Below are 72,089 nucleotides of genomic sequence, written 5' to 3'. Positions count from 1 at the left end.
AGGGGTCTGGGCTGGACCAATCCTGCCCATGAGCAGTACGACCCCCCGACCCCCCACGGGGCTGGGACTCTCCCGCCAGTGCTCACCTGTTTCCAGGCCATTCCTCCATTTCCTCTGGGAGATCCTGCACTTGTATGGCTCCCTGACTCCACCTGGGTCTGTGGTCCCCCGTCCCCCTTCCCAGAGGCCTCTTGCCTGCCTGTCTGCCCACCGACCTCGCTGCACTGTCTCTTCACTCTGCTTTATTCCCCGTAGCAATAAAAAATTATCATTGCAAATACTCATTTTGCTGTCTGTTGCCTCTGGCAGGAAAGTTCACGAGAGTAGAAACTTACTTTGTTCTCTGCTTTTTCCCCGAAACATGGCCCGACATGGGATGGTGCCCCACTCGCTGACTCAGCAGATATTTACTAAGTGCCTCTAGTTTGATCACGACCTGAAATATGTAACCAGGCCTGAGGGCGTAGTGCGGTGGGATAAGCTGAGAGAGGCATGAACATGAGTAATGCCTGGGATAGATTTGTTGTGATTTTTAAGTAGCGCCGTCAGGGAAGACCTCACGGAGGATGTAACATTCTAGCAAACACTCAAAGGAGGGGAGGAAGGGAGGCAGGTGCACATCAAGCAAAGAACATTTCAGGTGGCGAGCAGCCATTGCAAAGGTCCTGAGGCAGGAATGTGTTCAGGAAGCAGTCGAGTTTAGCTGTAAGCAGAGAACAGCACTGGAGGAACTGAAACATGGAATAGGAGCTATGGGGGATTTAAGAGACAATCAGCCTCATCAGGGATCATTCACGTACAAGATGATGCACTCATGTCAAGTGTAGAGTTTGATGAGTTTTGGTCCATGTATATCTATGACCATGTAACTGCATCCTTGGTCAAGATAGAGGACATTTTCATTACCCCAGAAAGCTCCCTAGTCCTGGCACAGTCAACCCTCCACCTCCCACAGAAGTGTGCCGCAAGTTCTAGAACGTCATCTGAATGGAATCATGCCACAGGTACTGTCCTTGGTCTGGCTTTACTTCACGCTGCACAAAATCCTTGAGACCCACCCTGTCGTGTTTACCAGCCGCTGTTGAGTAGAGTTCTGTTGAGTAGAATTCCATCCTCCAACTCAGCCCGGCTTGTTTGTCCACTCGTCTGTGGGTGGACCTTGGGCTGCTTGAGGTTTTCCAGGGTTGGGAATAAAGCTGCTTGGAATGTTGGCATGCAAGTAATTCTCGGATCAATGCATTCGTTTCCCTCGAGTATGTGGAGACCTTGCAGAGGGATTTCAGGGTTTGCACAGTTTTAGGGATATTTAACTTTATGAGAAACTTACAAACTTTTCCAGGGAGGTTGTGCTGTTTTGCGTTCCCCCACGGGCTTGCTCCTTCCCTAATGCTTGGGATCATCAATCTTTCTGATCACAGCTGCTGTACTGGGCTGGGTGTATGGTAGCCCCTCACTGTGATTTTAATTTGCATTTCTCTGATGAGAATGATGTGGAATATTTCATGTCCTTATTAGAGACTTGTATACCTTCTCTTTTGGAGTATGTGTTCATTCCTTTCATGGGGTTTTTGGCTTACTGAGTTATGGTTCTTTCTACGTATATATATTTTATATCTATGGAGAAATCTTTCATCAGGCATATGTGTTGTGACTTTTCTCCTAGCAGGGGCTGGTCTTTTCATTTTCTTACCGGTATCTCTTAGCAGATGTTTCTAATTCTGGCACAGTCGAATTTATCCATTTCTTCCTTATGTGGTTGATGTCTCAGCTAAGAAACTTCTACCTGCCTTAAGGTTGGGAAGGGGCTTGTGATTTTGTTTTTCTAGTAATTCCACAGTTTTAACTTTTATTTGAGGTCCATATGGGGTTCTGAGCAAGAACCTGACATGATTCGACTTGTGGGTCAGAGGCACCACTGTGCCGTGTGGACGCTGGTGGGGTGGAGTGTAGACCCGAGGACACCCACGGGGAGGCCATTGGACGGTCCAGGCTGGGGCCAGGCCAGCAGACTGCCAAGGGGAGCAGTCAGTCACAGGAAATATTCATCGGTGAGGTTTTCAGGCGTGTGTTTCATTCCTCCTTGATGAACAATATTGAAATTCAAGACTTGCTCTGAGCCTGAAGGTTTGCTGTGCATTTTAACTTAGCTTCACTCAAGAACTGGTTTTAAGTGTTAATCTGCACATTGTCATTCTTTGGCCATGGCAGTCTCCGATACAACAGGACAATTCATCTATAGCTCTTGATTAAGAAAAGGGTAACCAACACATTCCATGTCACGCCCTGTGTCACTCCTGCTAGGACTCACACATCCATGTCCTTGCCTTGGCCACTTCAACTCATGCATGACCCTTTCTTTGACTTATGATTTATTGCTGTCAGTCCTTTTGCCAGATTCATAAATGTAACTATTCTGTCTTTTTATATCTACTTTGTACTCAAGGCATTGACAGCAAATTTATTGTCTGTGAGTTGTTACCTTGAAAAATTACATCAATGCAAAGTGATTGCCTTTTAGCCTTCATAGCCAATAAATTTAATTTTTTGGAGGGGGTGAATGAGTCATAGGATCATATATATAACCACTGATCACAGAATAAGGAGTAAGCTGGAAGTTCCGAGCAACAGAAGCCAAGAAGGGAGACTCCTGTCTTTTGCCCAGCATGTATAAGCTGATCTCCTGGTGTTTGCTTTTCATGGGATGTTTACATCCTCTCCTTGCTCTGCCTGTCCCTGACTCCAGGGAAGAGACCCTGCGGCTCTCAGGTAAATTGAATTTGTTTCCCTTTTGTTAGTCTTGGAAGAGTCTTCAAGAGTCTTAAATGCAAAGTTAGAGATAAGAATGGGAATTCTTTTTTTTTTTTTTTTAAAGATTTTATTTATTTGACAGAGAGAATTCACAAGTAGATGGAGAGGCAGGCAGAGAGAGAGAGAGAGGGAAGCAGGCTTCCTGCTGAGCAGAGAGCCCAATGCGGGACTCGATCCCAGAAAAAAAAAAAAAAAAAAAAAAAAAGAATGGGAATTCTTGTTTGCAGAAGTCTTTTTAGTCCTAGCTATGGATAGAATCCTAGAGGACCCTTACAATCCATTTTAGGCTTTTTTTCATTCTAAAACGGAAGAGACAAAAAGGGTAGCTTTGCTTATTTCATGTTATTTCTGTAACCCAAACTTTTGTTTTGGTCAACTTTTCTTTTTTTTTCAGTTTAAAAAATTGTATGACATTTTAAACATCAATTCCTTTTGGTTTCTATTTTAAATGAACTGGTTGGATGTAGAATTTGGTTGTTCCAATTATAGATTAAAACTATTTTATACCATTTTCAGTTAAAAGTAATCATCTGATATGTGTTACATGAAACACAAATGTTCATTAAGGAATAAAAAAGGGACAGTTTGGAGCTTGGGATGACATTGGTTTCCAGGTCAAGTAAATCTTGTCCTTTTTGATTTATATCTCATTCAGTTTAAGTATAAGTTGAATTAAAAAAAGAATCGGTCATTACTTATTTGGCTATTTCCTCTTAATTTAGTTTAAGGAATAAAACAACGGATGCATAAACATTTTAACTGTATTTTATCTTGTCTTTAATTTGGGGTACTTTTAGACTTTTTTTTTAAAGGAAAAAACTCTTCTATGCCATTGATTTTTATCACTCCTAGTCTCCAAAGTTTCTCCCAAGAGGCTTTTTGATGATGGCCAAGCACTGTTGGCTACTCACAAGTGCCCCGTCCACGGCTGCAACCCCTGACCTCTCGTTGTGTTAGCAGCCAAAAACAGGCATTAACTTCATTGAATCTCTGCTACTTAAAAAGAACAGTGAGAGGCAAGCACAAGATGAAATCAAGACCGGCTCTATCACTGTCCTTTTAAAAAATGTACATATTAAGGTTTTTTTAAAGCTCTGATGAATGCAGCATCTTACTCAAACCCTAAACAGGTGACAGCCTCCCTTCAGGTTCTTGTCTCAGTTTTTCTAATTTAGTTGTTCCTACATAAATGAGCCTCAAGACACGTGGCCGAATTTTACAGGGTTTTCATTAATATTCTTCAGAAATATTGTGAATGTGCTCGGATGCCTTTGTAATGCCTTCCAGCTGAGGTCGTGGCACTGCATCTGTAGGCTGAAAGCCAGCTGGCGTTCTGGGGCTCCCGGAGCCTCTGATCTCAGCACGGCGGCTGCCGGCCAAGAGAGCCATCCTGGTGCCAAGTGTCCCCGCAGCATACCTTCCGCCTTCCTCCCACGTTTCACACCTCGCACGCACAACCCATACGCATGCAGGCACACTTGCCATACATCTTATATTCAGCTGACCAAGTCTCATATTAAAAATGTTACTATCAAAGTCTTTAAAGAGGATTTTAAAGGCTGACTCTTTTCTAATGATGAAAGACTTCTTCAAGTCTTGAAGGCCAGAGAGACAAGGAGTACTGACATCTTATTTGGTTATCAGAAGAACATGGACAGTCTTGGCTCCCAGAAAACCAACCCTTCCCTCTTCCTACCTATGCTATCACTCAGATCATCCACAAGTAAAAGGTAATGGGCAGCAGAAGAGAAATAGGAACAAAAGAGAACCACTTTTCCAGTGGAAACATTTTTCAATGGGCCCTGTGGCTCAGTCTCTGCTCTCTTATTTGGGGTGGCTGAGCAGCTGGGCAAGGGCGTAGAGTCAGAACTAGATGCCCTTCTCTTGATTTTCTGTGCTGCCGGCTCACAAATCGGACCATAGCCTCCCCACCTCTCTGTTGAGATACCAATTGATGAGGGAGCAGGAGGCTGGCTGAGGAGAGAGCAGAAGCTGGCGCCTTGCACCCTCTCTTCACCCGCTCCCCTCCATATATGTGTAGCATTCCTCAGGCACCCCTGACCGCCATAAAACGATAAATCGTTAACTTGCAGGGATCGCAATCCTGCAGAACAGGAATCTCCCTTGCTCTACAGATGTCCCAGAGATCTAAACAGGGAGGTTACCTTATCAATAACACAAATTTCCAGAGGCAAATAACTCTCATTTCCTGAAGCCCTAATGTCCCCCTCCCCACCATAAACTGGAGGAGACTGAGGTAGAAGGGAATGTAAATGATAGCAGGATCATAATACCCCACTAAGAATCTCCCAACTATCTTGATGTTAATGCCTGACCTAAAAACGACATTGATCAAGGCCTCCCCCCGGCACCTTGTAGGCCCTCCTTAATATGTGAAAACTCTGTCGAAATCTCCCATCCCTTCACCACCTTCCCCCAACCGTAAGGTATATAACCTGCCTGCCCTCACAACCCGGGGAAGCAGCTCTTCCTGCCCACGGGTCCTGTCCCCGTGCTTTAATAAACCACCATTTTGCACCAAAGATGTCTCAAGAATTCTTTCTTGGTCATCGGCTCCGGACCTCAGCCCCCCGAACCTCACCTAGGTTCTAGAACTTCATCACAATGATAATTCACGAACACAGCACTGGAGGCTTCCCTAGTATTCCCTCCCTGCCCCAGAGCCCCCCTGAACACAATAGGGAACAGGTAATTGAAGGGTGAACAGCGTGACTAACCTCTATTTTACTCTATGTAGCACCTGATGGAGACACGAGACCAGACTTGGATGAACTGGAAAGGGTGTCCCTCCTGCAAATGCTGCTGGAGATGTCAGGGGCAGAGAGGGGTGATGGTCTCAGGAAGGCAGGTAAAATAATTCTTGCACGGATCGGTGGTCTGATTTTATTGCTACTGAATTACTCTCTTCTCCACTAGATGAGGTAAAAACCCGTTTTGGAAGAGAAAGATGACCTATAAAACAGGCTAATAAATTGCCCGACACTCTCCCCTTCTGGGGTCAAGACTGCTCTGCAATCTTGTGTTTTCTCTTTCTCCCCAGCTCCTTGCCAGCATCGTGCTCTCCTTGCCATCCCGCTTATGTATATATATTTTATCCTGTATGGATTTATATGGAGGGGAAGGAGGGTGTTAGCCCAGTCTCCAGTAAGTGCAATTTGAAATCCCACTTTCCCTCTTGCTAAAATCTTGCAAACTACTTAATCACCTGGTACCTCAGTTTCTTATCAGTAGGTGGGATTTGGACACATGCCACCTCCGAGGGCTGTTGCGAAGGCAATGAGACAGGCCAGGTAAACGGCTCCCCGCAGTCACACACAGCCACCAGTAAACTGTCCGCTTTTACGGTTTTCTCTGACTGTCCTCTACGCACAGACACAAATTCCCAGGACATTCTGGAAATGAAGCCTTTTTTTTCTCCCTAGAGAAGGGGGTGGGGGGCGGGGCAGAGGGAGAAGGACGATCTTCAGCAGGCTCCACACTGAGCACAGAGCCTGACCCCAAGATCATGATCTGAGCCCAAATCAAGAGTCTGACACTTAACTGACTGAACCACCCCGGCAGCGGGAGTCCACAAAGGGCGCTGCATTCTCCCGAAGTTAGCAGCTCAGTAGTTTATTAGAAACATTTTTAAATGAATGGAACATTTACTAGAAAGAAGTTCATTCATTTAAAATGTTTCCAATAAACTACTGAGCTGCTAACTTCCTGGGGAGAATGCAGCGCCCTTTGTGGACTCCTGTCAGCAAGAAAGAACAGGGGCCCTGCCCAGTGGCCTTCAAGGAAACAACACTGCGGCGTGAAAACAGGAAGATCAGAAATTAGACGTGACTTAGTAATATTCTAAGAAAAACAAGCATAAACCGGAAATCACAGATCTGATGATGAATGGTTTCCGAATACTGTTTTCCAGGTCTCGGTACCAACATTGCTAACACTAGAGGAAGTATGAAAAAGGTAAGTGACTCTATTTATGACGGTTAGGCGAAGCATTTTATACCTTGACTTTAGAGGATCCTGAATTCTTGAACTGGGTTGTGTCCTGGGTGGAAATCATCCCTTCAAGTATCTGGCCAATCCGTGTTATTTCATTACTTTTCCTAAATTCTGATCCGTATTAGATGTGACCACAAGCATTTGCCCAGAGCCTGTTTTGGGTAAAATTACTGCAATAAGTTTAAGGGAATGAACAATAGATAAGGTCCCTATTCTCCAGTCTGTCATCCCTGTGCGAGCTCTTTCATCATCCCCCCACCGCGTGGCCCGGGGCCGGCAGCTCTGGTGTCACTGGGAAGCTCGTGAGAAATGCAGAATCTCATAGGGAGTCAAAATCCCCGCCCCAGCACGAACCACGGGTGCCTCGCATGCGCATGCCAGCCGCTGGGTGCACGGTCTAAGTGGAAGAGCGGGTGCTCAAACACGCAGGTGGAGCACGGGCGACGGAGGGCGGGACACGGGCTGTACTCGGTGTGGGGGAAAGAGTGGGAGAGGGAACTGGGGAATGATAATAGTAGATGGTTAGAAATGGCAGGCAGTTCCCGGAGGGCCTCAGATGCTGAAAGGCAAGTCTGCACTTGACCATCATCACTAACACCCCCAAACTCTACGTGCTTCCCGAAGGGTTTGTGGGTACACCAGTCCCAGCAGCCAACCGACCGTGCCCACTGTTCTAGCCTCTCCCACCTCGGTGATTCTGTTATGTCAGCACACCGAAACCTCCACGAAATCCCGAGGTAAACTTATTTAACTTTAATCAAGAACTTCCCAAACATTTTGGCCAGAGACATCTTTTTTGGTGTAGTACCCACTACCATCCTTGTAAAAATATACCGGACACGATGCATCCCAGACACGGCAGACACGGCCTGCCGTCCCAACGGGGCGAAACCGCCCAGCAGGGGTCGGTGTGGTGTCTGCAGGTGACGAAGTAAAAGTCATCATTCGCAGGTTTATATTCTTCGAAGTAGAAGGAAGATGGCTAAAGATTCTAAAATCACAAAGGTGATTAGTAGGATCTGCTCGTTTCATTCTGCAGTAGCGACAATACTCAGGGCCCACACTTCAAGAGAAGTTCATTTCAGGGGAAATACAAGATCTGTTTCACAAAGAAGATAATAAATAAATGGACAGAACATGTTACTGACCGAGTATTTCAATAGAGATGGGTCAGTGAGGGCTTGGGGAACTTCACGGCCATCAGTGGGCTGGACCCCTTTCCAGAACCACCACACTCCAGGTTCCTAGTGCAATTACACACCACATGACAGAGCAGACACTTTTCAGAGGTCCTAAGTCTTAACTACGGTTCCTCTTACTTGTAGGAGTCTTAATACATTGATAACCTCTTTTTTGTTTGTTTGTTTGTGGGTTTAGTTTCAAGACTTCTCTGGACGAGATCCTAACATTTTCCTGAGTCATCTTTTGGCCAGATACAGGAAACAAGATGAGAAACGTGGGTCTCCTTCTGAATGCTTCTGGAAATACTGTGTCTGAAGTGAAATGAACATCTACTAGTCAACCCAAAACCAACCATCTTAGAAAGTTAAAAACAAAAATGCCTGATTTGAAAATCGTATAGAAAAAACTTAACCCTGTTCATTATTATTTGGAAAATAAATCCTCTATGTTTTGCAAATATCATGAGTGGTCATTTTACTTATAAATGTATCCTGAAAATTTACTACTTTTCTTTCCATCAATTTATCCTTGAATTCTCTGAAAATTTAAAAAGTAAAGCTAGTAAGTGAACAGAAGCAAAAGTAAAATTTAGCTAAGAGAGTTACACTACAAATTGTTTAAACATTATCTTACCTCCATGTCCTCTCAACCTTAAAAATAACAACTAATGTTATTACTTTGAAAAAGTCAGTGGGGCGCCTGGGTGGCTCAGTCAGTTAAGCCACCAGTTAAGCTGGCTGCCTTCAGCTCAGTTCATGATCCCAGGGTCCGTGGATCAAGCTCTAGGTCCCCCCGGGCTCCCTGCTCACTGGGGAGTCGGCTTCTCCCTCTGCCCCTGCCCCACACCCCCCGCCTTGCAGGAGCACGTGTGTGTGTGTGTGTGTCCGCGTTCTCTCTCTGAAATAAATAAAATCTTTAAAAAAAAAAAGGAAAACCTTCCAATTCCTGGATTTAAGACCTCAAGGACAAATCTGTAGGGAAAGATGTCTCAAGCTGGAAGAACGCACGCGTCACCTGGGGGCCATGTGGACACGAAGTGGCCGTGGGAACACTGGTATCTCGCGTGTAGAAACGAAGCTACGCTCGTTCCCCGACCCGACGCACAACGCTGGCACCACAAAACCGCTTCACATTTACGACACCAGAAGGACCCTCGGAGGAACTCCAGGGCTGTGTTTCAGGGGTAGGGGGCGACGACCCCCGCGGATGGGGCTCCGGGGTGGGACTGGACCGGTCGCACCCCTGCCCCCGCCGTGCAGGGCGAGTCGCCCGCCAGGGAAGGGCTCCCTCCAGCCCGCGGGCTGCGCTGCGAAATGAGGGTTCGAGCGAGCGAGGCTTCTCTGTCTCGGGCGGCTGCGAACATTAAAAATTCACGGAAAGCGCCGGGAGCAGCTCCTGTCAGAGCCCCGCGCCCGGGATAAGCCCTCGGCTGTCTCCTCTCCCCGGGATTTCTGCTCTGCTGCAGCGAGGTCACGGACCTGAAGCCTCTAACATCTAGTCTGGGCTTCGGGATCTCGACCCGTGTTTTAACTCTGGGATTCTGTTGCTGCCACAGTGTCACACGCGCTTCGTGACGCGCACGTGTGCTCCGGGGAACCGGACACAACACGTCTGACGCTGAGTTCGGAGTCAGGCGTCCCGACAGCGTTGACGAGATGCACAGACGCGAGGCCCCGACGGGCGATGTCTCGGGGCTGCCGGAGGGCTCGGGGGACTCGCCAGCGCAGCAGGAGCCCAGACGCCTGACGGCACACACCTTGCTGCTGAGAAAACCAACGTTCATCTGAGCACCGTGCAATGCCTTAGTAAACGTTTCATGATGATAAAAAATACATATTCAGGGCAAAGGTTTATTGACACAGCGCAAAAGTATATCAGGTTCTACATGTACACAGTTTATTTGTTTTTTACTTGAAAAAGATACCTGATTGAAGTATTAATAACCATTAAAAACAAGTAAATTCATACAATTAATTATAAATTCAGCTGAAACAAAAGTTCAGTTTAGATTAAATTGACCTTGAGAATTATAATGAAGTTTTACTTAATTGCGTAACAACTCCGTTCACACAGAATTCTGTTTTTCATAAACCCTGACCTCCTACCCAAGAAAATGCAGCCTTTTGGGTAATATTTGTGTAAACATCAAAGCCTATAATACACATTTTTATTATCCATTCCTGTAGTTATTAATACAAAAAGTTAATAAACTTGCACGACGAAGTGTAAAAGTGGGTACAGCCCCCTTGGGGGACAGCAGCGTCACTGCTGAGCCTCCGCCTCGCTCCAGCAGCGCAAGCGTCGCGGTCCAATCCCTACCGACGCCAACCGAGCTGCCTGTCGGCATATGAAAGTTACATACGGTACCGCAGCTCTGCCGTTTCGCACCGAGTCCGGCGTCAGGTCGCTCCCTAAGATGTGTGCTAAGGCAAAGAGATCAGCAAAGTGAGATAAAACCAGTACCAGAAAGACTGAAAAAGAGTTGCTTCCATGACTGAGAACGTAAGGTACAAAACGTGCCGTACGAGGCTGCGTGACCTCTGACAGCCCCGTGTCATTTCTGATTTATGCAGATTAAAATTTTTGTCCCGGCAGAAGGTCACGAAGAGTACACTGATGGACAACATCCGGGCTGGTTAGTTTTTTAAAATTTGATTTCTCACCAAGGACAAAAATACCACACCACCTGACCGCCACGATGAGGGCTCAGAAATCACTCAGAAATCATCTGGACCGAGCAGAGCATGAGAGCTTCCCTGTCCTAACGCCGCGACACTTGCACGGAACAGCTCAGCATTCAAAAATGGCTCGGATGCACAGAACTGCCTTCCAGGAAAACCCATTTTAGAAAGCAAACCTGAGCTATGGGAATTGAGAATCAGGGCTCAGCAGTCATCATGCAATCACAGATAAAAAGGTTAAGTCTCCTAACCATTATCATGATATACTTTTATAAAAAGGTATAAAACTTCAAAGGAGGAAGAGTGTTTTCTTAAAAACAAAACAAAAAAACAAAATAAAACAAAAAAAAGAAAGCTCAGTCTGTTAGATTAAAGATGAAAGGTTACTGCTGCTCCATTATTGGCTTCTGGTCCTCTTTCTCATCTGTGTGGGTCACACGTCATCCCGAGTCTGGGCAGGAACCACGGACTTCTCCGAAGAGCAGGGAGCGAACTTATCAAGTAAACAACCCACTCACTTCCTTGAAGACACTATTATGGCCACGTAGGAAGCACTGATCTCTGCCTGCTTCTGCACCCCTGTGAGGACGGCGGAGCTCCCGCAGGCCGCTGCTGTCCCCGTGGACCGCTGCTGTCGCACGCAGCCCTTCATGGCACTTACAGATCTCCGGCAAAGACGGCCAGACATCTTGTGTGTAAATTGGTTGGAAAGAAAGAGTTAACTGTTGATTTTGGGTGAGACATTAAAACACTGAGGCATGAAAGAACAATAATTATTTTTTACATGACTTCTGAAACTTTTTGCAGTCATTATTTTAAAAACAAAAACATCAGAAAGGGGAATACCACATGTTGAGGGAGGAGCTCTCTCAACGTCACACATGCAAGAGCTAACTTCAGCTTCCGAGGAACATACTCGTGGTGAGTAGATCCACTGTGAGGGCAGGACTTCGGGAACTTCGGTGGAAGGCGGAGAATTAAAAGGAAAGGCGGAGAATTGTCTACAGCACAAAGCTCAAAATCCAACCCCGACAAGCAGGTACTTGCGGTGTACGGATGCGTGGTATTTGCTGCTACTGGTAGATACCGAAGTGACTCGTGCTGTGGGCAAACGAGAACATTTCACCTGAATTACGGAGGGAAAGGCCACGCTGCACGAGGACCAGAGGAAAGTTCATTTCTGGGAACCATTCTGAAAGCGGACGGTCGGCAGGTGGGGTGTCAAGTCCTCTCACAGGGAAAGTGATTTCTGTAACCCCAGAGGGAAATGAAGGTGGCCAAGTTTGGGGGCTATTTCTGGCTGTACTTGTGACTACTGTGGATTTCGGGTGTCGCCTGAGCACACACCTGTCTAGAGGCCATCCGATCTCCTCAGAGGATGGCAGAACTAGAAAAAACACCTAACTGACAGCTTTAATGCCCCCGGGACGTGGACATAAAAGACTGGATACAGGGCGTTTGCTTCAGAAAAACAAAGCCTATTAAAAAATCAAGAAGGGAAAACCGTAACATTCAGTGACAAGTTCATGGTCACTTAGAGTCTTTTTTTTTGGGGGGGGATGAGGAACGAGGAGACTTTATTTCTCACAACACCTCCCTCCCGTCCCGCACAAGAAGTCTGGTTGTCCAGCGGGTCCCCGCGGGGCGCCTCCATGGTCGCTCATCCGCTGTTTGCTGCTGGAGCTTGACCACAGGGTTCCGCGGTGTCGCCCAGGGGGTCCTGGCTTTCGCAAGTGACACAGCCCTCCGAGAAAGAACAAGAGCGGGCAGCATGACAAAATGTCATCTGGAAGGATTGAATCAGTAAAATGCTGGCCAGGTACCTAAGGTCTAGCCCCCCGTTTATCCCCTGTGCGTCTGAGAGGAGGCCACGTGACAGTTCATTCCTAACTGTGAGAAGGAGGAGGGCAATTGTTTACACAATTGTTGCTTACATTACTTTGGGGCTCATTCGTTTACTCTCCTATTCAAAAAGCATAAAAATAGTATTTTAAGAATGAAGACACTTGAAATGAGGAGCGGGCGCAGCTCCTGCTTTTCAGGAAAGCCACATCTAACCAGACGCGGCTGCGGGAACGCGCTCTGTTCTTTAAAAAGGAGGGAGGGGGAGCCCAGCACCTGTTTACTTCCGCAGCCTTGCCACCACGCTGTTCTGAACACCCAGCTTTCTTCTCCTGCTTTAGTTTTTAACTGCCCACAGTGTCACCTCGCACATCCACAGCTTGACACTTGAGGGAATAAAGGCCTCATTCCTGGTCCAAGTGTCACAACGGTCCACAGAGCCACCACAGGGGCCACGGGCAAACCAGAGCTCCGTTCCAGCCCACTCGCAGGCGCTCTCACCAAGAAGATCTCGGTAACAGCCAAAGCCCCCGGGCCTCATGGAGAGTCCTGCTGGCTATGAACACTCCCTGCAGGGTGGAGCCCGCATCCCGAGTGTGATCTCCGTTCAAACACGCCTGCATACCTGAATCGCGCATCTCTTACTCCTCGCCTCCCGTCAGCCATACTTCAGAGCAGGGGCCCTGCAGCATTCCAACCAGGAAGCACACTTGCACTCCAAAGACCAGCATTCAAAATCAGGGGGGCCGTGCAACCGTAAATAAATTATTTAACATCTGCACACGTTACTTTGCTGCTCGTTGGTGAGGTAGAAGCATCTGTGAGGACTGTACTTTTCAGTGCGATGGTGCAATGCGTATTAAGTGCCTCAGGCACTGCCTGGCACAGAGAGACATCATACAGCACAGCTGTTGTCACGGTGCTTACTTGGATGTCTATTCCTTGAGGGACAGTCTGGCTCTGAATCCAAGCGTGCACCTTGGCCAGCTCCTCCCTCTGGCCGCGTGAGAACCTGGGCTGCCGCCCCCGCAGGCCCGCCAGCTTCTCCAGGTCCTCTCTCAGTACAGCCTCTGTCACCCTGAGGACAAACGAGCAACCTTAGTCCTGAAATAAGGCACAGGGTTCTTCCGTCATCCAAGAAAAGCAATTCTGGGCTTGCGATATACTTTCTATCTCTTGCTAATATATAATGTGCATATTAAAAAATAACCGAATCTGGGACGCCTGGGTGGCTCAGTTGGTTGGACGACTGCCTTCGGCTCAGGGCGTGATCCTGGAGTCCCAGGATCGAGTCCCGCATCGGGCTCCCAGCTCCATGGGGAGTCTGCTTCGCTCTCTGACCTTCTCCTCGCTCGTGCTCTCTCTCACTGTCTCTCTCTCTCTCAAATAAATAAATAAAATCTTTAAAAAAAAAAAATAACCGAATCCACTATTGGTCAATGGGTGAAGCTAGAGCACTTTTTCTTGGTGGAAAGCATCTGCACAGTGCTTGAGAGGAAACAGATTTCCCTGAGCTCCTCTCTTGCAGAATGCAGAAAAATTCAGAGTCTAGAGAGAGTAGTTCTGGTACTCGTGCGCCCTCTTGGAAGCGCTGTCTGACGGCTCTGGTCTCATGATGCACATGTGGGTTCAGTGTGGACCCAAGCATGTGTGGGGCACCGCCACCGTGGCCGCTGTCCTAGGCCCACTCATCATCCGACTTCAAATGAGTGAATGAACCATCCATAAAATCTGGTTTTCTAAGAGCATGTATAAAAACACAATTTGAAAATAATTTTGTATTAACCAACATACTTAAGAAATCATTAAATAAAACTCATAAAAGTGGGCCTCCTAAAGTGTGTTCTTACCTCTCAGGTACCTGGTACGTCATGAGAACGTGCTCAGGAGTTTGCTTTCTCCTTCTCCACATGGCCTCGTCAGCTAAACCAGGAAATGTTTCCTCTTCCTGTGCGTCCTCAGACTGCTGCCCGTTGGAGGTGGTTTCAGGACAATCAGTACTAGCGAAGTGCACACTACTGTCCCTGCTTCCTGTCACAGATCAGCAATAGCTACAGGTTAGCAGATACCTCTTGGGGACCGATTTGCCAAACTTCCTCCTCAAAGACTCTGGCCACCAGCTGACAGTCTGTCCCCACACAGCCCAGCCACGGTCCTGGGTGACCTCACCTCCTGGTTCCTCTGCCTTCCCTAGATCCCCCTGTCACTCCTCCCGTGATGAGTGTGGTCAAGGCCATACCTCACTCCTTTTCATCATTTGCAGCTGCTCCACGTCAGCTCCATCTCCCAATCGCTAACCCCCCACTCAGCTTTACTAGCTCGTCTGCTTGTTCGAGTGAACCACGTACAAATCTGAAACCATGCCTTGGCCCTTCAGCTCAGAGCCCAGTGCCCATCATTCAGTAACATGCTCTGCAAGATTTCTTCCCTCTGACTTCTCACAACTACCCAAATGTCAATGCTCATAAAGCCAACTGTGAATTCTATTCTTATGTCAAACCTACTAGTAGCCAAAGATATGGAGCAAAGTCATATATAATAGGGTACGTTGGCTCATCATCACTAAAAGGAGCATCCAGATGCTGGGTAATTCTGCTATGGTCTCCAGCCAGCACGCCAGCCTGCCCCAGGCCTCCGTTCCCTCACTCTCATCTGTTAAAAACAGAATTCATTATCCTGACACTATTTGTAAGCTTGCTCATATCTACACTCTTTCCTCACTTATTCCTGTTAACAGCAGAGAAGCTATCCATCCATCCATCCATAAAGGCCCATCCCTTTATGGCTGCTACGGAGCTTTGCAGATGACATTCTTTTCTTATCTTGCATCTGATCTTTCTAGTTCTTTTTGCCAACCTCGAAATAATAAAACAAACAAAAAAATTCAAAAGTACTATATGGGCAGACATAAAAGATGTTTTTCCTCATTAAAAAAAAACTCCCTAAAAGATAATTGTTTAAAACAACAACAATAACAATTTTATTGTGGAGTTTATAATACATGTAGAAATAATATTTCTTTGTAAGCAAAAATAGCACAGAACATGAAGGGAAAATGGAAGTACTCTTAAGGTTTTTAGACATAAAGTGATGTAATACATATAAAGTCTGAAGATTAGCTATGCTAGATAAAAAATAAACTTGTAAATCCTACAGTAATGACTAAAAAAGAAAAGATGAGAGGTATAGATGAGAAGCCAGCAATGGAGAGAAAAAATAATCATTAAAAATACATAATTATCAAAAAGAAAGAGAGAGGAGGAAAAAAAAAGAGCAGAGGAGAAAAACATAAAATAAGCAGCAAGATGGAAGATTTGATTTACACGCGACCATATAAATAATCACATTAAATGTAAATGGTCTAAGTATTATAATTAAAAGGCAGGGACCATAATATGAATTAAAAAATCAACACCCAACCATATGCTGGTTATCAGAAAACAATTTTAAATATACAGATAAGAGAAAAAAATGGAAAAAATATGCCAGATAAACACTAATCAAAATAAAGCTGGAGTGGATATACTGATATTTAAGTAGATATAAAGCAAAGTACATTCCATTATAAAGAGATCAATTAATCAAAAGGGCCTAACAATATTGAATGTGTATATACTTCATAAAAGCATCAAAATACATGAAGCAAAAACTGAAACATAAGATATAGGCTAATTCAAAACTATAGTTGGACATTTTAACAGCTCTGTCTCTGTAACTGATAAAACCAAAAATCAGTTAGAATGCAGAAGACTAGGTCAACATTATTAGCTAACTTGATGTGACTTACATTTATAGAAGAGATTTCTTTTGTGAAAAGCACATATGCTTTTCAATGTGCACATGAAACTTTTACCAAAATAGACCAAATACTGGACCATTAAATAAGTCTCAGTGGGGGCGCCTGGGTGGCTCAGTGGGTTAAGCCGCTGCCTTCGGCTCAGGTCATGATCTCGGGGTCCTGGGATCGAGTCCCGCATCGGGCTCTCTGCTCAGCAGGGAGCCTGCTTCCCTCTCTCTCTCTCTCTCTCTCTGCCTGCCTTTCCGTCTACTTGTGATTTCTCTCTGTCAAATAAATAAATAAAATCTTTAAAAAAAAATAAGTCTCAGTGAATTTTTAAAAATATAGACTATGTTTTCTGACTGTAATTAAGTTAGAAACCAATAAAATACCTGGGGCAAGCCCCAAATATTACAAAATTAAAAACATTTTTATAACTCATGGCCAGAAAAAGAAAACATAGAAATTGTAAGATATTTTGGACTGAATGAAAATATATCAAAATTTGAGGAATGTACTCGTGTTTAAAGGGAAATTAAAAGCATCAATTGGGGAGCACCTGGGTGGCTCAGTGGATTAAGCTGCTGCCTTTGACTCAGGTCATGATCTCAGGGTCCAGGTATCGAGCCCCACATCAGGCTCTCTGCTCAGCAGGGAGCCTGCTTCCCTCTTTCTCTCTGCCTAACTCTCTGCCTGCTTGTGATCTCTCTCTCTGTCAAATAAATAAATAAAATCTTAAAAAAAAAAAGCATCAATTGTATATATTTAGGAAGGAAAAAAAGAGTACCAAAGCAATGCTCTAAGATTAAGAAATCAGAAAAAGAACAAAAAAATTCCAAAGTAAACAAAAGAAAATAATAAAGATTAGAGCAGAAATTGATAAGATACAGAATCAGAAAACAGTATGAAAATAAACCCCAGTAAAACCAAAATTGGTTCTTTGAAAAGTTAATAAAATTGGGAACCATAAGACCAGAACAATCAGAAGAAAATTAACATCAGTAATAAGAGAGAAGACATTACTATAGATTCTACAGACTTTAAAAGGATAAGGAAATATCATAAACAACTTTATGTCAATAAATTCAACAACTTAGATGAAATGGACAAAATCCTTGAAAGATACAAATCACAAACATCACTCAAAAAGACAGAGATGAACTGAGTAGCCCATATATATAAAAGAAATTAAATTTGTTGCCAAAAACCTTCTCCTAAGAAAACTTTAGGCCCAGACAGCTATACTGGTGACTTCTACCAAACATAAAAGGAAGACATAATATCATTTCAATATAAACTCTTCCAGAAAAGAGAAGAGAGGGAACAGTTCTCAACTTATTTTTAAGGCCAGCATCACCCTGATACCAAAACCAGACAAAGATATTACAAGAAAAGAAGACAAAGGGCCAATATTTCCTTTAATAGTATGATAATCCTTATCAAAATCTTAGAAAGAGAATCCAACAATATATAAAAAGGATAGGGGTGCCTGGGTGGCCCAGTGGGTTGAGCCTCTGCCTTTGGTTTGGGTCATGATCTCAGGGTCCTGGGATCAGCCCCGCATCAGCTCTCTGCTCAGCAGGGAGCCTGCTTCCCACCCCCACCCCGACCCCCCCGCTCTGCCTGCCTCTCTACCAACTTGTGATCTCCCTCTCTGTCAAATAAATAAATAAATAAATAAAATATTTAAAAATATATATATATATATACACACACATATGTACATACATATAAATATATATCAAATAAATAAATGAAATCTAAAATGTGTGTGTATATATTATATCTATATATATAAAGGATAAAATAGCATGACCAAATACAAGGTTTAATATTTGAAAATTAGTATAATTCACTATCTTAACAGAATAAGGGAGACGAAACATATAAGTACCTCAAAAGATGCAGAAAAATAATCTCAGCAAATTAGCAGTAGAAAAGAACTCCTCAGCTATACTAATAAAAGACATTTAAGAAAAACCTACATTTAATATCATACTTAATGGTGAAATTCTCCCTGCTTTTCCCCTAAGACTGCTAATAAGATAAAGGTATTAGTCTCACCATTTCTTGTTCAATATTAGGGGTCCTAACAGTCCTAAATAAAGACATACAGATCAGAAAAGAAGAAGTAAGCTGTATTTGCAAAAACAAGACTGTCTGTATAGAAAAGTCCTACAGAATCTACAAAAGAGCTACTAAAACTAATGAGTTTAGAAGATAGCAAAATACAAGCTCAAAATAAAAATTCAATTAGATTTCTGTATGTCAAAAACAAATACTTGGAAATTGAAATTTTACAATGCTCTTTACAATAGTATAAAAAATGAAATCCTTAGGATAAATTTAGCAAAGTATGTGTAGAACTTGTGCCCTGAAAACTACAAAATGCTGCTGAGAAAAATTAAAGACCTACATAAATAAGAAATACATTATGCTTGTGGATTAGAAGACTCAGTACTATTAGGGTGATAATTCTCTCCAAATTGGTCTACTGATTCAACATGATGTCAATAAATATCCCAGCAGGACTTTCTGTAGAAACTAAGAAACTGATTCTACAATTTATATGGACAAAGGACCTATACTATGCAAAATTACTTTGAAAATAAGAATAAAGTTGGAAGAATTACCCTATCAGATTTCAAAACTTATTTGAAAGCTCTATTACTCAAAAGAATATAGTATTACCATAAAGCTAGCCATAAAGATAAATAGAACAGAAAAGAGAGTCTACAAATGGACCCAACCTGTATGGCCAATTTATCTTCAACAAAGGTGCCAAAGTAATTAAACAGGGGAAAAGACTAATCTTTTCAACAAATGGGACAGGAACAACTGGAGCACCAAATGCAAAGAAGGTATATCAACCCTTACCGCATACCACATATAAAAATTGACTAAAAATGGATCACAGTCCTAGCTACCAAAGATTGTTAAAAAAGGGTGGCTCAGTTGGTTAAGCGTGGGACTCCTGATTTTGGCTCAGGTCGTGATTTCAGGGTTGTGGAATCAAGCCTCACATTGGCTCCTTGTTTGGCACAGAGTCTGCTTGTCCCTCTCCCTCTGCTCCTCCCCCTGCTCGTGCTTTCTTAAATAAATAAATAAAATCTTAAAAAAAATTTTTTTTTAAAAGACACAACAGGGACCCCTGAATGTCTCAATCAGTTAAGTATCTAACTTTTGACTTTGGCTCCGGGTTGGGAGATCGAGCCCCACACTTGGGATTCTCTCTCTCTCCCTCTCCTGGTGCCCCAGCCCCCTCCCATTTGCGCATATATATGCTCCTCTCTCTCTCTCTCTCAAAAAAAAAAAAAAAAAAAAACAAGCCCCAAATGGAGTCACTTGTGCTTGGCCTATATCAACAAACCAAGACTTAATACTAACCTAATTGCAGTTTCACATTCCCAGGAATGTAACTCTTAACCGATCCACAGGGAATTACCTGGTCAGGACTAATGAGATAAACTGCCTGATAAACCCCTTCCATTTCCCTTAGGACTGTGACCTTGCCTGAAATGATGCATCCTTTACTAGTAGTAACTTCCTTTTCCTGTCCCCTTTCTGCCAAACAAAAAACAAAACAAAACAAAAAAACCCAAATTCAAAAAACAATAAAAATAAACAAACAACAACAACAAAAAAAAACCCTTTCCATTTTGTACAGCTCTTCAGAACTCCTTTCTTTTGCTAGATGGGATGCTGCTCAATTCATGAAACATTGAACAAAGCCAATTTGATCTTCACATTTACTCAGTTAACTGTTTTTGTTTAACAAGATAAAACTATAGGGATGCCTGGGTGGCTCAGTTGGTTAAGCAGCTGCCTTCAGCTCAGGTCATTATCCCAGGGCCCTGGGATCGAGTCCGCATCGGGCTCCTTTCTCAGCAGGGAGCCTGCCTCTTTCTCTCTGCCTCTGCCTGCCTCTCTGCCTACTTGTGATCTCAGCCTGTCAATTAAATAAATAAAATCTTTAAAAAAAAAGATAAAACTATAAAACTTCAAAAAGAAATAGGAAACTATCAGTGACTTAGAGACAAAGAAGAGCATTACATAGTGATAAGGGGCTCAATACAACAAGAGGCTATAACACTTGTAAATACCTATTTTCTCAACCTAGGAACACCTAAATATATAAAACAAATATTAATAGATATAAAGGGAGAAGCTGACAATAGTAAAATAATATAATATTGGGAATATAATAACATATATAATATTTATTAATATATTATTAACATATAACATATTATATATGATATATAATATAATAATATTGGGAAACTTTAACACCCCACTTAAAAGACAAATCAGGCGAAAAGAGACAATGGCTCTGATCGATATTAGACCACACAGGACTTAACAGATACATATGAACATTCCATCCAAAGACAGCAGAATATACATTCTTTTCAAGTGCTTATGGAATATTCCCCATGCAAGATCACATGTTACACCACAAAACATATCTCAGTAAGTTTAGAAAGACTGAAATCATATCAAACATCTTTTCTGACAATGATATGAAACTTGAAATTAATTATCAGGAAAAAACTGGGAAAAAACACAAATACGTGGAGGGTAAATAACATACTACTAAAAAACTAATTTGTTAAATCAAAGAGGAAATAAAAAAACACATGGAGACAAATGAAAACGTAAACACAATGGACCTACGGGAAGCAGCAAAAGCAGTTCTAAGAGGCAATTTTATAGCAATAAGGGCCTACCTCAAGAAACCAGAAAAATCTCAAAACAATATAGCTATAACACCTAAAGGAAACAAAGAGCAAAAAAAGCTCGAAGTTAGTAGGGAGAAGAAAATACAGATCAAAGTGGAACTACATGAAATGGAGACTAAGAAAACAGAGAAAATGGATGCCTGGGTGGTTCAGTTGGTTAAGCGGCTGCCTTCGGCTCAGGTCATGATCCCAGCGTCCTGGGATCAAGTCCCACATCGGGCTCCTTGCTCATCCGGGAGCCTGCTTCTCCCTCTGCCTCTGCCGGCCACTCTGTCTGCCTGTGCTCGCTCTCGCTTCTCTCTCTCTCTCTCTGACAAATTAAAAAACAAAATCTAAAATAAAAAAAATTAAAAAGAAAACAGAGAAAAGATTGATGAAACCATGAGGTGGTTCTTCGAAAAGAAAAAAACAAACTGCTAAAACTTTAGTCAGTCTCACGAAGAAAAAAGAAAGAAGAATTAAATAAATAAAATCAGAAATGAAAGAGAAGTAACCACCGACACCACAAAAATACGAAAGATTAAAAGCCACTACTATAAGAAATCATATGCAATAAGTTAGACAACCTGGAAGAAATGGATAAATTCTTAAAAACATACAAACTTCGAAAATAAAATCTAGAAGAAATAAAAATCTGAACAGACTGATTACTTGTAATGAAAATGAATCAGTAATCAAAACCCTTCCACCAACAACAGTTCAGAACCAGATGGCTTCACAGGTGAATTCTACCAAACATTTATTAAAAAAAATTTTTAAAGTTCTATTTATTTAAGTAATCTCTATACCCAATGTGGGGTTTGAATTCATGACCCTGAGATCAAGAGTCGCATGTTCCACTGCCTGAGCCAGCTAGGTACTCCTAATTCTACCAAACATTTAAAGAAGAGCTGATACCTTGTATTGTCAAACTATTCCAGAGAATCAAAGAGGAAGGAAAGCTTTCAAATTCATTCTATGAGGACAGCACTACCTTGCTACCAAGTCCAGACAAAGACACTACAAAACAAGTAACTACAGGTCCATATCCCTGATGAACACAGATGCAAAAATCCTCAGCAAAATACTAGTAAACTGAATTAACAATATGTTAAAAGGATCATTCACCACGATGAAGTGGGATTTATTACAGAAATGCAAGGATAGTTCAGTATCTGCAAATCAGTCAACATGATATATACCATACTAATAAAGGATAAAAACCACACAATCCTCTTAATAATTGTAAAAAAAGCATTTGACAAAATTCAGCCTCCATTCACGATAAAAACTCCCAACAAAGTGGGTTTAGAGAGAACATACCTCAACATAATAAGGCCACAAACCCACAGCTAACATCATGCTCGATGGTGAAAAAACTGAAAGCTCTCATTCTAAGATCAAAAACAAGACAAAGATGCCCCAACTTTTTATTCAAGATCTCATTTATTTATTTGTCAGAAAGAGAGAGAGAGAGAGAGCAAGCATGCACAAGAAGGGAGAGCAGTAAGTAGAGGGAGAAGCAGCCTCCCTGCTAAGCAGGGAGCCTGACGTGGGACTCAATCCCAGGACCCTGGGATCACGACCCAAGCTGAAGGCAGACACTCAGCCAACTAAGCCACCCAGGTGTCCCACCCCAGCTCTTATTCAACATGGTACTGGAAGTCCTAGTTTTAGCAATCGGACAAGAAAAGGAGATCAAAGGCATCCAAATTAGCAAGGAAGAAATAAAACATCATTATTTGCAGATGGCATGATACTATATATAGAAAACCCCAAAGACTACAAAAAAAAAAAACTATTAGAAAAAATAAATTCAGTAAAGTTGTGAGACACAAAATTAATACAGGGAAATCTGTCTCATTCTATATACTAATAATGAAGCAGCCAAAAGAAAATTAAGAAAATAATCCCATTGGGGTGCCTGGGTGGCTCAGTCAGCTAAGCCTCTGCCTTCTGGTCAAGTTGTGATCCCAGGGGCCTAGGGTCAGTCCTCATGTCAGGCTCCCTGCTCAGTGAGGAGTCTGCTTCTCCCTCTGCCTCTGCTCCTGCTCTCTCTCTCTCTCAAATAAATGAATAAAATTTTAAAAAACCTCCACAAAAACACTAATTTGAAAGATATATCCACCTCCATGTTCACTGTATCATTATTTACAATAGCCAAGATACGGAAGTAACTTAAGTGTCCATCAACAGGTGAAAGGATAAAGAAGAGGCAGCGTATATATATATATACAATGGAATATTACTCAGCCATAAAAAAGAATGAAATCTTGCCATTTGTGACAACATGGATGGAGCCAGAGAGTAGAAAGCTAACCAAGATAAGTCAGACAGAAACAAATATCATATTATTTCACTCATGTGGAATTTAAGAAACAAAAGAACCAAGGAGGAAAAAAAAGAGTGACAAACCAAAGAAACTCTTAACTACAGAGAACAAACTGATGGTCACCAAAGGGGAGATGGGTGGGGGATGGGGAGACATAGGGAATGGGGCTTAAGGAGTATACTTGCTGTGACAGGCACTGGGTATTATATGGAAGTGTTGAATCACTATTATTGTACATGTGAAACTAACCTAATACTGTACGTTACTAGTTATAGTCTATAGTATATACACTATATAGTATAGTATAGTATATGACTACAATTATGCTGGAATTAAAAACCTTAAAAAAAGAGATGTGATGAGCACACATGCACACACACACACTTACACACGCACACGTGTGTACGTGCGTGCGCACACACATGCACTGGAATGTTACTTAGCCTTCAAAAAAGAATGAGATCCTGTCAGCTGCAGCAACATGGATAACCTAGAGGGCATTATACTAAGTGAAGTCAGTCAGACAGAGAAGACACAACTTGTATCACTTGTAAGTGGAATCTAAAAAACAAAAGAACCAACTAACCAAGTAGAAACAGATCATACATATAAAGAACTAGTGGTTGCCAGAGGGCAGGGGCTTGGGGGAGAAGCAACAAAGGTGAGAGGATTAAGAGGCGCGAACTTCCAGTCATAAACAAATACCTCACGGAGATGAAAAGTGCCATACAAGGAGCATGGTCAATAATACTGTAGTAATGTGGTATGGGGACTGATGGTCACCACCCTTACCAACGGGAGCACCGCATAACGGACAGAATTGTTGAATCACTATGTCGTACACTGGAAACTAACAGAGCATTGCGTGCAAACAAGACTTCAAAATAAAAATAAAATAAAGTTAACCATACACTTAATACACAGCCTAGCAATTTCATTCTTAGATAGTCACTGAATAGAAATGGAAAACCTATGTCCACGAAAGGACGCAGACTCAAATGGTCCAGCAGCATGATTCATGACAGCCCCAAACGGGAAGCACCTGAATGACCACCACGCGGGGGACGGACTTCCGCACAATCTAATCCTGCTCCGTCCTAAGAAGGGACAAGCAACCGACACGCACCAGTCAGGATCCGTCCTCGGCAGCACCGTGTTAACTGGGAGACCCTGAATGCAAAAGGCAGCAGCTGGACCCTTCGGCTGACACGACATTAGAGAAAAATCAAAACTGTCGTGCTAGGAAGCATATCAGCGGTTGCCGGGAGCTGGAGCATCAGGGCAGAAGCCGAGTGTACCGGGTCACCCGAGAACGTCTCCAGGTGAGGGAAACGTCCTCCGTGCTAACTGTGGTGCTCTGACACTCATGTATGTTTTTGTAAGAATTCTTGTCTTGTATACCCAAATTTGGTGAGTTCTATTGTGTGTAAAAGTACCCCAAAAAGTTCATAAAAAAAGAAAAAATACTTTATTTCCACACCAGTGCCAAAGCCAGACGGCCCACCGCACAGGGATCTCCTGGCCACAGAGCTGAAAGAATTCACCATTTCGACCCACTACCTGATGCCGCAGACCCGTTCCAGATGGCGGCTCCTCGTGGAGCAGTGCCGTGGACAGCTCACCCATGGCGAAACCGCTGTTCTTCCCACGCCTGCCCGAGACGCGCTGCAGGAAGTAAGGACACAGAAAAGATTTTAACCTCTCAAGCATCCTATTACAAAATAACCGGCAGATCTTCAACTTCACGTTAAATAGAATAAAGTGCAGACAGAAGGGACAGATCAAACAGTGCAGCCTGTCCCCAGGAATGTGGCTTTGACCTTTCGATGTAATATTCCCTTTCTACATAATACTAAAGATACTGCTGGTTTTTGAGTGCCAGGCTCCATACGGTTGTATGCTTTTTTGTTTTGTCATTCCAAAAATATATACTGCACGTTTTGTAAGTTCTAAGCACTGTTCTCAAAACTTGGGACTAGAGTCATGAACAAAGCAGAAGTCCAGCTATCCTGAGCTTATGGTGCATGGGAAGAATTATTATAGGAATATTACTTCGTTTAAGCCTCAGAATAAGGCAGCGAGGATTCATCTCTTCATTTCCCAAGTGAGGAACGAAGAAGGGAGGCTGGCGGACGTGGTTCGGCTAACACACCGAACCAGGGCCAGAGCGCCTGCGTCCCTGTCTTGCTGCACAGGCCGGCTTTGCTCACGGGCATACACTGCCTGCACATTTCTAAGGACACTAATATCAGGCTTTGAAATTTCAGTGTATTTTCTTGTTTTGGATCATCAGATTGTGACTATTTGTCAAAAAGGGGTATTATGCCTTGAAAAGAAGACTGAAGAAAAACTATAAAAATTCACACTTGTCTTGAATCCTGTACCTAAATATAGGAATATCCTATTCCCAAGTTTAACTGGATACATACATCTGAGAATGATTTTTAGGTAAAAGAGATAAAAATTTAAAGGAAAATGACCATTTTAATTTTTGGTTTTGAAAATGATGTGCATTCGTGTGGGACTAGAAGTTGCCTACTTTACTGAGTAGTCATGGGCAGAAAGGGACTCCTCCCGGCTCAGTCCATAGCTGGTGTCCCTCAGCCGTGCCTGCAGGAACACACTCACTCCCATCAGGTCTTGTTAGTATGGTTTACTCCTGCCTTACCGCCCACAACCCCAGTTGTAAGTAAGAAAACACATTTTACAGGCAATGGGTATGTTAAGTTTAATGACTGGGTATCATTTTTCTTAAACATTTTATTTCTTTTTATTTTAGAGAGAGACAGAGCATGTGTGTGTGTGAGCAGGGGGAGGGGCAGAGGGAAACTTAAGCTGACTCTGTGCTCAGCACAGAGCCTTACGTGGGGCTCGATCTCATGACCCGGAGAGCATGACCTGAGCTGAAATCACAGTCGGACGCTTAATCAACTGAGGCATCCTGGATATCAAATTTTAAAAGGCAGGGGGTGGAAACCCAGTTCACATAGAAAACGTGAACAGCACTTTGGGAACAAACCTCACAAAGTGTCTAAGAAACCAGAACACAGCAGATTCTTTAACTCCGGCTTTTGAAACAGAGCCAGGCAGATACAGTACATATTTCTGGAACACAAAGCTGCATCAACCCCAGCCATGAAGTCAACTATCTGCTAAGCCTTCAGTATTGGGTCTCAGGGCAAGAACCTTAATTTTAACAAGGACCCACATTTATGTTCTCGCTCATGTGCTGGAGGTTAGCGTCACTTACAGACTTTGCTTCCGGACAAGTATCCCTTCTCGTCTGATCTGAAGATTCACAGGATCCGAGCATGTCTGCCTGCAGTAAGTTTAGCTGTAGCGGTGAGCTGCTCCTTGAGTTAACGCAGGGGTGCTTTCCACACCGCATCTCCCATTTTCCCTCTGCCCACGTCCGGCTGGGGACAGAGGACAGTGGCTCCAGGTGTGGAGCAATGGCAGATAGTGAGGGCGGCGTTCCAGAAGAGCCCGCCGTTCCTAGGAAATCATATGGGCAGAAGGATGGTGACAACAGGGGACAGCCATGGGGATCAGGCAAGAAAATGGTCATCACAGTATCTAAAGGAGAAGGGAGCGCAGGAAAAGTCTGCAAGTCATTCCATAAAGTGGCCTTAGGCAGCCGATTGAGCGCAGTCAGGGACACTGCATGATCTCTTCCCACAGAAGGCAGGGCTGGGACCAGGTAAGGAGCCAGGTTGGGAGCCATCAAGGCAGCTGGTAAGGGAAGGCTGGAGGCCTGCGGAGCGGAGGCGAGGGAAGGGCTCCAGGGCTGCCTGTGCTGGCCGTCTCCTCCCAAGCGGAAACAGAAGGTGTCCTGGGCGTCCCTGCTGTCCCACGGCCCCAATGGCTTCTTCCGCCCGGGCTTCCCCTTCTTGCAGCCAGCTGACCGGGCCTGCTTGGAAGCAGAGTCTCCTGCAACCATAGAGAGAGAGGCATATTATTAAAAACTCAAACCAAAAAAGAAGACAAGAAGGCCACTGACAGGTAATTATAAGTAGATTAGGAAAGAAGAGACACTTGTCAACAGTAACTATGTCTCCCACTACTCCTGAAAACATGAGCAAGATCCCGGATAAAAGCTGTTGTAAAGTAAACTTATTTCAGTATCTCTCAATCACTTTCCTTAGAAAAATCAGCTTCTCAGATCCAGGATCTAAGAAAGATCTTCGATAACAAATTGCTAAGAGGAATTTATTCCATCATCATCTTCCACTTTCTTAAAAGCAAAACTCCTGTTCTTTACTCCACATCTCCCAGCACTTACACAAATTTATAAAATTGATAAATGAATATAGTTTTAAAAATACAACTACCTTGAACATACACACGTTTAGCTTTGCTTCTGTTTTCGTTCTGAAGACAGGATTTGTACGGCGATGAGAGGCTCTTTTCCTGGAATTTATCAACATAATTCTGTTCCTCCTTCTGGGTGTTCACTGACACAACAGCCTTTGTGAGCCCCATGTGCTTAAATTCTTCTGCGGGCAGTGGAGCTAGGGGTGTGTGTGCTGTCCAGGGCTCACAAGCAGGGGCGATATCCTCGACTGGAGTCACTTCTGCTGAGGTAAGACAGAGACGATTTTTATTTTTATTTTTTAGTTAACATATAATGTATTATTGGTTTCAGAGGTATAGGTCTGTGAGAATCAATCTTATATAATTCTCATTACATCACACGCTTTCCTGAATGTCCATCCCCCAGTTGCCCCATCCCTCCTTTCGCTCCCCTGCAGCAACCCTCAGTTTGTTTCCTTTGATTAAGAGTCTCTTAGGGGGGACACTTGGGTGGCTCGGTGGGTTAAGCCTCTGCCTTTGGCTCAGGTCATGGTCTCAGGGTCCTGGGATCAAGCCCCACATCGGGCTCTCTGCTCAGCAGGGAGCCTGCTTCCCTTCCTCTCTGCCTGCCTCTCTGCCTACTTGTGATCTCTGTCAAATAAATAAATAAAATCTTAAAAAAAAAAAAAGAGTCTCTTAGGGTTTGTCTCCCTCTCAGGTTTCACCTTTATTTTTTTCCTTTCTTCCCCTATGATCCTCTGTTCTGTTTCTTAAATTCCACATATGAGTGAAATCATGTGATAATTCTTTCTCAGATTAACTTACTTTTCTTAGCCTAATACCCTCTAGTTACACCCACGTCATTGCAAATGGCAAGATTTCATTTTTGATGGCTGCATGATATTGCATTGTAGATAGAGACCACATATTCTTTATCCATTTGTGGACATCTGGGTTCTTTCCATATTTTGACTATTGTGGACACTGCTTCTATAAACATTGGGGTGCAGGTCCCCTTTTGAGTCCCTACATCTGTGTCTTTGGGGTAAATACCCTGTAGAGCAATTGTTGAGTCGTAGGGTAGTTCTATTTTCAACTTTTTGAGAAACCACCATACTGTTTTCCAGAATGGCTGCGCCAGCTTGCATCCCCACCAACAGTGTGGCAGGGTTCCCCTTCCTCCACAACCTTGCCAACATCTGTCATTTCCTGACTTGTTAATTTTAGCCATTCTGACTGGTGTGAGGTGATGTCTCACTGTGGTTTTGATTTGTATTCCCCTAATGCAGAGCATTTCTTCATGTGTCTTTTGGCCACGTGGATGCCTTCTTTAGAGAAAGGTCTGTTCCTATCTTCTGCCCATTTCTTGATTGGACTATTTGTTCTTTGGGTGTTGAGTTTGATAAGTTCTTTATAGATTTTGGATACTAGCCCTTTATCTGATATGTCATTTGCAAATATCTTCTCCCATTCTGTCGGTTGTCTTTGAGTTTTGTCAACTGTTACCTTCACTGTGCAAAAGCTTTTTATCTTGAAGTCCCAATAGTTCATTTTTGCCTTTGTTTCTCTTACCTTTGGAGACCTGTCTAGCAAGAAGTTGCTGTGGCCAAGGTCAGAGAGGCTGCTGCCTGTGTTCTCAAGGATTTTAATGGATTCCTGTCTCACATTTAGGTCTTTCATCCATTTTGAGTATTTTTTAATGAATGGTGTAAGGAAATGGACCATTTTTGTTCTGCACATGGCTGTCCAATTTTCCCAACATCATTTGTTGAAGAGACTGTCTTCTTTCCATTGGACATTCTTTCCTGCTTTGTTGAAGATTAGTTGGCCATAGAGTTGAGGGTCCATTTCTGTGTTCTCTATTCTGTTCCATTGATCTGTGTGTCTTTGTACTAGTACCATACTGTCTCGATGATTACAGCTTTGTAATACAGCTTGAAGTCTAGAACTGTGATGTCACGAGGTTTGGTTTTTTTCAACATTCCTCTGGCTATTCAGGGTCTTTCTGGTTCTCATAAATTTTAGGATAATTTGTTCCATCTCTGTGAAAGCAGTTGATGGTATTTTGAGAGGGATTGCACTGAATGTGTAGATTGCTCCAGGTAGCATACAGATTTTAACAATAAGTATTCTTCCAATCCATGAGCATAGAACATTTTTCCATCTCTTTGTGTCCTCCTTAATTCTTTCCTGAGTCTTCTATAGTTTTCTGAGTAGAGATCCTTTGCCTCTTTGGTGAGGGTTATTCCTAGGTATCTAATGGTTTTGGGTGCAATTGTAATTGGGAATGACTCCTTAATTTCTCTTTCTTCTGTCTCATTATTAGGGCATAGAAATGCATCTGATTTCCATGCATTCATTTTATACCCTGCCACTCTGCTGAGTTCCTGTATGAGTTCTAGCAATTTGGGGTGGAGTCTTTTGGATTTTCCAGAGTATCATGTCATCAGAGTAGAGTTGACTTCTTCCTTGACAATTTGGATGCCTTTTCTTTTCTTTCATTGTCTGATTGTTGTGACTAGGACTTCTAGTACTAGTGGTGATAGTAGACATCCCTGTGTTGTTTCTGACCTTAGGGGGAAATGAGAGCTTTTCTCCATTGAGAATGATATTCATCGTGGGCTTTTCATATATGGCTTTTATGATATTGAGGTATACTCCCTCTATCCCTACACTGTAAAAAGTTTTAATCAAGAAAGGATGCTATAGTTTGTCAAACACTTTTTCTGCATCTATTGAGAGGATCATATGGTTCTTGTCCTTTCTGTTATTGATACTGTATATCACATTGACTGACTTGTGGTTGTTGAACTACCCTTGCAGCCCAGGAATAAATCCCACTTGGTCGTGGTGAGTTATCCTTTTAATGTATTGTTGGAGTCAACTGGCAGTATCTTGGTGAGAATTTTTACATCCGTGCTCATTAAGGATATTGGTCTGTAATTCTCCTTTTTGATGGGGTTTTTGTCTGGTTTTGGGTTCAAGGTAATGCTGGCCTCATCAAATGAGTTTGGAAGTTTTCCTTCCATTTCTATTTCTTGAAACAGCTTCATAAGAATAGGTATTAATTCGTTAAATATTTGATATAATTCCCCTGAGAAGCCATCTGGCCCTGGGCCCTTGTCTGTTGGGAGATTTTTGATGACTGCTTCAATTTCTTTGCTGGTTATGGGTCTGTTCAGGTTTTCAATTTTCCTTGTTTTAGTTTTGGTAGTTTATACATCTCTAGGAATGCATCCATTTCTTCTAGAGTGCCTAATTTGTTGGCATATAGTTGCTCATAATATGTTCTTAAAATTGTTTGTATTTCTTTGGTGTTGGTTGTGATCGCTCCTCTTTCATCTGTGATTTATTTGGGTCCTTTCTCTTTTCTTTTTGATAATTCTGACTGGAGGTTTATCAATCTTGTTCTTTTAAAGAATCAGTTCCTACTTTCCTTGACCTGTTCTATTGTTCTCTTGGTTTCTCTCTCACTGATTTCTGCTCTAATCTTTATTATTTCTCTTCTGCTGAGTTTAGGCTTTATTTGCTGTCCTTTCTCCAGCTCCTTTAGGTGTAGAGTTAGGTTGTGTATTTGAGACCTTGTTTCTTAAGAAAGGCTTGTAATGCCTTGTATATACACTTCCCTTTTGTATACAATGCCTTGTATATACACTTCCCTCTTATGACCACCTTTGCTGCATCTGAAAGATTTTGAACAGTTGTGTTTTCATTTTCATTTGTTTCCATGAATTTTTTAAAATTCTTCTTTAATTTCCTGGTTGACACATTCATTCTGTAGTAGGATGCTCTTTAGCCTCCATGTATTTGAGTTCTTTCCAAATTTCCTCTCGTAACTGAGTTCCAGTTTCAGCACTGTGGTCCAAAAATATGCAGGAAATGATCCCAATCTTTTGGTACCAGTTGAAGACCTGATTTGTGACCAAGTGTGTGATCTATACTGGAGAATGTTCCATGTGCACTTAAGAAGAATGTATATTCTGTTGCTTTAGGATAGAATGTTCTGAATGTATCTGTGGAGTCCATCTAGTCCAGTGTGGCATTCAAAGCCCTTATTTCCTTGTTGATCTTTGACAGATTTCATTTTAATTGTTACCAATTATTTGCATTTATTTATTTTCACTAAATTTAACTTATTTTCAATAAATTCTTACAGCCATTATTACAACAGCAGGCATATAAAAACTTCATCAACCTAGCAAATAAGCTGGTTTCCTTTTTCTGCTTTTCTTTATACTCTTTGTACACTTGTATATATATTTTACAGAGTTGTAATACTCAATATGTATATTGAGTATTTGTTAAAATCTCACTGTAAATATTTTAGCTTTGTAGATTTTTCCAAAATGTTTTTATCTTTGAATTAATTTTTCAAATATGTAATATATTCATGGGGTTCAAAAATCAACAAGTTTTGAAAAAGCAGTCATTAAATCCTCCCCACTCCTTGCCTACTATATGCCTAGTTCTTCTTTATTTTCCCCACAGAAAACCATTTCTTTCATATCTTTATCTATCAGTCCACTTTCTTATGTACCTATAAAGAAGCAAGAATATAGATTTTTTACCCCAAAGGCATGTAATATGTACATTATCTATAGCGGTTTTTTTTCCCCACTTAATGCTATCCCTTCTACCAGTTCAATGACAGCTATCTTACACTTTTTCTGTATCAGAGGCTTCCATTTCTTGTGCATACCACAATTTATTAAAGTAAACACCTGTAGACAGACTTTGAGTTGCTTCTAAATATTACTTCTCCCAAGTACAAGAGACTTCATGGTGGACACAGTAGGCTTCCCCACAACATCCCTTCCACCTCTCCCCTCTGTGCAGTATCCAGGCAGCATGGATGTGCCTGGCCCCACTCCACTTCCAGAAGTGCACTCTGATTCATTTAAATCAACACAGCACAGCCAAGATGGAGTAACAGGGACTGGATTTACCCTCCTGCCTGAACCAACTAAGAAAATGGACAAAACATGTGAACCAGTAAGTTCCAAGACATTGAACATCAGTGAATGAAGGAGAGTGACCCCTGAGGGGGGAGGGCAGCCCTGGGGCTGCCCCAGCCTACTGCCTTGAGAGTTTCTGAGATACAGGGTGGGGAAACCAGGTGAAGCCTGTGAACCCCCTTAGTTGACAAGGCAAAGCCAAGAGTCTGGTTGGTGGCTAGAGTTTTCAGGGAAGAGTACTGGGGAGGAGAGCTGCAGACAGCGGGCTCCACAGAGCCAGACAGAACCCCCTGGTGTATTCACCAGTGTACTCATGGGAGAAGGAACAATCACCGAAGCTCACACTATATGGAGAATAGCCCGGGCTCCCTCAACCAGACTGAAAATCTCCTAACTCATGGGTCACTGAGTATGTTACTCCAAAGGACCTTGCCTCGGTAGCGGACAATAATTAGCCCAGACTACACACTGCTCTGGTTCTGCCTAACAAATTTGAAAAGCAAAGCCTGAAAGGAATGATTTGTTTCCAAGTAACTTAGCTGGGTCCCAGAATAAAGCTCGTCCATATTTATGGGAATAGATACTCATCAGCACCCATTCACAATATCTGGCATCCAATCCAAAACTGCCAGGCATGCAAATAAGCAAGGAAAATACAACCCATAAGACAGAGAAAGTTGGTCAATGCCTTGGGACTAGCAGAGATGTCAGAATCAGAGACATGGACATTAGCAATTACTATACTGCACTCCACACTGCTAGAGAGAAGATCAAACGTGTCAGAGACATGGAAGATGTAACAAAAGAAAAGGCCTGAACAGAACTTCTCAAAGTGAAAACTATAATACCTGAGATGAGAAAAACACTGAATGGAAATCCAAGTGACAGATACCGCATTAGAAAAGATTCGCGAACTTGAAGACCCAGCAGGAGCCTATCCAAAATCAAATTTAGAGGGGGAGAAAAAAGACTGGAAAACTGAACCCAGTGTCAGTGGACTGTGGAACAACCACAGGTGGCCTATATGCATGTAACTGAAGTCGCAGGAAAAGAGGAGAGAAAGCAGTACTGGAAAAAATTGGGAGGGAAGACTTTCAATTTGCTGGAAATTGTAAACCTACAAATCCAAGAAGCTCAATGAACCAGAAGGACAGGGTATCTTGGCATATCATACTCAAACTGTGCAAATCAGTGATAAAGAGAACATCTGATGGCTCAGTGGTTAAGTGTCTGCCTTCAGCTCGGGTCATGATCCCAGCGTCCTGGGGTTGAGTCACATGTTGGGCTCCCTGCTCAGCGGGGTGCCTGCTGCTCCCCGTTTGTACGCTTGTTCTCGGGCACTTGATTTCTCTCTCTGGCAGGTAAAATCTTAACAAAAAAAGGAGAGAACCTCTTACAAGTAGCCAGAGAGAAGCCATGTTGAAAGCAAACCATGGATAGCAGATTTCATTGAAAACAGGGCATTCCAGCAGAGCAACATCTTTAAAGTACTGAAAGGTGAAATTGTCAACTAGAATTCTAAGCTCTGCCAGCAAACCTTTACACCACGAAGGGACAGCAAAGACATTTTCAGACACACGAAAACAGAAAGGCTTCACTAGCACTAGACCCATGGGACAAGAAATAGTCAAGAAACTCAGGCAGGGAGAAGGAGAATGATCCCAGGTGAGTCTACAAAACAGAATGAAACCACTGGAAGCGGTAACTACCTGGGTAAACAGTTGCAGAAATAACCACTACCTACACAAGAATGCCAGCAGCGTAGGGCGGGACTTACAACATATGTAGAAGGAAAACACAAGTCAACAAACAAATGCCAGAAAGGGGAAGCAGAAGTACCCTATTGTTGGGTTTTTGTACTATACATGAAATGATATAATATTTCCAGAAGGTGGGCTGTGAAAATCGAATGTGTACACCAGGAGCCCCAAAGCAACTACTAAAACAAAGCCCACTCTAAATATTAACATACCCAGGTCAAAAGTAAAAAGGAGGAAAAGATGTAACATGCTGGCACTAATTTAAAAAAAATGCTAATTATAGAGGGCACGGCTTGCATGGAGCACTGGGTGTGGTGAAAAAATAATGAATACTGTTTTTCTGAAAATAAATAAATTGGAGGAAAAAATAATAAAAAAATGCTAGAGTGAATACATTAATACAAGACAGAGTGTATTTTATTTTAATTTTTTATTTTTTAAAAAGATTTTATTTATTCACTGAGGGGAGAAGCAGAGGGAGAGGGAGAAGCAGGTTCCTCATGGAGCAGGGACCCTGATGCAGGGCTCAATCCCAGACCCTGAGATCATGACCTGAGTCAAAGGCAGATGCTTAAATTATTGAGCCCTGAAGGCACCCAGACAAAGTATATTTTAGAGCAGAGAATGTACAAGGGATAAAGAAGATCATTTCACAAGAAAAAAAAAGCCAATTCATCAAGAAGACATGACACTTCTAAACATCTGTGCACAAAATAAGAGTGCTTTCAAAATGCATGAAGCAAAAACCAGCAGTACCACAAGAAGAAGTAGACAAATCCACAGTTAAGGTCAGAGATCTCTGTTCTTCTGAAGCAGAACAAGTACTGAGAAAACTAGTAAAGACAGACAGGACCTGAACAACAGTATCAACCACCCTGACTTAGTTTACACAGAGAACATTCAACCCAACAGTAGCAGAATAAACGTTCTTCCCAGTGTGCACAGAACAGTCATCCAGAGAAACCATATCACAGACATAAAACAAGTCTTGATAAATATAGAAAAATTCGGGTTCTGTATTTTCTCTGACCACAATGGGATTAAATTAGAAATCAGTAACAGAGCTGTGGAAAACCCCCAAATCTGTGGTGCTGAAGTAATGTATGATAAAAAACAAACCCAGAGACACGTGATGATGAGTGATTTCAAAGGAGACAGCTGGGGATAGTAGACAGTATCAGAACACGATGAAAATGACACAATCCACCAAAATGTATGTGATGCAGATTTTAATTTATATTAAACTCCAGTAGGAAAAAAAAATGTCTGAAATCTGATTATTCCAGTTGAAAAACTGGAAAAAGAAGAGGAAGATAAAAGCAAAGTAAGCAGAAGAAAGGAAATAACAAAGATCAGAGCAGACGTCAGTGACGTAGCAAACAGAAAAACAATGAACAAAGCCAGTGCAATCGTAAGCCTGTGCTTTGAGAAGTCCAATCAAATCAATCAGACTCCAGCCAGACAGATCAGGGGAAGGAGAAAAGAAAGACAGAGGGGGCCAACCTCAGAAATGACAGAGGAGCATCATTAAAGATCTAACAGGTGTCAAAAGAAGAATAAGGGAACATCATGAACACTTTTATTCCAATAAACCTAACAACGTAGACAAAATACATCAATTCTTTGAAAGATACAAACTAAGTTCATTCAACAAACAGAAACCCTGAACAGCCCTGTGTTTACGGCAGAAACTGAATCTGCAGTTCAACACTTGGCCAGGAAAACTCTAACCCCACATGGCTTCACTGATTCCTAGTCATTTTAAATTTGAGGCCTATGACAGCCCAACATATTCTATATCTCAGCGAACATATCATGAGCGCTTGAGAAGAATGAGTATTGTGCAAGTATCGGGTACTGTGTTCTCTCAGGTCAACTAGTCAATGTCGTTGACAGCATCGCTCAGATCATCTGCTTTACTCATTTTCTGTCCAGATTTTTTAAAATTTTACTTAACTGTCTAGATGTTTTATCAACTGTGCAGAAGGGGTGTTACATTCCTCAACTATGGTTATGGAAAGTCTATTTCTTTCTTTAACTCTATTTTTACCTCCTATCTTGGAAGCTTCGTTATTAGCAAATATGTATAATATATTTGGATCGCCGTGTCTCCCCGGTGAACAGTTTGCCACCACAAAGGGTCTCTGGGAAGACCCTGTTTTAAAGTCTGAATCATACGGGCTCCCCAGCCTTCTTAAGCTTCTCATTTGTGTTGTGCTTCTTTCCCCTTTTGTTCTCAATCCATTTGTAGATTTTTATTTAAGCTGTATTTCCCCACAGTATATGGCTGGGTCTTTTCTTTTTTTAATCTGTTCTGACAATTTCTGCCTTTTAATGGGAGTAGACATAGTCGGGTTTAGAGTGATTATTATTCGTTTGACATACGCCCTCTGGTGGTGATGGCTGTTGCTCTCTTCCTCCTTTTCTGCCCTTCTTTTGTGTGTTTATTATTTTTTCTTAGAGCAAGCACGCATGTGAGTGGGGCGACAGAGGGGGCAGAGAGAGGAGGGGGAGAGAACCTCAAGCAGGCTCCACACCCAGTGCAGAGCTTGATCCCATGACCCTGAGATCACGACCTGAACTGAAACCAAGAGTCGGATGCTTAATTGACTGAGCCGCCTAGGTTTGGGTATTTCTTAAAATCACACATTATCTCCTGGCTTTATTTCACACTCCAACTTGACCCTACTACAGATTCAAAAATATGTGTTAATGGAATGGTTTCTGGAGGCTACTTATTAATGTCGGATTCCCTACTCTGCCACTCATCTGCTGTTTGAGTCTGGGCAAGTTAAGGGACTTAACTGTTTGTGCCTAACTGCTCTGTATACATAATGGAGATCATGACTGGCAGGGAAATGTATATGTGGTCAAAGTCCTCAGACCCCATTTGTAAGTAGAGTCACGGCGTCAGCTGCAGGAATATAAGCTTTTCAGAAAGCAGAAGTTATATGGATCCTCTACAGATCTCCTGATTCCGTTTCCTGTCCTTGGAATAAAGAGGTGCCGCCACCGATGCTGTGACTGGTTTAGATCAGGAGAAACAATTATCAGTAAATATTCCCTGAAATGAAAGCTTAGAGATTTCAGTATGAGTTCTTTCAAAATGGTAATATATACCACAGTACAAAACGCTTAAAGGCATAATCAAAAAAATCTTTCCCTGCTGGACGAGACCCACCTCGTACGGACTAGCACGGGCAGCTATATGTCCACATGGGAGTTGAAGGTATTAAGAAAGAGACACTAAAAAATGTGCATCTTCCCCTTCCTGAGGGACAAGCTCAGCTCTGATAGAACTATTTTCAGTTTATTAGAAACATAATCTCATCTCCCAACAGCTGTGCCTCTGGCGTCTTCCCACTGACGCCCAGCCCACTCGCCATCTCCGAGGGTCAGTGTGACGATTAAGGGAGTTAATTCCTATGAAGGACTTGGGAGAGATGGCGGCACAGAGTAATAGCTCCACATGCGTTGACGATCTGCCACTGAAGACTAGTAAAGGAACGGAAAAACCGGATTTGACACTTTTGTCAGCAGTTCTTGTCCACCAAATTGTTACAATGACAAAGTCAAAGGATGGGAGGCAGTAAAAAGGAACAAAAAGAAGACATCAGAGTAATTTACCAAGTCATTATGTTATTAAAAGATTTTAAACACACCCTCCTCATGATCACCAGGCCAATAGGAAAATGTGGATGTATACTGGTCAATCTAGTCACAATCACAGAGTCTGACAAGGACACCTTCTTTCAAGGGCAGCAACAAAGTGACCTAATGCAGCCCCACAGGAAACTTCATTAGTGATGGTTAACACTCAGTTCTTACTACTATGTTACTACTTAGTCTAACTACTAAGTTAACACTGAGTTCTTACTACTATGTTATCAGGTACTGTTTCTAAGTGCTTCCCACACATCAGCTGATGTGACAACAAATGACAATGACTTAGAAATACAGTCCCAACTATGCAACCAATATAAACATGACGGTATTTCCAAAAGTTCTTTAACTGAGTCAAAGAAAGGAAAACGTAATTATAATTTAGAGGTCATTCCTAAGTAACTGATGTTAAGGGCTTTCGTTTTCTCACGGTAGTGTAATTCCCGCCGAGCGTACTTGAGAGCAGAAGGTGAATGCGGCACCTGTCTCTGGTGGTGGGGCAGGAAGGAGCGTGCTGCAGTAGCTGCACTGGTTCAGGCCAGAGCCCAGGCTCAGTGCCGTGGGGGCCAGGGTCCTCGGAGTGCCTCCTGCAGCGAGTGTGGGCCGCCCGGTGGTCGGCATCTCCAGGTTGGCTATGGCTGGGATCTGAGACCACACTGGGGGCACAAGAGAAAGTCACAATGAAAAGAAAAATCCCCATAGGAAATTTACAATGAAGACTCAGTTGGCAGATGTTTGTGACTGACGAGCTAAAACTTCTTGGCCATAAAAGAGCCATAAGAAACTTAGGCTCATTTGTAATTAACGAAATAAGATAAAAATTTAGAAACAGAAAGGGATGGCTTTGTAATCATCCTCTTTCGAAGAGGGCATTCGTGTTACCGTGCAAGTGTTCGGCATCATCTGCCTTGTGGTTGTGTCTGTCTTCTTCGGAGGATGAAGAGGTTGTATTGGTACAGGATATGCACTTTCTTTTCAAAGCTGGAATGTTGTAGCTCTTCAGGTATCTGCAACAACAGAATTAGATCACGCATGCCTGCCTGTCCCCTAACTCTGCCACTTCCCGCATTTCTGCTTTTCTCACAACACTTCTGTGTGGGTACTTTGTACTCTCGTGTTTAATGAGGTCTTCCCTGACCATCCCAGCCTCAATCACTGGCCTGTCGTATCTCTTTTACTGTGACCTTGTATTGATCTCCAAATCTTGCTTCATTTAATTTTTATGATCAAGGTCTTTTCTTCTCCACCATGCCATTGCTCCTTCAAAGAAGGGCTCCATCTTCTAATTTTTTGCAGCCCTTGAAATGTTCAATTTATTATAAACTATATGTAAGTAGGCACTCCATAAATATCTAGTGACTTAAGAGTGAAAAATCAAGACAACCAGTAATAAAAGGGCTGTTTTCTTGCTACAGTGATGATGTATACTTTTAGAAAACGGACATGTTCTCAGCACTCGTGTCTCACACCTGGTAACACTGTCAATGCAGTTTATTTGCTGGTGCGATGGGTTATGCTGGTCTTTTCTCCAATCTTCATAAGACTCCACGGGCATACTATTGTTTTTTAATGGCTGGAAGGTAGATGAGGCCTTCTGCTCATCTGAAACAGAACAAAAGGATGTGTAATTAAAAACATTATATACCTGGGGCGCTCAGGTGGCTCAGTTGTTAAGCGTCTGCCTTCGGCTCAGGTCAAGATCCCAGGGTCCTGGGACTGAGTCTGGAATTGGGTTCCCTGCTCAGCAGGAAGCCTGCATCTCCCTCTCCCACGCCCCCTGCTCGTGTTCTCTCTCTCGCTGTGTCTCTCTTTGTCAAATAAGTAAATAAAATCTCTAAAAAATCTATTACATATCTAAGAACTTACCCAACAAAGCTAGATCAGGTCCTTTAGCATTATACATTCAAGAGAATAATATGTAGCTATTAAAGATGAACTCAGCTCTAAAAAACAAAATGCACCGATACAGAAAGATATCCACATGGAATGATTAATGTGTTTTTTTGTTTTTGTTTTTGTTTTTTTTACAAAAAAGGAGTGAATCAGATGTTTCGGCAAAGATTAATAGTAAAACTATCAGGTGGAAGGCTAATGAGGACTTCACGATACTGAGCTGAAACTACCTGCCAAGTGACCGATGGTGGCCTTACCGGGGTTTGGGTGACCAGAGTGAAGTGCAAGGCAGAGCCCTCCAGACCTGTGTCCAACAGGACTTTCTGCAGTGACAGAAATGCCCTGCATCTGTGCTGCCCTGCACCGTGGCCACCAACACCACAGGTGGCCATTAAGCACTTGCAATGTGGCTTCAGCAACTGAGCAACTAAATTTTAAGATTTATTTATCTGTAACTAATTTGAATTTAGTGTGTGGCTAGTAGCTACCATACTGGAAAGAGGGGGAACAGAGAGAAGACACAAGGCCTCAGGTTGGAACTGTGACAAACTTAAATCTTGTGTGGAGAACGACAAGCCAAGAATGGAGGCTGAAAAAGCGCATGGAGAAAGGTAAGAGAGAGCCCGCCAACATGGTGTCATGGAAATCAAGACAGGGAAACTGGTTCAAGGAATGAGGAACCAGTTACATCAAACACTGCTGAGAAGCTGACTTAGCTACCATTGTTGCTGTTAGTGAAGGTCATCTTAGCTGCCTGGCAGATGCTGCTTCACTTCCAGAGGGGATTACAGAAAAAGGCCTGTTTAACTGTCACTTGTTAACTTTTTTTTAAAGATTTTATTTATTTGACACATACACCCACATAGGCAGAGAAAGAGGGAAAAGCAGGCTCCCCACTGAGCAGGGAGCCCGATGTGGGGCTCGATCCCAGGACTCTGGGCTCATGACCTGAACTGAAGGCAGTCGCTTAACCAATAGAGCCACCCAGGCGCCCCAAACTTCTATACTTAAAAAGATTATCTTTAAGATAATAAAAATAGGGGTCTTCAATTTATGACCCTGAAATCAAGAGTCACACACTCCACCAACTAAGCCAGCCAGGAGCTCCTATACTTTTAATTTCTACATAATTTAAACCTTGAAGAGGGTTACAGAAAGAGTAGAGTTCCCGTATACCCCCCACCCTGCTTCTACCGTTACAAAACTATTACCAGAACAAAGAAAACTAAGAAATGCACAGGGGAAACTAGCTTCTCTGTGAAATTTTCCACTCCAGGGTCCAACCGGGGGTCTCACAGTGATTTTAATTGTCAGTGTGTCTTTCCCGACCTCAACTCTTGTGAAGAGTACAGGACAGGAATTCTGTGGAAATGCCCCTCAACCTGAGTTGCCCTGATGTTCTATCATGATGAGTCTGAGGCCTTGCCTCTTGGGGAAGAGTCCCACAGAGGTGCTGTGCCCTTCTCAGTACCTCACGCCAAGGGGACATGACCTTGACATGTTCACTGCTGGTGTGTCAGCCTTGATCACTGGTTAAGGTCTGCCAGGTTTCTTCCACATAAAGTTACTATTTTACATGTAATACATGATGTAAACGATAAATGTTTCAAAGTCGTACTTTGAGGCCATGCAGGCTTTCTCTTACACTTTCACCTACTGGTGAATGGATTTAATGCCACCAAACTGCACATTTTAAAATGGTTAAAGATCGGTTATATACATCCATTCACTGTTGAATGACATCTAGGTTGTTTCCAATTTGGGATGAGTGTGAACGACTGTGATAAACATACACAGACAAGTTCATGTGTGAATTTGAGTTTTTCTTTTACCTGAGTAAATAAGAATGGAATCGCGGAGTCATACGGTAAGAGTATGTTTAATTTATAAGAAACTGCCAAAAAAATTTTTTTTAAGATTTTACTTATTTGTCAGAGAAAGAGAGCGTGTACAAGCAGGTAGAGCGGCAGGCAGAGGGAGAGAGAGAAGCAGACTCCTCACTGAGCAAGGAGCCCGATGCGGGACTCGATCCCAGGACCCTAGGATCATGACCTGAGCCGAAGGCAGATGCTTAACCAACTGAGCCACCCAAATGTCCCAAAAACTGCCAAACTTTTTAAAGAGGATGTACAATTCCACACTGCCTTCAGCACTGCCTGGGGGCTCTGGTTCCTCCGCCTTCTTGCCAGAACTTGGCATTCCCAGTATTTTTTCTTTTACTTTTAGCCATTCTAATGGGTGTGTGAAGGTATCTCATGTGTTTGTTTGTTTTTAAAGATTTTATTATTTGAGAGAGAGAGCATTAAAGGAGAGAGGTCAGCAGGAGAAGCAGACTCCCCACTGAGCAGGGAGCCCAACTCAGGACTCAATCTCGGGACTCCAGGATCATGACCTGAGTCGAAGGCAGTCACTCAACCAGCTGAGCCACCCAGGTGCCCCTCTCATGTGGTTTTAACTTCATAACAACTGAAATTGAGTGTTGTTTCCCATGCTATTTGCCATCTGTGTGTACTTCACTGGAAAAGTGTCAGGTCTCTTGACCATTTTTTGAATGGATTATCTTCTCATTGTTAAATTTTGACAGTTTTTTTTAAGTATTCAGGATATGAATTTTATCTATAACTTGTAAATACTATCTTTTTATTGTCTTACCAACATCTTTCAAGACATCTTTTTTTTTCAATTTATTTATTTTCAGAAAAACAGTATTCATTATTTTTTCACCACACCCAGTGCTCCATGCAATCCGTGCCCTCTATAATACCCACCACCTGGTACCCCAACCTCCCACCCCCCCACCACTTCCAACCCCTCAGATTGTTTTTCAGAGTCCATAGTCTCTCGTGGTTCACCTCCACTTCCAATTTACCCCAACTCCCTTCTCCTCTCTAACACCCCTTGTCCTCCATGCAACAAATATGTTATGCTCCACAAATAAGTGAAACCATATGATAATTGACTCTCTTTCAAGACATCTTTAATTTTATCTATAACTTGTAAATATTGTCTTACCAATGTCTTTCAAGAAGTTTTTAATTTTTATAAAGTCCACTTCATCAATTTTTTTTATGTATCACACTTTTGATGTTGCATCTAAAACCTTTTGCCAAACCCAAGATCACAAAGGTTTTCTCCTAGAAGTTTGTCGTTTTAAGTTTTATATTTAGGTCTATGACCAATTTTGAGTTAACTTTTGTATAACATGTGAGCAGTATGCGGAGGTTCATTTTTTACATATGTGGATATCTCATTGTATAGTACCATTTTTTTTTTGAAAGGCTACCTTTTGTCCATTGATTTGATCTTGCACCTCAAAAACTGACTGTATTTGTGCAGGTCTGTTTTGGAACTCTCTCATCTGTCCACTGATCTTTTCACCAGCGTCACACTGTCTTAACTACAGTGGCTTCACAGTTAAGTCCTGAAATCAGAGAAAGTGTGTCCTCCAACACTGTTACTCTTTTTCAAAATGGTTTTGGCTGTTTTAGTTTCTTTTTTTCCCCCCATAGAAGTTTGGGGATCCATGTGATGATACTTATTCATAAACAAAATCCTGTTGAGAGTTTACTTAGGATGACATTAAATGTACAGATCAAACTGGGGAGAACTGATAATATTGTGTATTCCAAACCATGAACAGGATATATCTTTTCATTTACTTAGTACTTTTTAATTTAAAGTTTTTCTTTTTATCAGTGTCTTGAAGTTTTCTGCATATGGATTTTTCCACATATTCTGTTGGATTTTTATATAAGTATTTTATATAGATAAAAAATTTACATAGTAGTTTAATTTAAAAAAATTCTGTTCCAATTGTTCCTTGTTAGTACATAGAACTTTAACTGGTCTTATATGTTGACCATGTATTTATAACCTTGCTAAAGTCAGAAGAAGCTTTTTTATAGATTTTTTGGAATTTTTCTGTTAGACAATCCTGTCATCTGCAAATAGAGTTTTATTTCTTCCTTTCCAATCTGTTATGTCTTTTATTTCTCTTGCCTATTACACTGCAGGACTTTCAGTTTGATGTTAAGATGTGGTTAGTGGATACCCTTCACCTATTCTCCAGGTTAGGGTGGAAGCATTCTCTCACCATCAAGCATAATGTTAGCTATAGGGTTTTGTAGATTCCTTTTTTGTTAGGTTAATGAAATCCCTTATCCACTTCTAATTTTTGAGCATTTATCATGTGTGGGTGTTCAATTTGTCACATGCTTTTTCTCCATCTATTAAAATAATCTGTTGGGTTTGTCTTTTTTATTCTATTAATATGGTGAATAAATGTGACTGGCTTTCACATAGGAACCAGCCTTGCATTCCTAGGATAACTCTTACTTGGTTGTGATATATTTGTCCTTTTTATACATTACTGGTTTTGATTTGGTGGTATGTAACTGGGGATTTTACAAATATGTTGGCAATGGATCCTCGTCTGTAGTTTTCTTGAATTGTATTTATTTTGTTTCAGTATTAAGGTAATAATGGGCTCATAAAAGGAGTCTGGGAGTTTCCTTTTCAAGCTGCCTTCTTCTATCTTCTATTTTCTGAAAAAGATTATGTAAAAACTGGCATTATTTCTTCCTTGAATGTTTGATAGAACTCTCCAGTGAAACCAACTGGGCCTAGAGTTTTCTTTTTGGAAGGTATTTAACTTCAAATTAAAGATCTGTAGTAGATATGTCTATTCTAGTGGTTTTTCACTGAGTTCTGATAGGTTCTTTAAGTTATTAATAGACCAAAGTGATAGGAATAGAGTTGTTTGTAGTCCCTTTAACACCTACAGGGTCTTTCATTCCCAATAGTGGGTATTTCTGTCTTGTTTTCTTATTCAGTATGGCTAAAGTTTTGTTAATTTTATCAGCTCTCGATTTCATTAATTTTCTCTTATTGATTTCTGCTCTCAATTCCATTGACATTTGGTTTTTATGATTTCTTTCCTTCTGCTGTCCTTGGATTTAAGTTGCTCTTCTTGCTCTTGTTTCTCAAGGAGGAAGCTTAGATTATTGATTTGAAACCTTTCTTCTTTTTCCCATAAAGCCACTTAATGCTACATAAATCTCCCTTTAAGCACAGTTTTAGCTGCATTCCACAAATTTGTTGTTTTTAATTCATTCATTTCAAAATGTTTTTACTTCCCTTAAGGCCCTGACCTGTGGGTCATTCAGAGGTATGGTCTTTAATTTCCAAACACTTGGCATTTTCTAGATAAACCTTCCTGTTACTGATTTCTGTTTAATCCATTAGGTCAGAGAATATATTTGGTCTGATTTATATATTTTTTAAAATTTATTTATTTGACAGATCACAAGTGGGTAGAGAGGCAGGCAGAGACAGAGAGAGGGGGGAAGCAGGCTCCCCGCTGAGCAGAGAGCCTGATGCAGGACTCAATCCCAGACCCCTGGGATCATGACCTGAGCTGAAGGCAGAGGCTTTAACCCACTGAGCCACCCAGGCGCCCTTGGTCTGATTTATATTTTTAAAAAATTGCTAAGGCTTGTATGATAGCCCAGAATAAGGACTATTTTGATAATGGTCTATCTGCCTTTGGAAAAAATAAGCATCACATTGTCAGTTGAGGTGTTCCATAAAGGTCCATTACACCAATCTTGTTGACAGCAGTGTTCAGGTCTTCTGCATCTTTACTGATCTTCTGTCCACTTGCTTTATCAGTTACAGAGAGAGGTGAATTATATTCTCTAATACCACTACAGATTTATTTTTCAAAGTCTTTATCAGTGTTTACAACTCATGTATTTTGAAGCTCTGGTGTTCAGTGCATAAACTTTTAAAACGGTTACATGCTCTCAGATAATCAGCCCCTCTGTTGTCATGCAATATCCCTGAAACCCTGATAATGTTGCTTGTCCTAAAGTCTACACTACCTAATATGAATACAGCTTTCCAGCTTTCTTTGGATTCCTTTTAGCATGCATATCTTTTCTAAGCTTTTGCTTTTACCCTATGTTTTTATTTGCAAAATGGGTTCTTGCAGATACTATGCAGCTGCCTCTTATTTTTTTCATACAATTGACAATTTGAGTCTCCCAGCTGGTACACTGAGAACATTCACATTTAATGTGATTACTGGAACAATGGAATTAAAATATGCCATTTTGCTAGCAGTTTTCCATTTATTTCATCTGGGTGCTTATTTTCTGCCTTGTTTTGTATTGAATGTTTTAAATTCCACTTTATCTTCTCTGCTGACATTACTTATACTTATTCAGAAATCAGTTCTAATGATTGTTCTAAAGTTCACAACATATACCTTTAAGGACTCTTAATTCAACATTTCACTTCTGGTGTAAGGATTCCGTAGCGGCACATTCCCAGTGCCTCTCCTGATCCTTCGCAATATTTTTACATATGTCACAAATGCAGAAGAGTCATTTCTACTTTAGTCAGTTACCTTCTAGGGCAACTGAAAATAAGTAAAAAATAAAATATCTTCATTAATTCCATTCCCAGTGCTTTTCATTTTGTTATGCCGATCCAAGTTTTACATCTGGTACTGTATTCCTTCCATCTTTAGAAATTCCCTTAGTGTTTCTCACAGAAGAAATCTGCTGGCAATACATTCCTCCCTCCCCACTTTTGTTTGAGAAATTTTTATTTCCTTCATTTCTGAAAGATACTTTCCACTAGGTAGAGAATTCTGAGCTAGCAGTTTTATTTTTCCTCTGAAGACATTTAGTCTTCTAATATACATGGTGTCTAAAGAAATGTCTTCTGTAATTCTTATCTTTCTCTGTATGTAGTCTGTCTTTGTTGCTCTGGTTGGCTTCATGATATCCTCTTTGCTTCTGTTTTCAGCAGTTTGAGTATATTTCCAAGTATGTGGTGGTTTTTTCCTTTTTTCAAGTATGTAGTATTTTTATTTTGTGATTGGCTTTTCTTCCTTATTTTTGTATTCACACTATTTGATGTTCTTCATCTCTGTGGGAAATTCTTGACCATTATTTCAAGTATTTCTTCTGGGATTCCAATCACTCTTATGTTAGATCATTTGATTGTGTCTCCAAATTCTGAGAGGCTCTATTCTGTATGTTTCTTTCTGTGTTTCAGTTTGTATAATTTCTTTTTTAAAAAAAATCTAACAATTCTTTTTTTTTTTTAAGAGTTTTATTTATTTGACAGACAGAGATCACAAGTAGGCAGAGAGGCAGGCAGAGAGAGGAGAAAGCTGTCTCCCTGCTGAGCAGAGAGCCCGATGTGGGGCTTGATCCCAGAACCCTGGGATCATGGCCTGAGCCGAAGGCAGAGACTTTAACCCACTAAGCCACCCAGGTGCCCCAAGTTTCTGTAATTTCTATGTAATCTATCTTCAAGTTTACCGATTCTTTTCTTGATTGTGTTGAGTGCCCATCAGATGTATATGTGCATCTCTAATGTCTCCATTTGATCCTTCCATCGCTATGCTACGATTACCTATGTGGTTTTGCATGTTGCTTCCTGTCCATTAGAGCCTTTAATGTATTATCTGTAGTTACTTTAAATTCTCTGTCAGATCGTTTCCAATAGCTGTGTCATGTCTGACTCTTGTTCTGATGAGTGCTTCGTCTTTTGGGAGTTTTTTCCTTTGCCCTTACATATGTTTCATAATTTGTTGAAAACTAACCATCTTGATAAGACAGCAGAGACTGCACATGCCTTTCCTTCTGCTGGGGCTGTGTTCAAGTTAACCTGATTTGTTGGCCAGGACTGAGATTTGTTGTTGCTATGGTTTTACTCCATATATCACAGCTTTCAAATTGTTCTAGTGACACGGTGGCTAGTGTGCTACAGAGCTTTGGGTTTTTGCCAGTCGTTGCTCCACTTGCAGACTTGGATCTTCCCTTTGCATTCATTGTGCCTCTCGTGAGTACTGATTCCATCAGCTGATGCACCAGTATCCAGGACTTGATCTCAATCTCCCTACATGCATGTGTCCCCCTTAGATTTTAGGCCTATTGGCTACCCCAGAGCCTTCGCACACTGACGGGTTCAAGAAAGCTCATGAACTTACTGCCATATGACTTTTTTCCTTGTCCATTTGGAATGATGCTCTTTCCAGTTCTCCTTGACCACAAACCAAAGCACACTCACCCTGAATGAGTTCAGTTCATGGATCAATGTTTCTCTGTCAGGCGCTGACACACTAGAAGTGGAATAGTCCATTTTCCCCAGGTTCCCCAACTGCTTCTGGCAGCTGGCATCAGTATCTGTAGCTGATGAAAGGGATTTTTATCTTCATTATTCCTTGCCTTTCCATATTAACTTCTAAAATTTCCCTTCTCATTCTATTTTAAAACCAAACCTGCCCTCATAAGAAAAGTGAAAATACAAATTTAAAAACTTATGTTCTTGTTGGCTCTGACACCCTGTATATAGAACATGTATACAATGATTATTCAGTATTTTCCTCATGATTTGTGCTATTTCTAATATTTAAATTACAACATTTTATCTTTCAGTTACATACTTGTTTTTCTTGAATAAGAAGTAATAAAATTTTTTTACTAGCTCTTTAAACTTGTAGGTCTTAAAATATTAATAAAATCAACATGCCCAAGTAACAATAGTTCCCCCCAAACAGTATCAAATGGCAGATTTTCCCTTTTCCCCAAAAGTCATATGCTATGTGTTAGAGTCAAATAACTGAGTAGGTATTATTCTCCTAAGTAGGTATCATTCTCTACAACAGCATCATAAATACACAGAATTAGTTATAGCTTGAATTTTATAAAATGGCAAATGATGGAATATTGGTGTCTGCTTAAAAACATGGCCTTCACACCATGGTACTGATAGCATTTGCAGACTAATGGTAAATGATAAGAACTGGAACAAAGCAGAAGGTGAGAAACAATTTGTACTCTGACAAGAAACACAGAAGTCAGGACATAAAATCGTGGACCTAACATGAGGTCCTAGGCCCAAGCAGCAGTGAGCAGCACAAAGTGGACCAGACAATAAAGAAAACATTTAGAAATTTTAGCCTTCAAATACCCCTAAAGAAGTTCCAGTGCTAGGACATGGGTTAACAATAAACAGCAAAGAAGATACTCAAATTCATTTGCAGAGAGGGAATTGGATGGTTTCAAGGGACAAAAAAAAAAAAAAAAAAAAAAGGTATTGTTTCTATCTCATGCCCTTACGTCCATGGCAAAAGAGACAAGTAGTATGTTAAACTCCCTATCAAGGAGACAAAAAACCCTCAAAGACTAGACATGGTCTATCCAGAAGGCTGCCTAGGAGCTCCTCATGATATCACCTATAGCAGCAGGTGGACGTTTTTGTTTTGTGAATCATGACAAGACTTGAAAAATATAGCTACTATTTTTAAAAAATTTTATTGACCTTAAGAGAATTTCACCCCTACTGTGTAAAATACCCCCATCTGACAATGTTAGAGACCATTAATAACATTCGGGGGACAAACCAATAAAGGCTTCCAAAGTTATATTAACATTCGGGAAGACAAATGAAGGGAAAGACAGCTAAACTAAAAAGTTAATGTAATTTGATCTCTACATTATAGATCTTTCCTCTACTGTATAAGGCCAGCAGGCTGACTTTTCTAAAAAATGTCAGTTATCATGAGTGATCCAATTCCTCTGGAATGTTCCTTACCTCATATGTGAGAAAAGTAAACATGCATCCAAAAAAAAAAGGAGTCCCTAGTTTTTCATTCTATTTAGATCATAAATATTCATTTGTTGTTAAGGACAGGAAGGGATTACTAGAGCCGCACTGTAAAATTAACCCTTTCGGTAGACAGATGCCTCATGGTCAAGGGAGGGGGGCGGTCTACGAATCTGTATTATCAGAAACATGAGTTCGTCAGTGGAAATACGCAGAGATCACTCTCTATGCCGTTTGGCTTTCAGAGCAGCATTTGCCGCGACCACTAGCATCATTACCACCATCACCCGGCAAGTCAGCACGAAGGGCCGCAGCACTGGGGGCGGCTTCGTGCTCGCATGCGCCACGCCCACACAGAAGAGGGCGCGCCCGCGGGCACAGGTTGGGGGCTGCCCCGCTGACTCACCGCCAAGCCATCCCGGGCGCGTCCCTGTCACCCGCGTATCTGGGGGCTTGGCCGTTGACTCCACGTAGAGCTGCTGTCCCAGAGTCGTAGTTTTGTTTCCACTGGCGTACACCTGCTGCGAAGGCAACTTCGAGAAAAAGAACGACAGAATACGTTTCAAACATTAGAAAATCAAAAGCGACACGATAAGCACAGTAAAAGAACACGTGTCCCTTCCGGCTCTCCGGGGCCATGAGGAGAGGCGCGGTAACCGCGTTCACTCGCTTTCCCGCTGCGCCGCGACACTCTCCACACACCCGTGCCCAGCACGGTCGGTAGCTGCGAGAAGGCCCGCGAGGACCCCGAGCAGCCCCTCCCGAAGGTGCGATTTTCCTTCTACAGGCAGTTTGCAAACCAAAATGGACGAGGACGTCTGTTCCTCAAACACGGTCCCAGCGGGCCCGGAACATACAGCAGCAAGTCCCTGCGCCGAGGGGCAGACGCGCTCCCCTCTCGTTTCACAGCACATGGCAGGAGACGGACAGGACGTCGGGTGCGCGCGCACGCATGCACACGGACGCACGACGTCGCTCACGTACCGGTTCCCGGCGCGCGGCCTCGGCGCGGGGCCCGCTTGACTCACTGGACGCCGCGAGCCGGCCGCAGGGCGCCTGGGAGCCGCTGCCGCCCAGGCTTCCGAAGCCGCTGGAGGCGCCTCCGTGAACGGACTGAAGGAAGAAGGAGCCGCGCTCGAGTTCTGGCGACGCCGCCGGGCGGAGAGCTGCAGCCGCCCCCTCAGAGCTTACACTGCGGCGGCCTCCCGGATACCCTGCGCCCGGCGGAGGCGGACGCCCCTAACTGGGCAGCTGACAGAAAGAGCCCGTCCTCGCCTTCCGGCGCTTCTCGGGGCAGGGCCTCATTTTCTAGTCTACGAGGGCGCTTCTACAACAGCGAGTCTTTAGAAAGCCACAGAGAACAGAGGGGACAAACTACAAAACAAACTCTGTGCCACGCTGAGAACGGACGGGAGAAATGCAACAGACCCCAAGCTTCGCTCCGCGAACATCACTCGTGAACCCCCGTCTGGAAACTAGTGGGCTCGTGGCTACCAGTTTATTAATGGAACCTCCAGTAGGAATCGGTGTTGGCATTTGTTTTCAACAGGTGGTCTTCCCCGCGCCCGCCTTGTAACAGCCAGACGTGGAGACCTGCCATCCCTGGGTCCCCACCTTTAAAATCGGAATCATTTTTTAAAAAATGCTGCAGCCCAGCTCTGCAGCTCCGTGCAACGGTACCGGTAGGGAAATAAGGAAGCGGCTCTGGTTTAGGACCCGCTTCCCTGTCTTCCCTGCCGGCTTGGTTTGCGCTGTTAGAGTGCGATCCTACAAGAATGTGCTGTGCATTTACTCCTCTCAGTAGAAGGAAAACAAGATGAATAAGAAGCTAAAGACAAAACCAGGAAGATAAAAATTCCCGGAACGCAGGGCATGAAGATTTCTACCCCCTTGCGGTGTACTTTTTTGTGAGGTCACTTCGCTAAGATCGACTGTTAAAACACGATCATGGAAATTCTGTTTGCTTTTTTAAAATCTCACTTTACCTGTAAGAGAAGTTTGTGAATTTGTTCTTGTAGTTCTGTTATGTCTTTGTCATGACTGTTCGTCTTCCTTTTTCTGGTAGCAAAAACATCCTCATTCAGGGGACTCCTGCAAAATGCCAAGCAGAAGATGGGGTCAGGCAATTAAAAATTAATTTACAATGAAGTCTAAAGTGATTTTTAAACAGAATGTTCAAATAATAAATCTATACTTGTACAAAGCAACTCTTTGACTTCAAATAGAAAATATAAAGCAAATCCCATTCGTGGAGGCAAAAAAAAAAAAATACTAAGACGTTATAAGGCTTCTTTGGATCACCTAAAGCGCTAACCTTTGGACATCTATGTCCGCATTGTTTTGCAGAAATCTAAAGATTTCTTTAGATACCAAAATATCTGCAACAACTACTGGTCTCAAAATTTAACATTAACTGAGTAACCTCTTGTAGAAATTTAAGACCCTAGGTCCACCAAACAACATTTGATGTTTAACATACATAATCACTTCAGCAACCCAACTCTTGGTGCAACTGTGACTATCAAAACCTGAAGTCTTGTTTACACCAGAGCATTTCAAAACCATGACCTGAACACAGCAAGAGGAAGATGTGCCAGCAGAAAACATCACAGAGAAGAAAATGACGTTCATTAAGGACCTTCTATGTGACAGGAACCATGCCACTTTTATACAGCAAGAATAACATTTTCTAAACCCTTACGATGTGCCAGGCACCATTCCAAATGCTCTAGCAAGTATTACCTCCTTCACTGGAGCTGAAAACTTCTCAAAGTCACCTAGCTGGTAAAGTCTAAACAGGAATTCATGAAGGGTCCAGAGTCTAGGCTTTGGAGTACACTTTTGCCACCATAGTGTATCACCTCTCAGTACCTCAGTAACCGAAGTACTATTAACGTGATGCACTAAGTCAGACACGTCATCTCCTGAGTCCTCACAACTCAGGAATCAAGAAGCAAGAATCATCGTGATGCCAGAGAGGTTGGTTCACTTGCTGACACTCATACCTGAAAAGCAGCAGTCAGGGTTTGAATCTACATGCCTGACTCCAAAGCCAGTGCCTTCCCTCTTCTATTCTGCCACCCTGCTGTTTCTCACAACTTTTAACACACAACCCAATTCCCTAAGAACTGAGATACTTTCCCAAAGATTGAAATAATTATTAATTACCAATGTCATAAAAGTAGTCAGGTAGAGCTCTGCCTTTGGAGACAGAGCCCCATGGCAATGTCTTCTTTGGCATGCAGACCGTGGGTGGTGCCCATCGATAGTTATCAACACAGCATGATGTATGTGGAATATACATGGCAAACTGTGCTTGAATGCACCACCTGACACACTGTACACAGCACCCCTTTGGCCCGTCTGCTACCCGTTCTCCCCAGCTTCCCATTGGCATCTGAGCTCTGTGGGGTCAGTCTCTCTGGCCTGCTGTGTTCACCTCTCTGGTACCTCCAACTGTGCCAGGCACATACAAGAATGAATCCATCAGAGAAGGAGCAGTCTTGGCTGGGAGTGGGGGGTAAGGTTACATCTGACCCATGATAAATATGGCTATGCACTATGAGCTTGATACATTCCAGAAACATTTGGTTTGCTTGTCAAATGAAATTCTGGAACAGAAATAGAACCAACTGCTTTGTGTTGTGAGATCTATTCCTGTCCGTGAAGCTTTCTACAAAACCAGGTTGTACCTTTAGTCAGTAATCACATAACTCAAGATAATGAATGTGCAGGCTGTGGAGATGCAGCCTTGACCTTAAAGTGGCAAATGCCATGGAATGCTAGGCCACTGGCTATGGAAGGACACTGCTTGAGGAGTCAGGGAGAAAACCTGGTTCTTCTCTCCACTTCCCAACCTCCTCCTCAAGTGACCTCTACAAAAGTTACTCTGTCGCCGAGTATATGGATATTATCTGGAGGATGAGAGGTAACAGCACATCACTGCCTGCCCACAGAGAGGTGGCTAGGTTCCCCGCTGAACACCCTCACTGTACCCCCTCATTGTTCCCATTTCAACCTCACACTTGCCAAAACTCCACTCAACATGCCATTTCTAGGTCTGGGCTCTCCCACTGCACTGTGGGCCCCAGGTCAGGGGAGATGTCTGTGTGGTCTACCATCTTAGTCTCACAGTCTAGCACAATGCCCAGCATAGCAGGTGACACATAAATACTCGTAAAAAGTTGTATAAATATAATGGATGATTATTTCAAAAGAGCAATGAACATTTACTAGACTCTAAATTTTTCCCTCACATCATCCTGGAAATTGAGATGCAAATGCTGAGTATTTTTTAATTGCAAACACTGTGAGTACTTATATTATCAGTTAATTTCATACATCATGTAATCACACTGAAAGGACAATTGGGGCATCTAGGACATGGCTCTGGCACTGACGGGGAGGGCACAAAGACCAATGGACAGACACCCAGGGGACACCTCATGAGAGCAATCGTACTTGCTCTAGGGTTTCCTATAGTCCTACTAAGCAACCACCTGATTTTATTTTCCTTTCCCTACAGATTTCCCTACCAGAAAAAAAAAAAGTCCTTTCTGGCCAATATGAATAATACTGACTTGGCAGTCATATTTCTGATCCTAGTTACTACATTAGTTTTCTAGCAGAAGTTGGTCTCTTGAGTTAGGGTAGCAAGGAGCACTTTTCTCCCATTAGGGTTCCAGACCTGCTCTACTGAGAAGCCAAACCCAAAGCACAAAGACATAGGAGGACCTTGGGACCATTTCTCACCATGGCTAGGTATCTTGTATTATGTAGTATTAAAACACGACAAAATAAGTCTTAACTGGTACACCTACGTTCTCCGTTTTATGCTTATGTGCACAAAGCTGTATGACAAAACACAAAAGACATGATTTCTCAACCTTAGCATGATTCTGAAGAGTTAAGTATAATTTCCATGCTTAAAAAAAAAAAAAAAAAAAAACAAAAGATACCACAGGGGAACCTATGGCCCAGCTGAGAAATTTACAGTTCAATTTTAATTTTAAGCCAAAAAGTCAAGGGACTGGGAGTATTTTAGGCTCCAAGAGTGGGGGGGGGAACTGGACAAGTAGCAGTGATCAAAGAGGGTAGAGTCAGCCATATTGTCAGGAAAAAAAAAAACTAAGCATCTAATTTTTAAAAATAAAGATTTGATAAAATGGACACAAATAAGTGGAATTTGACAGCAGAAGTTGATATAAAATAGTTTACATGGTCACTAAAGAGAACTTCAAAATTCAGAGAAGAAAAAAAACAACACACACACACAAAGAACACACCTCACCCCATTACCCTACACAGAGTCAAAATTTGTATTTTATTTCCTTTCTTCTTCTTCCTACTTCACAGTGTTTATGTGTCATTTGAACACATTTATATTCATATAGTATAAACAATTTTGTATGCTGCCTTTTAAATCTGATATATATTTCTCATGTTATATAATCTTTGGAAAAATTTCCTTTGGCCAATAATATAACACGTCAAACAAATAGTCTAGAACTTAATGATTGACATATAAGCTACTCTAAGTCTGCCATTATGATTGAACATGGTGCAAAATATATCTTTTCTTTATAAAGCTCCTCTATAGGCCCATTTCCTTAGACTGTTTCCATAAGGGAATCATGAGGGCAAAGAGGTAGAAATCTTTCAAGGTCCTTGGAAGACCAAAAAAAAAAAAAATCTGTGCCTTATTTAGTTATGTGTCAACTGAGTCAAAGGGAGTCATGTGTGGAAGAATACTATTTGGTAAGAACGGTCTTCTAGAACCATGAACACTGACTGACTTACGTTCGAACTTTATGCCAACCAATGATGAAAGACACCTTCCGGCTCCATGGGTTCACAAAGCTGGACCAGCTGGAGTCCAAGATGACATAATCTCCATTTTGGGTACAAAATCAGATGGGTGAGTGTTCAAAGGGAGGGTGGCCTGCATACTTCAAGACTGTAGAAGATAATACCACAAGATTAGAATTTATTGAATGCATATTTAGTGCAAATATTTTTTCTAGGAATTTTTAAGTTCTTCAGATGTCAATACAGAAAAAAATAGTTTTAGCAGCTTCAACACAGTACTCACTTGTTAAAGGTTGAACTCTAGAGATAAAGAGCTTATGAGAAGCTCTAACATGAAATGAAATGAAAAATTAGAGCAGAGAAGTCGTTACAGAAAATCTTCCTCCAATAAAGAAGCAGGTCCTTACCTTTTTGGTGTACAGTGAGCAAGAGAGAACGATCTTCTGGGTGCAGATAAGCTAAAACGGATGTTCCCATCAGATCCTGAGGTAGATAACCCAGCAAAGGCACTGCTCTGGGATAGAGATACAACACAGATAGCGTGTTACATGCAGCAAGTAATTTTCAGACTTTATACACTTTCAACAATACTTTTTAACTTAATTCTACCTAAGAAAAAGAAAAGGCATGCAGAAGATATCATTCCAGCATTTATAAAAGGGGTCGTGGGGAAATGGTTCCACAATCTAAGAGATGCTGGGCACTGGACATGTGTTGAAGTCACCTATGGAACTTTCTAGAAAATGATTCAGAGTCTCACCACTGGCTAACTAAATCAGTTTCTGGGGTAAGACCAGAAATCTGTATTTTTAGCAAGTTCCACAAGCGTCTCAGACACCCCTCCTAATTTACAAAGTTTACAAAGGTCACATCGTAATGCAGAAGAATGCTGATGGTGTTAAGTGAATAAAGCAGGGTGCATATTTATCCAGCACGATTAAAACTGTGCAGAAACAGTGTCTCCCAGAAGGTAGAAACAGACAGACACCAGGAACACAAAGACATGTGCAGAATGGAGCTTCACAGGAAGGCAGTGAATGCACAGTTCTCATGTTCAATCACATAGAAAGAACGGACTCTATGAGTGTTTTCTGTGAGTCCAAATTCACAACCAGTGTCTAATACAATAAATTTAAGCCATTACCAGGGTATCTGCAGCTAAATATTCTTACTCTCTAAAGATTCCATGATACAAAGTATTTCATCAATTACTGTTTAGTTTCAGGATACCTATTATTACATAAACCTATTTTCAGATGTTAAGATTTTTTAAAAATCAAAATGAAAAGCTATCATAACTATGCCAACCATTTTGACTGTTGGTTTCCACTTCCATGTGCCTTGGTGCACTGAGTGCCTGATTTTCTGATTTCACGAATAAGTAAATTCAAAAATAAACATGGGAAGAAACAAAGGGTACTCAACAGGGGATAACAGTATTTATTTTTCCAAATAAAAGTATTAAAAAACAACAATAAGCAATGACTACTATCTGCTATATGATTCTTTAAGAGCACTTTAATACCAAAAAAAGTAGAAAAGACATCAGTTCAAAATGACTGATGCCTTAAATTAAGTAAACTTAGCTTTACAAAAAAAAAAAAAACCACTTCTTATTTCTCTTTTTGTTTTTCCCTTCACTTCAGACTAAGAATCATTTCATTGAAAGGTATTTTAGGAAAGGACTTGTCTGATGGAAATCATGTTGGTACAGAAGCTGGAGGCCAGAGTTAGAGTTTTGGTCTCCTTTTGAGGACAATCACATACCATGTCCAGGTTCACTGTCCTCCTGTGTAACATGGAACATCAATTTCTGACTTACCTAAAGCAGACTACTATCAAATCAAACACAACCTGCAAACTGTATAAGTAGAATACACAAGATCCTTACATTGAAACATAAACTTCAAGCTAACAAATCAAACATGCAAATGGCTAGACATCTGTTTCATAATGTGGATATATATAAACATAATGTAAATATTCTCATATTTCTATTTTCAGAAACAAATTTTTTTCAGGCTTAAAGAAGCACTTACCTTTCATCTATTTCAAGAAAGATACATCCTGGAGTGTGTGTTGTGGTAAAAATTCTTTTATCCACCGGGATTCGAGGAGCTACGAAAAACAGAAAGACTCACCTAAAGGCAAATATTTAATTAGTCATGCCCTTAACTGACCACTTACATTAAAGAGGGAACAGTATCTCATATGAACCGGTAGAAACCTCACTCGGGGGCCTGGCCTTCAAGAAGCCAAGGCTACGGTTATGCTATATAATACTTGTCATTACTAACTACATTTTGATTAGCTCAAAATGCAATGGCTACTGAAGTTAATTGTAAGTCGAGTTTGTGTGCCCGGAATCACTCATCACAATCCAGCAGGCCGAGCTGGCGGAAATGAAAGGTCAGGCCTGGGGGGGTCTGATGGTATTTGGTGGTGCTGTGTGACTAAGTACAATGAATTTGGTGTCAGTTTTTTAAATCTGGGTCAGGAAACTCATACGGTCAGTGCTTCTGTATTAACGCATGAATTTGGAAATGTAGTTCTGCCATCAGAGGACAGAACTACAGCTTCCACTCTAGGCCTTTCAGAATACTTAAAAAATACAAATTCATTCTTGTGGCCTCATAAGAAACTATGCAACAGTTTTCATGCTCTCTCTTTTTTTTTTTTAAGATTTATTTATTTACTTGAGAGAGAGTCTGGGGGAGGGCGGGGAGGAAAAGCAGAAGGAGGGAATCTCAAACAGACTCCCCACTGGGCATAGAGTCCGACTCACCACTCGATCCCCCAACTGGTAAGATCGTGACCTGAGCCGAAACCAAGGGTCAGGCATGTAACTGACTGAGCCACCTAGGTGACCCCAAGTTCCATGCTCTCGTTTCACACACGGCAGAAGCCAGAGGCCACCAGTCACCAGTACAGACTGGATCAGACCAGGTATCAGTGGCCAAGTCTGTGCTTAGATCTTAGGCCGCACTGACCTTGAAGGAGACAACTATGGAGAAGTCAGGGTTGGGAAACGGAGACACCAGGGCAGATCAGCTCTAAATGCCCAAGAGTTCAGGGCCAACTCGAAGCCTCGAGCACTCTTCTGGTGCTGCAGCTGCAGTTAACAGGCTTCCACATGCTCCTACCTGCACTGCTGTCCGGTTACATTTGATCCAGAATCAGACCCTCCTGCCTTACCTTCATAACCAGAGTGAATCTTCTCCACCAGGATGAGACAGCAGGGCTCAGATTCCAGCTGGGCAGAGCTACGTACATGCAGCAGATAGGGGATAATCCGGACTGGGCAGTAATGCTTCTCTTGCTCTGTGTCTTGGCCTCCCCTGAAAAGCACAGAGATGGTGAGTGACCTGTCCTGATGCATTCAGGGAGCCCAGCGTGAAACAAGGCCTTGAGTGACGCCTTCTTGGTGATTTCTGAAAGAGACCTACCCAAATCTAAAATGTTTAAATGTGTTTATTTTAAAAAGAAATGTTAGTTTACATTTTTAATGCCCAAGGATAATTATACTCATTCCTTATCCAATAAAAAAGAGGAGTTATGGGGAGCCAGCTTAGTGGGTTAAAAGTGGAACCTGCCATTCCATGACTTTTCTTCTGACCCAAATCATGTGACCTCCTTGTCTTACCTCACACGCCTCAACCAAGTACCACATGACAGCAATCAGGTTTCCCTGTGATCATGCCCCCCAAAGCCAGCTCTCCACCACCCCTACCTACACTCTCTCGAGGGGCTGACTTCGTCGCACAGCTTCACGACTACCTGGATGGGCACAGGGCGCTGTGTCGGGGGAAGCAGGCATCAGGAAAGCAGGGTTAGAACCTGCTGGCCGAGCCCTGGCCCAGCTGGGCAGGGGCAGCTCGACTCCCGGCCTCTCATCCTGTTTTATAGCTCCAGCTGCCCAGAGGACATTTCTCCTTGGATACACTGTGGTCCCCGTAGTAGCGACGTGCCCGCAACCGAACTCATACCCCCCTGTTTCTACGGGTCACACCTTGCCTCTCCCACCACTGGCCGAAGTCACTTTAGGTGGTCTTCAGCTGCCTAGAAGCTCCATCTCCGAGTGCCCTGGTGCTCCCCCCACCCACCCACCTCGCTTCCTTGCCTCCCCGCAGACCCTGGTGCCTCCGCTCCCGTGTCCCTGCTTCCGCTTGAGAAAAGGGCAGCCTGACCCTGACCCCGACCCACCAGCTGTCCTGCATCTCCCGCCTGTTTCTGGGCCTGCATCTCCCAGGCTCATCCCGTCTCGGCTTCTGCGTGCTCTGTGTGCGCTGACGAACCGAGCACCTGTCTCCAGCCCGGACTTCTCCCCGAACTCCAGACCCACCTACCGATGTTCCGACAACACCGCAGAGTTCAAGTTCCACCAGACAAGGCCAATCAACCTAAAACCAGGCGCCGGACTCTTCCCCTCCTCGCTCCGGCAAGCGGCTCTTTCCTTTCACACCCAAAACTGGTCCATTAATGAACTCCAACAGCTCTCCCGAACAGGTATCTGGAATCCCCAAGGTACGTCCATGTCTTCCTGCTGCCACTGCCCAGTGACAGCCCTTCTCTCCCCGGCCCTCCCTCCTGCCCCTCATCCCTGCCCCTTCTCCAGCGCAGCGCCTGGTGAGGCCCTCTTAGGCCAAGCCGCGTCCCTCTAAAAAACGCAACTGGCCTGTCTCTGTCCACTGAGGATTCCCAGAAGCTGCGTGAAGCCTGGTTGGTCTCCAGACGGTAATGCCGTCTCCCACCTCAAGGAAGGAGGGATCACGGGAGAAATGACAGACCCCACACGTGCAGTACGACACGTCTAGGTGGCGCACGGGCCGCTGTGCCCAGAGCAAAGGCAGCTGTCAGCGCCCACGGGGGTACCGTCGCACAGCACTGGAGCGAACCTGAAAGGGTTCGTGGGGCCACAAGCGAGAGCACTTGAGCATCACAGAGATGAACGAGCACCTTCTGTTTTTGCTCACATTCTGAAACGCTGATGGAGGAAATGATCCACGGTCTGGGAACTGCTTCAGCACCAGAGGGAGGGTGGGCTGAGGAGCTGGCGGTGGTAGATACTGTAAGGGCCTGCCCCTCCCAGAGGAACTTGCTTGTGGACCCGGGATGGAGGGGCGGGGCAGGCCGGGTGGAGACGTCCAATCGGTGGGGCGCACGTATATCCACTAGGGTGACTTGAGATCCAATTGGCCACCTGTGTAGGGGCGGGGCTCAGCCAACCCCATAAAGGCTGGTGTTGGAGGCTGTCAGAGGAAGCAGGAGAGCCGTTGGCTGGAGCAGAAGGAAGAGTCCTCGGGAGCCGAAGAGCAGTAACAACTCTTTTAAGAGCTATAACCACCGCCATTGGTCCCACCGCCAGCGGTCCCTCCGCTGGCAGTCTCCAGCTGCCTGCAGCTGCGGGCCGTGTCCCACCTGTGGCGGCCCAGAGCCGCCTGCGGTCCCGCCTCTGGCCTGAGCCGCCTGCAGCCTCCAGCCTCCAGCCGCTGGCGGTGTCCCGCCTCTGGCGGCCCCAAGCCACCTGCAGCTTCGAGCCGCCTGCAGCCCCAAGACGCCAGCGGTCCTGACGCCAGCGGTCGGAGACGCCAACGGCCCCTAGCCGCCAGCAGCCTCGCCGCAAAATGCCTCGCCACCCTGAGCCACGAGTGGCCTTGTCCGCAGTGGTGTCCTCCTCTGGGTGGCAGCCTTGTCAGAGTGGCATCATGGGGAGCAGAGTCTGTGTCATCCGGCTTGTCCTTCTTGTCATCGTCGCTGTCATCGTCGCCTCTTCGTCGTCGGGAGCGGCCTCGTCCGGGAAGCGGCCTCATCCAGAGTGGCCTCTTCTTGGGAGCAGCCCTGTCCGGGGAGCGACCTCATCGAGCAGCGGCCTGTCCTGGGAGTGGCCTTGTCCGGAGTGGCCTCTTCTTGGGAGCGGCTCCGATCATGCAGCGGCCTCATCTGCGGAGCAGCCTCATCTAGAGCAGCCTCGTCTGGAGCGGCCTTCTTGGGAGTGACCTTGTCGGGATCATCGTCGTCGCCTTTTCGTAAGAGACAGCCCTGACTGGTCAGTTTGATTCTTGATGCTTGGCACAAAATAAAGCTTTGCTTGACCTTCGCTTTCTATCAGTCTCGTTCCTTTGATCACGGACCCTAACAGATACGACAGAAGACTGGCTGTGGGTTAAAGTCATTGAAGCTGAATGGTGAGTCTGTACCAGTGCACTGTACTATCTCCCCTACTTCCATGTTATTTTGCAAATTCCAAAAGTAAAGTTTTCAAAAAAATGATTAACCTGAACAAAACATTCCCTCCGGAAGTCAAAGCTCCCTATGGTCTGGTCCATGTTTCTTCATCTCCTTCCACTCTTCTTATTAGTTTCCTTGTTACTCCCCTAACAGGCCAAGCATGCTCTGCCCCAGGGCCTTTGCACTTGTCTGGAACACTCTTCCCTCAGGTAGAGGTATGGCTCGCTCCCTGACCACCTTCAGGCTCTGGCTCCAATCAGGCTTCTTATTATAGAACACTCCTTAACCAACCTGAACACACTAATAATCTCTCTCCTGCCCAGAATTCCCACTCCTTCCCTCTCTTTCACTGTTCCACATGGAACTTACTGCCAGCGGACACACACGTAAGTACCTGTTTGCTAACTGTCTCCCTTCCACACACAAAATGGAAGGTCCACGAGGGCAAGAGCTTTGCACCTATAATCTTGCCTGGCTCGGAGCAGGCAAAGAAATATATTTACTAGCAAAATAAACACAAACAGCACTGTTCTAAGGTCTTCGTTAACAGTTCCTCTGTGAAGGACTGAACAGACCAACACAGCCCTCCCTCCTGTGGCCCTCTCTCTGGGGCAGCCTTCCCCAAGCACTGGAACGCTGTGAGCTCAAGGGCTCCAACCCTGTGGAGTGCTGACTGGTCCATTACAAGGACTTTTCTCTTTAGTCTTCCACACCTTGGACCCTTTAGTAACTTCAGTACTCACGCTGGCAATTGTGATGTCACTGAACCACATTTCCTTATTGCAAAAGTAACATGAACATAGCACAGCAAATTCAGAAGAGAAAAAAAATCACTAACATATCCTATCAGAAACCAACTACAATTAAAATTTGGGTCCGTTTTCTTCCAGTTCACTACATCTGGACCTTTTAAATCCTTCCCTTAGACATAGGTATCTTACTTTCTTTAGTTATTTAAAATTTAGGAAGTTAGGGGCGCCTGCCTGGCTCAGTCAGTAGAGTGTGTGTCTCTTGATCTCACCAGGTCACAAGTTCAAGACCCACTGTAGGCACAGAATTTGCTTAAAAAAAATTTTTTTTTAAATCAAGTAAAATTTCAAAAATTAATTTTAAGTGTGACCAAGAGTCAAAAAGCAAACAAAAACCAACAGATCCCCAAACAATGGGCGTTTGAAAGTGTACTTAACATCATCCAGCGGTTCCTAGTGAGAAAGAGAGACAGAGAGCAGGAGAGAGAGCATGAGAGAGCGCGAGCACCCCCCGGCTAAGAAGATCTCTCTGTTCTTTGTCTGGACTGCTTTATTATCTCATCATTTTGCGTGTACACTGCTTCTCCTCAATCAAAACACAAACTTCTTGTGGCAAGAAACCAGTGCTAGCTGAATACAAAAGAATCTAAAAAGGGCCCCCCCAAATCAGAGTGTAACCCATCGTTTCTGCCCCTCACAAGCCCCTAGACTTACCAGATCCTGCAGAAAAAGGACTTCACCGGAGTGGAGTCGTACTGAGATGCTGTAGGAAAGAGAGACAAAGCGTTAATCACCCCTTCCCAGCGTAACAGGCCAGAGCAGCTCACTGTCCAAGAGACAAACTCCAATTATCCCCAAACAAATGAGAAACTGCCCTTTTAAAGGAGATACACAGGGGTTCTGCCCTCCCTCTGAGATGGAGTTGCATCCGGTATTTTCCAGGGGGATTTGGTACTCTAGCTGTGACCCTCAGGGAGACAGCAAGCATATGTATGTAGGACTGAGGGCTTTCCCTCATCAAGCTGCTGAAACAGCCCATGCTCCTCCTTCCGAGGTCAAGGCAATGATCTGGGGACACAATTACTTTGGTGGTCACGTTCTATTTTATGGTGATAGTCCACACAGGTCTCAAAAACTGCCGATCTGGACCACTTACAGCCTTTAGGTACAGGATACAGAAATGTCTCACTGTTTTCTGTCCTTGGACAAAATCCCCAAAGTTGGGGCCCAGAAATGACATGATCATCTTAGGCCTCTCACCATGGAGTGCCTCCCTGATCTACAGAAGATCGTACCAACCACCAGGGTCTCTAAGGACACGTTCTCACCAGCCTCATGCCAACGTTTGTGCTGGTTTTGTGGATTTCTTTTTTTTTTTTTTAAAGATTTTATTTATTTATTTGACAGAGATCACAAGTAGACAGAGAAGCGGGCAGATAGAGGGGAAGGGAAGCAGGCCCCCTGCTGAGCAGAGGGCCCGATGTGGGACTCAATCCCAGGACCCTGAGATCATGACTTGAGCCGAAGGCAGCGGCTTAACCCACTGAGCCACCCAGGTGCCCCAGGTTTTGTGGATTTCAATGTTAATTTCAATGATTTGTCAAGTGGTAATTCCGAAATGTTTAATTTGCCTTGATCGAGGGGCTGAAACTTTTCCCAAGTGTTTATCGACTATTTAGCTCTTCTCTACTTAGAACGCCTTGAATTGATCTTTGGGGCACTTGCCCACTGGGGTGAAAAAGCCTCAGTTACAGGAACCAAGGAAATGCTTAAAACCAAGGAGATGTTTTACAAGATACACCAAAGGAGCAAAAACAATGAGAACTCTGAGGAACCAAGACAGGGCACGTGGTCCAGGTCTTTGCACTTCTGAGAAGATCACAGAAGAGTCAGAAAATGGGCTTTGGAACGATCAGGGAAAATGTACATGATTAAAAAAGCAAACAAACAAAAAAACCCCAGAAAAACCAAACCGCAAAAACTCCCAGTTTCAAAGGCACCAGTGATCCAACTCTCAGAATTCAGAACACTATGAAAGTCACAGTCCTGGAATTCTGAAACCAGAAGACTGTCCTTACAGCTCGTCTGTGAGGAGGAACGGAGCTGACAAGGTCAGCTCACCACTCGTGGCTCTGAGACACCCAACGGGCCCTAACATCCGAACCACCCCAGGAAAGGCTCAGAGAAGCTTGTGGAGGGATGATGGCAAGATAAGGATGTCTCAAAAATATTCTTAACTTTTTGAGATGATTTTTATAAACAGGACCTATTCCTTGGTGTCGTTTTCAAATGCCCACCTTCGTGTGGCCACAGACGTCCTGTTTGATGGCTCCCGCCACAAGGGACTGATGTGGTCCAGAGGGGCAGCGGATCCCAGCAAGGGCCCCGACTCACACCACCAGGGTGAAATCCTGCTCTGCACCTGCCAGGAGCACGACCTCGGATGAGTCCCTTAGCTCTGTGCCTCAGGATCAGAGAGGCTGCGAAAGGACATGGCTCCGGGCTTCAGGGGTCATCACTGACCGCAGGCCACAGCTGCTATCCCAGGGCCCCACTTCTGGTGGCTGTTCCCACCCAGGGCCTGCGCACGGAGTGGTACTGAGGACCATTCCATGAGATGCTGGGCTCCTCTGCTGTGTGACAGTGGCTGGGACTTCCCTTTGATGGCCGGCCAAGTGGTCCTGTGAGCCGTGTGGCAGGCCAAGCCGCCTCCTCCCCAGTCCCCCAGTTCCTGCTCCTTCCACGGGGGTCAGGCGTGCACCATGGACTCCTCTCCGTCCCCCACCCCCTGCAGCATGTCGCTTCCACAGCTAACCCCATCTTGGCGTCTGCTGCTCAGGAGACCCAAACTAACACAGTTACTTTATCCATCAACTGGGGACAGTGATGGGGTCTACAGCTCCTAAGGTTTTGTGAAGATTAAATTAGTCAATCCACTGAAACATGAAGAAAGGCCCGGGCAAACAGTAACTGTTCAACAGAACGGCAGCAACGAAGAGGAGTCCTCGTGTTGCAGAATGTTCCAGATACCTCAAGTGCTCCAACCGCCGGCATGCTTGCTTCTCTCAGCGGTCGTGTGTTAGCGGGCTGGTGGGACACGATGATTTTAATGTGGGAAGCTAAATGGCCTCCTTGGTTCCAGAAGGGACAAAACTCAATTTAAAACTCAGGTCTTCCAATTTCCTTGCTTAAAATTCTTTGCACGTAGGAAATACGGCAACTCTACAGGAAGGGAGGCTTGCGTGCAGTCTGTGTGAGGAAGCGGGCACTGCAGTCTCTAGGAGTCATGCAGGACCGAGAGCCAGACCGTGGATCTCAAACAGTGGACACGAGTCCCTTCTCAGTTCCACACCTCGGCTGTGGGGGTGAATCCTTGTTTTTGGACGTGCGCTCTACAGAACAGTGATCAGATCTTCCCGGGAGGTCTGTACGAGCCAAAGTGGAAACATCCTCTGATGCCAGGCCAAAGGCTGACATCTGCTGAGTTCCCAGCTTCCTATGTCCCCTTCATGCTCCAGGAGCTCAGAGGAAGGGCAGAAGGAGGCAGCAGGGGCCCAGCCCAGAAACGGCTCAAGAAGAGCCGGAATCACAGAGGTGTGCGATGCAAAGCCCAGTGCAGGCAGTCGCCAGGAAGAGCACCAGCTCTTTAAGGAGAAAGTCAAAATTCAGGTTCCCAAAACAGGTAACAGGATATGTTACCTTTTCACATGTTGGGGAGATATCATGGCAATAACTAACTTGCAAAGATAACACAGCTGAAAGGAGCAGACAGAGACCCCAGAGGGCACTGACGGTGGAGGGCAGGGCGCCTGGGGCCATCTCAGCACCCTGAACAGCTCCCGGCCCCCAGCGCTGGCCGGATAAATGGCGGTGGAGCGGAGGAAGGTGGATAAAATCAGACAAACGAAAATGGACAATTAGAGGTTGAAAATACATGCTCAAGAAAGAGGAAGAGAAATGAAATCAACCTTTTCTTAGGGGAACAGGAAAGAGTTGGAAACAAGCAAGGAAGACAGGTGTGCATTTTGAAGTGTCCATGAGCTACGCCCAAAAGACGGGGCCAAAGGTCTGCCATGGAAAAAAGAAGCGTGAGCGCCTGTTCCCACTGGGCCACGGCCAGCCTGCCTTAGAAAGTCAGAATGGGCATGGGGCCCTAGATTTGCAAAATGAGAACGCTCTGGAGGGGTGTTTCACATCTGTGCCAATGTCTAGCACTACTGAACTGTATACTTAAAAATGGTTAAGATGGTACATTTTGGTAATGGGTCTTTTTTCTTTTTCTTTTTTTTTTTTTTTACTTTAATAAGATATATACTTTTTTTTTTTACTATAATAAACCAATTTAAAATTTAAAAAAACTAAAGAAGAGGGCTTGGAATCAAAAGAAAACGGTTGATCTGTAGTAATGTTACTAATATTCTAATTACTAATTACTAAAAATTCTAATTACTAATATTCTCAAACAATATGAAATAATAAAGGGTGACTTTAAAAAGAAATAACGAATTGTTTACAGAATCACACAGGACTGCAAGTAACAAACCAAACCAGGACTAGGCATTCCCAGTTCAAGGAAATAACTATTTCAGAAGAAAAAGTAATGAGATTCATGAAATTTTGGGGAGAAGCAAAACTGGAAGGGGAGCTAATCATGAGAAGTTTCTCTCCAAAGCCAAGCAACAAAATAATGAAGTCAATGTGAGAGGGAAAATGTTTAATTTTATTAACTTAGAGAAAATAGAATCCTTATAACAACAATGAAACTGTTATATGGGATGCAGGCAGTCAAACCATATTAAAAAAAAACATTTATGATATAGAACCTATAAAATTAACTTCACGAAGTCAGTGTATTACTTGGAATTTTGTTATTAGAGAATTTAAAATGCTATTTCCAACACAGTCTGACTTTTTATTTATTCATTTATGTGCCTTTGTTTTTTTAAAAACTTTATTTTTAGTAATCCACCCAATGTGGGGTTCGAACTCATGACCTCAGCGTCAAGAGTTGCACATTCCACCAAGTGAGCCAGGCAGGAGCCCCACATTCTCATTTTTTTCGTAAAGAAATAAGAAAAACCGTATAGTTTGCAGGTCCAAAGCAATATGTTAATTTTGGTCCTCTCTATGAAAGAATGAAACTGATGGTGCTGAGGCAAGGTAAACATCTGCACCTCGGTCCCATTACCTCTTTGGGTCCAGCTGTTCCAGAGGGGGAGGTGAGCGTGGGCAGTGTGTGCGCTCACGTCTTGGGGAGCGAGCAGTTCCACGAAGGGAGAAGACTCCAAGAACTCTTTCTTACAATTCAGGATCGAAGCAGCCTGTTCAGAAATGTGCACTAGCCTTCCAGACAGAAAGGAAAAAACTGCCACAAGGGTATCCTAGGAAAAACATTCAAAATAAACGCAAATATTGAGACACATGTGAATAATATTCCCTGAAAGGTCAATTTGTTCTAGACTCCTAATGTCATCAAAACAGGCACATACCCTGCAAAGGCAGCGCGATTCTCCAACATATGCCTTAGTGGTCCTCGAAAAACCCACATTTGATCTTCTGAAGGTCTGATTTCTATACCAGACAATGTACCAGTTCATCCTACATTGACTAAATGTGCATACGGCGTAACCACTTCCGATGCCTTCTCATTTGCAAACGCACAGGACTGGCTTCTCATGACCAACGCGGAACTCTCGGCTTTACCACCACGCTCAAGAGCCGCCTCCTTCAAGACACTGTCTTGGACGCGCCTCGCTACGTAAGAATCATGTGTCCCATTTGTTCCATGAGACAGCGGTGACATTTATAAACTGACCACTGCTCCTGTCCCCTACCACTGGCATATCCTTCTAAGTTTTATCTTGAAGATCTTAAAGGGAAAATGTTTTCTGAAACTTCTCCTTGTTTCTTCCAACTCCGCCACACCCACCAGAGTCCCATCAACACTGCAGTCAGTGAAACAAACGCTGCTGTGATCTCAGGGCGCGCTCTGGCTCCGCGGTGACAAGATCTCTACGTCTCAGGTCTAAACATGAAACCAGGCCACGGCCATCCCAACAACGAGGCACGAGGCTGAATGATTCTGCCAACGCGAAGAGATTCAAAAAAGATACACGACATGTCTCTTGTCCAATTTTACAGAAAAATGACAGCATCTCAACACAGCTGGTTCTAAAATCCAGCTGTTACAACTTGAAGGAGTAGGTACTGGAACTAAGAATGTTATAAATACAAATTAACAATTCGGAAATTAGAATAAAATGAGAGCGGTTACACTGCAGTTTATTTTTTATTTTTTTATTTTTGGTCGAGAGATCGCAGGGGTGCTCAGGAGGCAGGGGCGGCTGGTGAGGGGAGCCCAGCAGACCACCACCCCCGGGCCGCCGCCTGAGCTTACATCTGTGCTCTCGCGGGCAGCAGAAACTAAGTACAGGATGCCTCCTGGGCAGCCTCTGTTGTTTGCCTCGCATCATGGTTACTGAAGCTCCAACGTTATTAGGTTTCAGTACCTACGTCTAGATAAAGTTGTTAGGAAAAACCACGCAGGCTGATATGGCAAAATGTGCGGATTCTTACTGTGTTTTTGGAAGGGTACCCCGAGGTAGCCGTTTCCAGCTCCTCGAGACTGTAGGTGGCCGCAGCTGCTTGAGGTGCTCCACTCTGACTGAGGGTCTGGAAAAACCCACTGTTTGCTAAGAAACACAGGAAAATAAACAGGTAGTCCAGTGACAGCGATAGCTTAAGGAGATCATTTTTACCACCCTTGAAGTTGGCCTGTTTTTTAGGATGAGGACACCTCCGCGTGTCTGCCTCAAAACCACATCATCATCTTTCATCTAAAACACTGACAGTTGTACCAACGTCGAGCCTTTGGCGTTTAGGATTTTCTGATGTTCTGTGTCACAAGGAGCAAGCTCCATATAAGGTATGAAAACCCCAAATCCCAAATACATGCACGTAGTGTGTTTATGGCAGAAATATTACTTTCGTGTTCAGGACCTGTGTGTCTTGACATCACAGAGGTTTGCACTAGCTAAAGAAAATGTGTACTTTGTTAAATCCTTGAAAAAGAAAGGTCAGAGATAGAAAGGGAAAAGTGCTAGCAGTGGTTCGTTTTTAATTTGGCGAATTCCTTGGCAAGGATGTGGAGAAAGGGGAACTCTCCCCCACTGTCAGTGGGAATGCAAGCTGGTACAGCCACTCTGGCAAAAAGCATGGAGGGTCTTCAAAAAGTTGGAAATAGGGGTATCCTATGACCCAGCAATCGCACTACTGGGTATTTACCCTAAAGATACAAATGTAGTGATCCAAAGGGGCACGTGCACCCCAATGTTTATAGCAGCAAAGTCCACAATAGCCAAACTATGGAAAGAACCTAGATGTCCATCAACAGATGAATGGATAAAAAAGATGTGGTATATATACACAATGGAATACTATGCAGCCATCAAAAGAAATGAAATCTTGCCATTTGCGATGACGTGGATGTAACTGGAGGGTATTATGCTGAGCGAAATGAGTCAATCAGAGAAAGACAATTATCATATGATCTCCCTGATATGAGGAAGTGGAGAGGCAACGTGGGGGGCTTGGGGGGGTAGGGAAGGAAAAAACGAAACAAGATGGGATCTGGAAGGAGACAAACCATAAGAGACCCTTAATCTCACAAAACAAACTGAGGGTTGCCGGGGGGCAGGCAGGCAGAGGGTGGTTGGGTGATGGTCATTGGGGAGGGTATGTGATATGGAGAGTGAAGTGTGTAAACCTGGCGATTCACAGACCTGTATCCCTGGGGCTAATAATACATTACATGTTAATAAAAAAAATTAATTTGGCAAATTCGTGACATACCATGAATGCGTTGCAACCGTATGTGGATGACACGGAAAGGCGAGCTGTATTTACCAAATGTGTTTTTTCCCCAATACCCTGAGAAAACCATGATCCTTTAAAAAGCGAGCTTTAAAATGTGCTAAACTCTGCTCTCCTAAAGCAAATCATCAAAACATGGCAGAGTCGCTCAACAACGGTTCCTAAACTATGACACCAACAAGGTTCTCCTGATGTTCCTAATTTGCCAAACCAAGACACGATACAATTCATGTGGATTTATTTGCTCATCTCACATCAAGCACCACAAACGCTCAAAACATTTCAGGGACCAGAACCAAACTGACAGCTCTTCCGGCTTGGCCCATGTTTACGAACAAAATGATGTACTCCCAGGACTGTACTTTTTCTCCCGCGCATTTACCTTGTACTCTGTGCACGCAGCGAAGGGCATAGTTGAGGGCATCGACAGTGCTTGGCTTCCTGTGTCCCCCTGATGAGAAGTATTTTTTCATTTCTTGCACAAGCATTACAAGTTCTTCAGAAACTCTGTTTCTATCTTGCTGTTCACTGTAAGACAAAACAAAACAAAACAAAGAACCACCCCATCGATTCACACTTTCAAATAAAATTAAAATTCAAAACAAGAGCAGCCCGTGTTGATCAAACGTCCCAAGCAACTTTCTAAGTGCTTCCTACGGGTCATCTTATTTTGTTCCCAGGTTTATTTTCCCCTTTGGAAGGTGGGGGATCCTGGCCAAAGAAACTGGTAAACATCAAACATCTTCCATTTTTTCCATTTTTTCTCATTCCTACTGCAGCTCCCCCGCTCAGATAAATCCTTAACCACTGTTCCCGAACTTCCGGCACTCTTTGGTACTTCCTCACAGTTTCCCTGGGCTTTTCATTCCATTGTCTGAGGATCCCCCTGAACTTTCTCCTGGGCTTACAAACAAAAGAATAAAGCGATTTAAGCCCCCCAGTTCCTGTACTAGCCCTGGAAGAACAACAGACAGATCAGGCCTGTCACCTGTTGCTGCTCTCCACCTATAGGCTCTGCAGTTGGAACTTCTGGCTCCACATCTCCTCCTGTCCTCTCCCCAGGGCCTCCGAGGCCCGGGCCTGCGCTCTTTCAAGTTCCAGAGGCTCAGTCCCCCTGGAGTCCAGACATTTACAGCTGGACCTTTCCAGGTCTTCACAGGGGTCCATCTTCTGCTCAACAGCCCTCGGTCTGTCGCCTGCTTCCTCTTCACCTTGCAGTCAGCGACAGGAATTTATTTCTCATTTTGGACCTCGCCATTGCCTTAGCGAACATGACTGGTCATCAGGAGCCGGCGGATACGGGTCCCTGGTCACCTGGCCGGTTTCCTCTGCAGGATCTCCATGCAGTCTCCGATGGCTCGGCTCACGGGGGCAGCCTGGGGACGCGGGCGGGGCGGGGGGACGTGACTGAGGGGACAGGTGTCCAGTGACACGGGCGATATGCTGCGGACGCCGGGCTGTGACAACCCCGCCCCCCTCCAGGCTCCCGCATTCGCAGGCCTGCCCACCCGCGGCTCCCACCCGCGACGGGCGCCCCAAACTGGACCTGGGAGTGCGGAACTTCCAGCGCCAAGTTCAGCAGCCCCAGGTTCCCCGGGGCCCAGAACGGAGGGCGGACTCGGGGAGATCTCCCCGCCCCAGCAGAGTACTCACAGCTGCAGCCGCGGCCGCTCGCCCCACCGTGCACCGCCCGGCAGCGAGCAGTCCCGAGGCCCGGCGCGTGCAGACTGCAGCCGGCGCCGCGCCCCCAGTGCGCCACGTGACGCGACCCCGCCCCCAGCCGCGCGATTGGCTGCCGCGGCCGGCTCTGCGCGCCCCCATTGGCTCGAGGGCGGAGCCCGCGCCGAGCGCTTCGTTTACATAACCCGAGGCGAGTGGGAGGGGAG

General features: G+C 43.5%; 2 protein-coding genes across 2 annotated transcripts; one reads left to right on the top strand and one right to left on the bottom strand.

Moving 5' to 3' along the window:
- The first annotated feature begins 2,663 nt into the window (after positions 1-2,663).
- On the top strand, positions 2,664-8,319 carry UTS2 (urotensin 2). The gene is made up of 4 exons (XM_044236276.1): positions 2,664-2,766; positions 5,567-5,677; positions 6,740-6,783; positions 8,200-8,319. Exons 1-4 carry the CDS (start codon positions 2,664-2,666, stop codon positions 8,317-8,319), a joined length of 378 nt encoding a protein of 125 aa, XP_044092211.1.
- A 4,942-nt stretch (positions 8,320-13,261) lies between these two features.
- On the bottom strand, positions 13,262-71,790 carry PER3 (period circadian regulator 3). Its single transcript, XM_044237083.1, is given in 20 exon segments — positions 13,262-13,605; positions 14,378-14,558; positions 24,912-25,023; positions 26,609-27,288; positions 27,690-27,935; positions 38,512-38,685; positions 38,912-39,036; positions 39,499-39,631; positions 49,953-50,079; positions 51,532-51,637; positions 55,346-55,502; positions 55,762-55,868; positions 57,394-57,472; positions 58,550-58,692; positions 63,046-63,094; positions 67,520-67,712; positions 68,908-69,023; positions 70,586-70,731; positions 71,192-71,579; positions 71,750-71,790. Coding segments are annotated over 19 exon segments (3,366 nt in total). The 5' UTR covers positions 71,371-71,579; positions 71,750-71,790; the 3' UTR covers positions 13,262-13,292.
- Positions 71,791-72,089: the final 299 nt, after the last annotated feature.

The sequence above is a fragment of the Neovison vison genome, chromosome 2 (assembly GCF_020171115.1).
Source record: "Neovison vison isolate M4711 chromosome 2, ASM_NN_V1, whole genome shotgun sequence".
NCBI classification, from domain to species: Eukaryota; Metazoa; Chordata; class Mammalia; order Carnivora; family Mustelidae; genus Neogale; species Neogale vison.
Note: the sequence above shows the minus strand (reverse complement) of the source record. Positions and strands in the feature narration are given on the sequence as shown.

Bases quoted from the DNA above. Each gene is read 5' to 3' on its own strand.
- UTS2 (XM_044236276.1), top strand. From the start codon at position 2,664: ATGTATAAGCTGATCTCCTGGTGTTTGCTTTTCATGGGATGTTTACAT. The intron at 2,767-5,566 runs GTAAATTGAATT...TACTCTATGTAG, and splicing joins AGAGACCCTGCGGCTCTCAG to CACCTGATGGAGACACGAGA. The intron at 6,784-8,199 runs GTAAGTGACTCT...TTGTGGGTTTAG, and splicing joins CTAGAGGAAGTATGAAAAAG to TTTCAAGACTTCTCTGGACG.